At 44.7% G+C, this 72,089-nt stretch overlaps 1 protein-coding gene across 1 annotated transcript; it reads left to right on the top strand.

Annotated features, from left to right (window-relative positions):
• Positions 1-26,745: 26,745 nt before the first annotated feature.
• Positions 26,746-57,093, top strand: LOC144799646 (uncharacterized). The gene is made up of 3 exons (XM_078671090.1): positions 26,746-26,880; positions 39,124-39,282; positions 54,237-57,093. The coding sequence occupies exons 2-3, from the start codon at positions 39,145-39,147 to the stop codon at positions 56,979-56,981; spliced, it is 2,883 nt and encodes a 960-aa protein (XP_078527216.1). The 5' UTR covers positions 26,746-26,880; positions 39,124-39,144; the 3' UTR covers positions 56,982-57,093.
• Positions 57,094-72,089: the final 14,996 nt, after the last annotated feature.

Raw genomic sequence — 72,089 nt, 5'->3', positions numbered from 1 at the left:
ACAGAGGAAGACTATGGAGATCGCAAGGGTCAACAAGTAGACATGTTGAAACAGGAAAAAGGAGCTCATCACTAGAATCAGGCGAAGAAGAAGAAGAAGAGGAAGAAGAAGAAGAAAGGACTGAACGACTCTATCTTATGACGGATGTTACCACAGAGTCAACGGATGAAGATAAAAAAGGAAAAAGAAGGTGCCTGGTGGGCAAAAGCGAAATGAAAAAGGCAGAGTACATGACGATAGGGGTAGGATCACACAAAACAAAGATTGTCTTGGACAGCGGTGCAACACGTAACATCATGTGTGTATCGGAATGCGAAAAGATGAAGAGAAAGCAAACGTCGAGACTGTCCCGAGTTGAGGTTTTCACTTGGGGGTCACAGAAACAAGTGACAAACATGGGGAAATTTACAGAAGAGCCGACACACGAAGACCAAAGGATCAAAGAGGACATTCATGTGCTGAAGGGCGACATCCCGGCGCCATGTTTGCTGAGCATCATCACAGCTCAGACAATGGGTCTCATGGCCATGACATACAACATGCCAGGAAAAAGAAGCATCCTAAAAGAATACCCCAAGCAGCGCACTGAACTGACTGTAAATGCCAGCCCAGTGGGACTGGGAGCAATATTGGCACAACACAAAGCAGGAAAAGATTCCCCAAGACACATGGTGGCATATGGGAGCAAAAGTCTATCAAACGTAGAAGAAGGATACTCCCAGCCGGGATACTCCCAGCCGGAAAAAGAGAGCTTGGCGGCAATGTGGCCGTGTGAACGCTACCACATGGTCATCCACAGAAAGCTGTTCAAAATCATAACAGATCACCAAGCACTGGTAACAACATGCAGATACCGAAAAGGAACGAGACTGCTCAGGATAGAGAAGTGGGGGACAATGCTGATGGATCATAATTTCAAAAGGATACACAAGCCGGGGAAGGAACACAATACAGCAGACAATATATCAAAGCAAACCCTACCACAAGTGTCCCAAGCGACAACCATGGCGGAGGAACATCTAAACTTTGCACTGAAGCGTAACACACCGGCAACGATAACAATGAAAGAACTAGAACAAGAGACAAAACAAGACATCACCATGCAGACCATAATGAAGGTGACCACACAGCAAAGGTGCTAAAAATTTATTGAAGGAAGAGCTGTTGGCGTTCAAAAAGATTAGCGACGAACTATCAGAAAGCGAGAACGGAATAGTGACGAAAGGCACCAGGATAATAATACCACGGACGCTGAGAAGGACAGCAGAATTGGCACATGAGTCACATAGAGGGACTGTGGCAACAAAAAAAATGGTGCGAGAAAAAGTATGGTTCCCGAGAGTTGACAACATGGGAGAAGAAAGTGTGATGCACTGTCACATCTGCCAAATAACGGGGCCCACATCAAAGCAGGAGCCACTGCAAGTGTCCGCATTTCCAAAAGCAGCATGGACAGAGCTGGCAGCTGATTTCTACGGGCATTTGAAAGCAGGAAATTACATACTGGTAGTAATAGATGAATTATCCAGATTCCTCATAGGGAGACAAGTGGAATCAACATCAGCAAACGCAACTTTGCCAGCTCTGGATGACATATTGGCAGCATGGGTGTCACCGCAGACACAACAAACAGACAATGGACCACCATTCTTTAGTAACGAATGCAAAGGGTTCATGGAGTACCTTGGGAGCAACGATCGACGAATAGCGTCTCTGTGGCCGATAGAGTCAATTGGGCAAGCACTATGTCAGGTGCTGAGAGACTGTCGAAACACCCCTCACAGCCCTACAGGAAGATGCTCTGCGGAGCTGGTGTTGGGGCGATCAAGTAGAACGAGGTTGCCCCAAGTGAAAGAAGTGGAAAGGGTGGAACAAAAAGACATAGCTGAAACAGACAAAGAAGCGGAAACAAGAATGAAGGCGTATGTTGATTGGCAGAGACATGTAACAGATGCAAAAGCGAAAAAAGGAGACACTGCGCTAGCTCGACAAAGACAACTACGGAAGTCAGACAGCACTTTCGCAAAAGACCCACTGACGGTAATGGAAGTGGAAGGGCAAATGAAAACGGCGTCAGCAGGACAATACCACATCACCAGGAATGAGTCGTACTCTAGAGAATTGAAGACAAAAGAAGAGGAGCGGCCGAAACATGGGCCGAAGAAAGACGCCCAAGGGAAAGCAGCACAAGAGGATTTAATAGAACAAAGACCAAAAAGAGAAGGCAAGAAGCCCAAGAGACTGATTGAGGACATACAAAGAAACGGAGACCTGTGGACACGCTTTTTTCCGTATATCAATGTCTATATCTCTCTCTCTCTCTCTCTCTCTCTCTCTCTCTCTCTCTCTCTCTCTCTGTTTGTATGTACCAAAGATTTGTTTGCGACAAGGGGGGAGGTGTAGTGACCTGACAGATGGGCGACTGGGCGACTGGACAGGAGGGGACACTAGGACCCTGTGGGTCATGAGGGAGGTGACCAGGTCACCGGATACCACATCCGGTTAGGGGACAGGAAGGGGACACACACACAAGGAGGACTGAGCAAGGGGACCGATGTGCTAAGGCTTGCTGCTGCAAACACAATAAAGAATATTGCATACACTCACCTGAGTCCCGTGTGTGGTGTATCGGCAGTCCGGCTACAAGGACATGACAGCTGCCTCAGCCTTGTAAATCTGGGGCAGCATCAAAAAGCAATGGGTGTTTCGGTGGAACGCCCACTGCAACACCCATTGCACGCCCCCAACGGAAAGGGGCATATTTACAAGCCATGTTAAGTGGCTTAGAACCGCCTCGTACATATTGAATATGGTGCTACATCACCAGTGTGTAAAAAAAATTTGACTCTCCGGTGGTGAAAGGGGCATATAAATATGCCCCAGAGTTCTTAAATGTATACCTGAGAGCAAGCTTGGCTGGCGCATCCACTACTGTAGAGCCGCTTACCAGTACGCTGGTGATTATTGTTGAGTTCTCTTTGGAATAGTTGATCTGCTTCAAGGTGCTCACTTAATATTTACTCCGGCAGCGTCCACGGACTCTGGTACGCTGAAGGCAGGCAGTACTGGACCCGTTACTCTCTCATCGAGCTCAGATGTTTCTATTCTTTCAGGCATCACCTCCTTGGATGGACATGAAGGACATCCAGTTCCATAGACCAGAGGTCCCCAACCTTTTGTAAGCAATGAGCAACATCTGTGATGGGCAACATCTGACCCGTAATGGTGGTGTTGGTAAAATGATTGAAGCATAAAGCTGTTCTCATGTGAACAAAATATACAAAATGAGTACATATAAACTAGAATTACTTAATAGTATTTGGTGGGAAATTTAAAGAAGAGACAAGTTGTGTATTTCAGAGCCCAATACAGGCCACTGGCTGCAACCAAAGTGCAATTAAATTTAAAGACCGAGGTTCTTCTCAAGGAATTGTTTTAAAAATAATGGCAATTGATGAATTTTACAATTGATCCATAAAAAACACTCTAACAATCTTGCCAGAATTCAAGTTGCAAGTTATCACTATATTGGAAATCAGCATGTTTAACCATTGATGGAACCCTACTGTTTAGTGATGGAAACAGGAGTGATTGCAAGACATTTTTATTTTTATTGGTTTACAGATTGTAACTTTTTCTACATAAAGACTTGAAATATATTGGAATTTTTAAAGTCCATTCTTCAAAGCTCTCCCCTTGGACAATTGTGACAAATTGTACATTTTGAAGTACATTACTATAAACTTGTTAAGAGTCTTATATCAAAAGGTATTTTATATCGAGCTTTGGATGCTCTCCCTCAGGGAACTAGAGGGACATTTAGTGGCAAATGGTATATTTAAAACACTCTATGCAGCAATATCAGTCAAACTTTGGTAGGATTGAAAGATGACTGAACATGGTTTGGGAGGGGTGATTCTTTAGGAAAATTAGGTAAATGTAAAGAATATGGTGAATTATAGGTGTTTCATTTTGTAACATTTGTCAAATTATAGCAATATAGAAAGACTACTCTAGATGGAGTTGAGATTGTTTTCAACATATTTTTGGGTGCTTCCACATTAGGGAATTGTGTAGAATTATAGGAAAGTAACATTAAATATTGGTAGGGCACTTTAAACCCTTAGCACACTTAACTATTTTCCATAGTCACCAAGTTATCACATTTTAGACGTTTGCATTGTACATCTGTTGACAAATTGTGCCCTGCAAGTTTTCACAATTCCCCAAATGTGCAAACTTTGCAAATTCGATAAAAGCTCCATAGGGAAATCCAACATTCTGTCAGCCAAATTTAGATTTTTTTTTGTTCACTTGTGGTTTCTGTATTATGGCTATCAGGGGTCAGGGCAGTTTTGAAATATGCAGGACATTGTCTTTGAATTGCTTCACAAAATGTGCTCAACATTTCCACAACGTGACTAGATCCAGCTGGCAGTGTGGGCTGAACTTTGGCTAGTTTTCAAGGTTATTATTCCTTAGTGTTAGCCTCAGACCCTGCCAGGCAGCCTGTGCTACAGTAGCACGATTTGGCCTGGGAGAATAAAGTCATGCCATCTTTAAAAACAGTGCTTATGGTTGCAGCTCTGTCCAGGTCAGAAGTCACAATTCCAAATTACAAAAAGAAAAATAAACAGGGGAGAAACACAGTGTGCATGAACTTTTCGATTGTCACCATTAAAATTTAGATTTTCCTATTAAATCTCAATCAGCAGATATATATTTCTGTTTTCTCCATCAACACTTCAGTTTTTTGTAATAGCCTGGTAGCACACTTTGCCACTTTCCAAAATGCCCGACCAATCATTTTGAATCTTCCCTCAATTTTCCAGTTCATTTTTCACCCTTCTACAATGCTAACAATGTACACAGACAATTCCATAATGCTTATTTAGCTCAATTTAGCATACACCAATCACACAGCAAGCACACTTTATACGTTTTCAAAATCTCATACTGTTGCAGACTTCACTAGGGCTCCATCAAACACACTATGTCGTTTTCCAATAAAGCTTTTAGTATGCACACTTTTGGATCTTAAAAATGCTTTGGTAATCACCACCAGCATTGCATTTTCGTTACTCTGGACAGAATGGCCCAGGGTTCACGGGGTAAAGGGACTTTACCTTTGTCAATTTCTTTTTGGTGTCGTTGGAGTCTCATTTGGGCCATCAATTCAACTGATTGATGTCGTGGCAGAGGAAGAGGCACCAGCATTGTAAGTACAGGCACAGTTTCAGGTCCAACGCCAGGAGCCAGAAGGACAGAGCAGAGGCATTTGTGTCGCCATTGATGTTATCGAATCTTTTGTCTTCACGATAATCTCTTATGTGGACGATACACCGTTGATCATCACCTTTTGTCGAAATACCAGAATCACAATGTCCCCGCTGAAGCTCTGTCTCCAGGAAGTGGGAAAGTGGATAGATGACAACTGCTTAAAACTTTTCGAGGATAAGACACGGGTGTTGATTCTCGGCAACCAGACCAAGATCTGGTCCTCTGCATTGTGGCCGGCCCATTGGGCTCTCTCCCCATCCCCCCCACCCCCCAAGCAAAAAGTGAAAAATCTTGGCACTTAGCTAAACCACAAGCTCTGGTTCGATGACCAAGTGAACTCTCTAGCTAGAAAATGTTTAGGATGTTAAGAGTTCTCAAATAGATCCTGGCTTTCTTACCTTCTTCAACCCAGAAAACTGTAATCCAGGCCTTAGCCACCTCCTGTCTACACTACTTGTCAGTTCCAGACATGGAGGTCTGCTGAGTCCAGCAGACCACCATCCTTGGGAGGACCAGCCATTCCCAATGGGGTCGCATATTGCGAGTGGCTCATTAATATTCATGAGCATCGCATTTTGCGAGCCCATTGGGAATCTCTAACAGTGTCTCTGACACTGTTGTACATTGGCTTTTGCGACTCGCAAAGTGCGACTCGCAATTCTTTGCAATTTGCGAGTTGCAAAAGCCAATGGTCGTACATCTGGCCCTAAGTTTTAACTTAAGCACTTGTATCAATACCTGCAAAGGTAAGCAACACATTCACTGCCTGTGGTCAGCTATAGGGTTCTCAGGATGGTGTATCAGAACATTACACATATCTCTACTGAAAGAAAGACATGTAATGCAACAGCAGACTGCTGGACCCCAGTTCTATCAGCCAAAGACTAATTTATACAAGAATGGGTTCCAAGCCAACTCTAGCCAAGCGCTAGTCTCGTAACTTGCTTTGAACGTATTACACCTACAGACAGGGTCCCCTCTCAAGGACCATTGACCAAAATCATCACGAACTTCCCGCTCATATTTTGGAGGTGCAGTGAAGCTGCTGTGCCTCAAGTAACCCAAGACAACCCATTAAAAAGACACATTGCACTAGTCCTGACAGCTTTGTGGCAGAATGAACTCAAGCAGTTCAGCTTACAGAGACTGAGCCTGTCTGATGGGACCTCAGGATTGATACCGATTTCAAGTCCTTTCAAGGACCTTCCAAGGGGTCCTGTGCGTTTCTTTTTGTTCAGATTGGAAATATGATATCTCACAGCCGACCAGTAAAGATGGGAGTTCCGCAGGGCTCTATTTTAAGCCCTCTGCTCTTTACTTTTTATGTGGCACCACTGGCTAAGGTGGTCAGAATGTATGGTTTTGATGTAGTGTCATATGCAGATGACACTCAGCCTCGGAGCACCCTAGGACCCGACGCAAATGATACTAAGCGCCATTTCAAAAACTGCATGATCCACATAGTTGACTGGATGAGCGCTAATCATCTAAATGGGAGCAAGACCGAGATCATTCTTTTTGGTAGGGCACAGGAAGTTTGGTTAGAGGACCTGTGGCCTCTCAAACTTGGAGCCTGTCCATTACCAAAAACAGTAGTGTGAAATTTGGGTGCGTTGATTGATAGCCAACTATCAATGAAAAATCATGTAGATCACCTAATAGGCACTTGCTATCGAATCATGCGTAGGTTAAGAAAAAACTTCCAGTGGATCCCAATTGATTCAAGGAAGCCACTGATCCAAGGCTTGATCATAGGTCATATTGATTATGGCAATGCCTTCTTGGCCTCAATCAATAAAGAACTCTTTTCCAGGCTACAACTCCTGCAGAACACTGCGACCAGACTGGTATTGAACCTCCCTTCCAGTGCTCCATCAGCCCCTAGCCTGAAACACCTCCATTGGCTTCCCATAAGGAAACCTACTTGTTTTAAAATCCTCTGTCTATTACATAAAACTATGCATGGAAGAGGACCCAGCTATCTGACAAAAAAACTTAGCTGGTACAGGCCCACGAAGACACTCAGATCTAGCACTAAATCCTTACTTACCTCATTTAGAGTGTGCACCGCAAAAAATGGCGGGAGATCGTTTTCCTTCCTTACCCCCACTTTCTGGAACAAACTCCCATCCCATCTGCTCTCTATCACAGAGCACAACCAATTTTGCAGAGAATTAAAAACATGGTTGTTTGATAATTAGTACCTTTTCATCCCTTTCTCAGCAGGACCTGGAGGTGTGTGCTAGCGCCATGAGTCTCTCAGGTGATATGTGCGCTCAATAAATAAACCTGACTTGACTTGACTATTAGCAAAACAACATCTTGTGATCGATACAGCTTCTTTGTGAATAGCAGCTTCTGCTGTGAATTGGGGATTGAAATAATTCTTGCTCATTTAAAAGAGGGCGTTCCTCCTAGGAAACCACTAATGGCAACAACTTTTCAGACAAATGACATTGCACAGCCAATGATGAGATATGTACAACTTTTTGCACACACAGAGAAAGTTCAATCTTTGATGAGTGGAAGAAGAAGCAATTTGTGTTTGTTTACTGAGGTATAATTTATCAAAATGATGGTTTTTGTATCAGTAATTTTAGGGATCACCAAATTCCTAAGTAGCATTATAGTTCTGGCACATTTTTATCCATGATGACAATAGAATGTATCCGGGGCAAAGGTAGCAAGCCCTGCAGTCAATTGAACAGAAAAAGCTTCCCGAAACAGTTGACAAAAGTGTGTTTTGGAGTAAATATACGGGACGGTGGAGGACGGTGGACACGGTTTACTTTACTGAAACATTCTATCACAACAACCACCAAATATTGTACACCAAGTATTGTACATTTTTGCCTTCCTCCCTTTGTTCAAAATGGCTGGGGCCATAAAGCTGTACTAATAAATCTCCCTCCTTTACCTTCGACGCCCACAAGGCTCCCCAGCTTGACTCCTCCACACAAGACAAGACCACCAAAACAGAGATAAGACTCCCTCCTAACAAGTGAGAGCTGGGCTTGCACAAATAGAAACTGAAATAGCCCTTCCTTGGTCCTAAAGCAATAACAACTGACAGAGGACTATCAGATATATCCCCCCCTATTTGGCGGCCATATTTGACTATTATTTCACCTTCTTCGGCGGCCATCATGGACTAGTCACTCTCACTGCCCAGTGCACAGGTCATAAGAACTGACTATCTACATAGCTCTGCATCTAAGCACTGTAATTAAGTTCCTGCCTTGTATTGCAGTATTGGATCTTTTATTTTATTTTAGTTTATCTCTCTATTTTGTTTTCTACTCTAGTATACACATTTGTTGTACTTATACTTGTTATATTTACTTGTGGCAAGCTGCACATATCTCACCTCTATCCCCATCACCCACTGTCCGCTGCGGCAAGCTGCACTTATCTCACCTCTACCCCCTTCACTCTCTGTCCGCTACCGCATTTATTTATTTGTTGGGTTTTCGATGTAAGCTACCTCACGATATTGCACTGACTATTACTACCTCATACACCTCGCTCTGTCATGTAAACTGCACCCAGCCACTTTCTACGCCTAGACTACACTGCTGTTACATCGTAAATGCTAATATGTAACTTGGCTTCCACCTAATCGGTCCTACCTCTCATAGTTGGCTACACGGTGTAAACTGACTGCTTCCTCGTACATAGGATACATTTGGTAAGCTGCACCTACGCACTGTCTGTTCGGGGATCACACTGACTTCTACCTCTTATACTTCTGATCACTCACTGGTGTCCCCCACGGCCCTGTAACTAGCGGACGACAGCTTGTACTACCGTCCCATTTCCTACACCTATCGCCACAGCCTCTCTAAAATGGAGCTCAGCGGCAAGCACACTTTTAGAATTAACTACCCCCCCACTCCTCTCTCCAAAAATGCCACTAAGCGTTTTAAACACAACTTCTTGAGGTCGCACCCTGAAACACCCTTTGCCGACACCTACTTCTCACCGAGCAATGGAGCCCTGAATACCGATATCATCTTCCACACCGCACGCAGAGCCCAATGGAGAAAAACTTTCCTATCCCTACTCACAGTCTCCACCACCAGGAAAACACCTCATGGCCTAATTCTCACCATCACACCTTCCCACCTCTTCCCTGGCAGGTCTACCATTACTATCTACAATAACGGGATTGTCCTAATCCAATCCGCAGACAAGCACCTGGAATTACTAGACAACCTGCTCCCCAAGTTCAAAGAGCACCTCTCCAAGCTGCTGACCCCCACCCAGAACTCCGTCAGCACTATCTCCCCTGACGTCGCAGCCACCACCTACCACACCTCTACCCCCAGCACCCTAGTAAATGGCCCACCTGCTGTTAACGCCCCCCACTCCCCAAAGACAGTCACAATTATCTCCACTGCACATACTAGCAGCCCCTCTAACATGACCCTGCTTATCCCCACCCATACCCCCTCCATCCCTCTCCCCCCGGACAGAGCATCCCCCACCCACAACACACCACCATCTGAACAAGCCACCGCCCAATGTTTATCCTCCCAACCCCCCACCCACAACACACCACCATCTGAACAAGCCACCGCCCAAAGTTTATCCACCCCCCCATCCCAGCCCCCTCATGACAGACACCTCTCCCTCCCCATCTCCCTCCCCACTCCCAACCACGAATCTCTCACACCTGACACAACAACTCCCACCCACAACACGCCTACATCTGCACACACCATCACTCGGAGTTTATCCACCTATCCCCCCCATCCCCCCCACGGCAGACACCTCTCCCGTCCCTGCTCCCTCCCCACTCCCACTCACAACGCTACCCCCCTCCCAACAAACGATACAGAACATACCTCCTCCCTCACCTTAGCTTCCCCCTCTCTCCCACCTCCTATTCTCAGCCCTCACTACCCTCCTGTCTCCCCCACCGTCTTCAGCCTCCACTCACTCTTCTACTCACCGGCACCGTCTTCCACTGAAGTCACTACCTATGCTCCCCACCCACCGCCTGTCTCACCTACATCACCCACACCCCTCGCCCACAAACACGTTCACACTTTGAATACCATCCCACCCTTTAGCACCGCTAAACCCCTCAACAACGCCAGTATACCCCCCCCCCCCCGATACCCTGCCTGCCCCCCAGATCACCACTCAATCACTCACCAACGGCCCTCTCCACCAACACCTTCCCCAATGACCCCCCTGACCTGACTTTATCCACCCTCCAACAAGTCAAAGAGGAAATCTTACAAATCAAAAAAGAAGTCCACGCTATCAAAGACCTCCTCTCCTCACAGCCCAGTCTACCTCGCACCATCCCACTACCCTACAAACGACGCACCCTCCCTACATACCCTCGCCCCCGACGACACAAGCAATGGCCTACTATCCCCGTTCGCAATAACTCCCACCGCCCCCGTCGTGTTCTCAACCCCTTGTCGGACCGCGACCTATGCTCTCTCCTTCACTCTTATGGCCCAGGTCCGGTAAAAGACTTTTCCAACTCACACATCACCATACCCACAATTCTTACAAACACTCGGAGGCTCCCAACACTCAACAACAGAGGCTCCGTCCCTAACAACCTCAGAAAAGTTCACCTCACATTAGATAGCTCGACCACCCTACTCTCTCCCAAACTCAAATGCATCCTACTAAACTGCAGATCGGCCCAGAGACATTCCTCCGACATCGCGGATCTCGTCTCAGAAAGGGATCTGGACCTAGCCATTCTAACGGAAACGTGGCTCACTGAAGCCTCTACCCCGATTATGGACATACTAGTCCCCCCCAATTATCACATCATTAGGCTGGACAGGTCCCCTGGCAAGACGGGCGGGGGAATTGCATGCATCTTTAGGAGCAACCTCTCCGTTACTCAAGTCACCTCCCCTTCCCTTTCCTCCTGTGAACTCCTCTGCCTCGACATCACCAGTGAGGGCAAACAAGTCTGTGCTTTACATCTCATCTATCACCCGCCTGGTGACAATCTCATATTCTCCCAACAACTCATGGACATGATCACTTCCAATGCCGGTCGGCAGACCACTCAAGTCTACCTGGGGGACTTCAATCTCCACTGGAACGATCAGAAAGACACCGTGGTGAATAGTCTCAAATCGTTCCTCAATGCGCTTGACCTCAGCCAATTATGCGATAAACCAACACACGACAAAGGCGCGATTCTCGATCTCATCATTGCCAAAGAGAACGCTATTCAACTGGAGGCGATTCTACCCTGTGATTGGTCAGATCACCACATTATCACCTTCTTTATCAACGAAAAAGTTAAACCTAACCCTACTCAACCAATCAAATCCAAAATATGGAAAAGGGATCTGAAGAATCTTAACCCCTCAACCCTACCACCCCACATCGGCAACCTCCTCCTTCCCCCTTCAGGTGCCTCAGATGTTCAATCACTAACTGACCACTACCTTGACTCTATGAATACAATAGTCAATGAAGTCGCCCCTTTGCAACTGAAGAGAGTCTCCACCAAAATCTCTAACCCCTGGTATGATGACAGACTCAATGATGAGAGGCGTAATATGCGAATGGCAGAGCGCACCTGGAGATCGGACCCTTCAGCACTGCATCTCAAAAAGCTTAAGAACAAGAGAAATGTCTACTTTAGGAATATAAAGCGCACAAAGTCGGACTTCTTCAGCCGCCAGTTGGACCAAGCGAAGAACAGGCCAAGAAAACTGTTCGAGCTAATCCAGACCCAAACAAAGGCACAACCCACACAATCAAACAGCACAACAAATGGCACCCCACACTGTGAAGCCTTCTCTGCTTTCTTTAAACTAAAGACTGACAACATAAGATATGACCTCATCATGGATGTAAGCCGATACCCCAACCACACCAGAATGGCAGACACTCAACCTAAAAACAAGGCATCCTGGCAGTACTTCGATACCTATTCGGAAGAAGCAATACACAAACTGCTCTGCACCTTGAAGCCCTCTAATCACCTCACAGACCCTCTACCTGCTAATGCTGTAAAAGACTTTACCCCCTTGCTCCTCCCTCTCTGGACCAAGATCATCAACAGCTCTTTGCAGCAAGGCCACATTCCAGACTCCCTTAAGGTGGGGCAAGTCACGCCTATACTCAAGAAACCTACTGCTGATCCGTCTGACCTAAACAACTATCGGCCCATCACCAATATCCCCACCCTGGCCAAACTGCTGGAGAAATGTGTCCAACTCCAACTAACAAAACACATTGATCAATTTGACCTCCTCAACCCTCATCAATCAGGTTTCAGAGCGAAACATAGCACGGAAACAGCTATGACACACATAATTGATGACGCCCTCCAAATTCTGGATCGCAATGAGTCCTGCCTCCTCATCCTTCTTGACCTCTCGTCAGCATTTGACACGGTCAAACATGAGAACTTGCTGGAGCTGCTAAATACTCGAATGGGGCTATCGGGAACTGTTCTCAAGTGGTTTTCGTCCTTCCTTCACAATCGGTCTCAGAGGTTCAAGATCGACAATGTGCTATCTACACCTATGCCTGCAGATCTAGGTGTTCCACAAGGATCCACCCTCTCCCCTACACTGTTCAACCTCGTTATGGAACCGCTCGCCACCTTGCTTCAAGCATCCAATGTTCAATTCCATATGTACGCCGATGACACACAACTCTATCTAAAGTTACAATCCCCGGAAGATATCAAACATCTGAATTCCACGCTTATTAACAGCCAATCTTGGCTGGCCAATAATCACCTCAAACTAAACGCGCTGAAAACTGAGTTCCTACTCATCTCACCCCCGGCGAAAACGTCCTCCACCCAAACCTGGCTCAACAACCTAACAGCACTCAATGTCCAACCTACCATCGTGGACTCGGCGAAATCCCTAGGCATCACACTCGACGCCAAGCTCAACATGCAGCAGCACGTCAGCAAAGCCACTAAAGCAGCTAATTTCCAAATTAACACACTGAGGAAAATTAAACCCTTCCTCCCGGCCAAAGACTTCCAAACTGCTGTACAAGCTTTAGTCATCCCTCGAATTGACTACGGAATTGCGGCCCTCAGCGGTCTCCCGCTATCCACAACAGCACCCTTAAGAGCCTCCCTGAACGCTGCCGCGAGACTCATTACTGGCTCTAGAAAGCATTCGCACATATCCCCAGACTTAAAGTCTCTAAAATGGCTGCCTTTTGAAGCCAGAATACAGCTAAAAATTGCAGTTATGACACACGCGGCCGTGCACCACAAGGCACCCAACTACCTCGCTCAAAAGCTGTCTATATCAGGAGGCTCGAGAACCAATAGGAGCACAAAAAATCTACTCCTGAAACCTCGTAGATTCCGGAAAGCGAAAACTTACAAGCGCTCCTTCTCAGGAATGGCACCCAGGATCTGGAATGCGCTCCCGCCTGAAACCAGGCTGATCTCCTCCACGGCACTCTTCAAGAAAGAGGTGAAAACCATCCTTCTGGCCAATATCTCCTGATCGCCATAGATGTTGGTTCAGAGACTCCGCATTGTATCACTGCTCACCCTATCCCTTGGCACTACACTTTACCTGTAGAGTGGCACTACTACGCTACTCTCTTACTATCGACCAAGATATGATACACGTTGGTTTACTGATCCACCTGAACACCTCTGTATTGGGATCAATGACTTGTACTGTCCTATATTACTTCCCTACCTGATTGTATATGGATTGGTTTTATGTATGCTTTTTATTATCCATGTTATTACCATCTTATTGTTATTGTCACCGTGTTATTGTTGCTTTAACCATGTTATCACCATGTTATTGACTTTTATACTGTTCCCAGTATCTCTGTTGACTCCTACTGCCCCTACACTGTCTTTGTGAAGCGCTCTGATATCTGTAAGGATCCTGTTCGCGCTATATAAAACTTTGAATAAATAAATAAATAAATAAATACTGGGGTAGATTTTCAAACATTTTGCGCTGGGTTAGTGTCACAAAAGCTAGGCTAACCAGCACAATATTTATTTTTACCAATTTACTTCCCGGCCCAAAACTTGTTTTGCATTGGAAAGTACCCTACAGGTAACTCAAAGCAGCAGAAAGCATTGCTTTACATTACTTAGTGGAATTGCATAAATTTGTGTTAGCCAAAGAGATTGATTTACAGAAGTGGGTGAGAAAACGCAGAACGTCTCAGATGTGTGGAGGAACAGTGTGGAATAAATGACTCTCCTCTGAGTCAGAGCCACTCTTTTGGCCGAAGGAGAACAACATTTACTCAACAACCCATCATTTTAAATAATTAAATCCATGTACATTTCATTTTCACCTACTCTGGTTTAACAATGCAAAATGTGAGTCAAACCTGTCATTAATCTTTTCATTAGGGCAAAGAGTCATCCAGATGTGTTTCAGAATAGCATTTAAGTGTTCTTGTGTCATTCTTTGGCACCACTCCCTTTCCCTTGATTTCTGGGCAATGGCATCCTCACCCTTTTGTCTCTCCATTGGTGACACCATGGGACCGAGCTTTGCAGTGATGGTTTAGAGGGATCTGTTGTCTTTTTCCCTCTTGTCTTTGCATCTGTGTATGTATGTGGAATCTGTAAAGTGCAAACCTAGCCGAAGAGCAATGGAGCACTCTAAGGGATATTTCTTTTCATGGGATCACCAGCCCTCAATATTGGTGATGCAAGACTCAGCCAGCCAAACTCTCCCTGGAATCAAAAAAGCCTCATTTCTTGGCTTGTGATGTCCTGATCCTTAAATCAGTCACATCTCGACAAAATTAATAAAATGAACCTCTCTTATTAAAAATACCCAGAACATGAGGCAGATTTTGGGATACCTACATTATATATGGTACTTGGGATTCAATACCATAGGCCAATTTACAGAGGTTTCCACACTTTGATCTCCTCTGCTTCAGTAAAGAGAGGTTGTCAACTACTCTTGGTCCAGTAGCCTCCCAAAATCAGCTGTAAATTCCAGGGTGGCCTCTGCAAAAGTGTATCTGCTCACACTCCAGGTTGAGAGTCTAGTGAGGTCGTACTGATCTTGGGCCGATGCAGGCAGTTTAATTGTTCCCTGATATTTGACCCATGTAAGTGGAGGTGCTAGGGTCATTCTTCTGGGGTATTGTACCAGAACACTGTAACTGAAATATCATATTGTGTGACAGGAATAGTGTGTCCTACCTGTCATTTACAAAAACATCACACCACTGGAATTCATAATGGAAGAACTACACCCAAAGGTACAATATTGAAGTAAACAAAACTTAGGACACAATATTCGGTGAAACCACATTTTTGGTCATGATATTCTGACATACAACCATTTTGTGATTATGAAGATAGCTGTACCTGGGGGTATTGGGATTCTTTGGCCTGGGAGGTACCTACCATCTTGAGTCGTGTTTACTTTTTTACAATTTTGGCAATTAAAGAACAAAGCCCAAACTCAAGAAAGCAGCTGGTAAGTCAGAGCATATTACCCAAATTCAGGAAGCCCAGTATAAGAATTGGCTTGGTAGTTTGGTTTGCCCTGTTCCCATCATGCACTGGGACAGGAACAGACTAATTTGCATATAGCCAGGTTCTGAGCTGGGATGGTGCAGTGAGCTAAAAAACGGTGATGAATTTAAACCATGATCTATTGACTTGGTAAGAGTATTCTGCATCATTCAGAAACTCTGTCCATCACCACCCTCCTTTTCCAAAATCCAAATTCAGGAAGCGCCATTCGCCAACACTTCAAAGTGGTGATGGGGCGGATGGCAAGAGGCCAAAGATCCCACCACGATTCATCTCACAACATATTGAGCTGGCTAGTCTGAGCTCTTCCTTTCACACCCAGATCTTTCTTCAGCTGTGTTTTTAACAGTGCTCCTGCCTGAAGCTTCCCCTTTAAATCACCCATAACTGGTGTCTGTACATGAAGTGAGTGTATCACTGCATGCTGCTCCCCCTACAAAATGTAATCAGAGGCCCCTGCGACTGATATATGTCTCATATAGATCTAAGCTTTAGGGCCATGCCACGCCTCACTCCCACACCATCGGACAAGCGGGCGGGCAGCATGGTGGTCACACAGCGCTGCAGTTTAAAGGCTCATGATGAGACTTATAACTGCACCGCCGCAGAACTGCCAATGGAGGCTCCTGCACGGCATGGACTGACCAGTCTGTGGTGTGCAGGAACAGGAGTTCATCCACACAGGTGGGCACAACATGTGCCCCTCTGCATGCACCCCCATGCACAGGGGAAACAGGGCCCCTTTGTTTCCCTACCGCCAGCCTTTTCATGGCGGGCTCATTTGCACGAAAAGGTTGACGGTGGGGAAACTTGTAATATGCATTCTGTGCCTCAGCGGCACCACCATGCACATTGCTTCCCCATGCCGCCGCGCCACCGCCTGGCGGTTGCGGCAGTCCCAAAGTGCTCAGACCGCCCTACTCAGAATACGGTGGTCGCACCACTAGTGCGGCACTCCCTGACTGTCACCGCACCTCCACCATGAGTTCGGCACTCTGATGGACCACCAAACTGGTAATCAGGCCCTAAGTCTGAAAGAGCCCACAGGTGCTGCACGGCCTTACGGGTTGCCACTGTGTGCAGCCTAGTCAGTTGACTGCTCACCTAAGGCACACAATAGCACCCCTGTGCAATTTGGTCACAATGATGGAAAACATGCAGTATGAAAATGTGTGTATCATATTGCCGCCAACTGAACTCTTAAAAAAAATATATGCTACATTTTCCCTGGGGAAATATGGACGTGTAAAAAAAATTCAAAAGTGCCCTAACTTTTCACATTGTGTGTTTAGTTTGAAATTACTGAGCCACTCGTTTGCAATATTTTTGGAAAATGCACAGCGCTTGGACAAGCACCAGGAAATTGCCTCAATATCTTAAAAATGTTTAAGCCTACGAGATGTTTAAAGATAATCTTGCACAACGTCCTACCCAGCCACTCAGTCAAGACGCTAGTTTCCCCCAGGGCTGATATTCTGTTGCTGTAACACTGCATCCGGAAAACAAGGTCACCACCACCCTGTCTCAGATTCGGCACATCGGATTAAAGGATAATGTGGTAATATTGTCAGTTTCCCTCACTCAGAGGTTCGGATATCAGAATACTGCAATTTTGCCAGGTACAAAAGCTGTCCAAAAATGATCGTTGAAAATCTATTGGGAATTAGTAATTCCAGTACATTTGAAAATTATAATTCAGCCAAACTCCTTTACTCTTGGTTTTCATCATGATTTGGTCTCGTAGAACTTGTTCATAGTTGATAGTGTCAAAAGCACATGAACCCGCTAAAGCACGTAATGCCGAGACGTAGTTTTCAATAGACTCATCATCTTTCTGAGCTCGAGAGTAAAACTTGAATCTTTCCATTACTGTATTAATTTTCTTGCCAAAGCGTAAAGACAGTTGTTTTACAGCAATTTCAAATACATCAGTCTCTTCTGATCCTTCAATTGGAGGCAAGTTGGTAAATTCTTTTATTCCCTGTCCACCTAAACAATGCCTCAAAAGATCTAGGGCCCGATGTAGGTCGGTCGGTAACGGCCGAAAATCGGTATTTTCGGCCGTTACCGATCGGAATAGAGACAACGGGATGTAGGAGGCTGAAATCCGGCGAAATCGGCGATTTTACCGAATCGGAAAGTCACCGAGTCGGTAGAATCCCGAATCGGAAAAAAGTAGGAATCTGAAAAATCTCCGATTCGGTAGAATACCTAATCGGAGATTTTTCAGATTCCTACTTTTTTCCGAATCGGAATTCTACCGACTCGGTGATTTTCAGAATGGTGAACGCACCGATTCGGTATAAATACCGAATCGGTGATAATCCGAATCGTTGCGAAAAGCTGAAGAATGAGATGTAGGTAAGCACTGAAATACCGAATTTGCTTCAAATTCGGTATTTCAGAGTCGGAAATTACCATGGATTGGAATCAGGTGGTAACCAGGTGCAACCTATAAAAAAGGACCCAAAATGCAGTTCTACTTGCAACATGGCAGCTTTCTATGTCATTTCTATGACAGCAGGAAGGAGAGAGGGAATGGCTGAGACAGGAGCAGGTGTATAGACAGCGGATCACCCTGTGCATGCTGACAGATGCAGAGATCCAACAGAGGTACAGGCTGGACCCAGAGACCATCAGAGACCTCATTAGGGACCTCCAACCCCTGTTGCAGCACCCCACCCCAAGGGCACACGCAATCCCTGTGCAGGTGCAGGTGCTATGCTGCCTACACCTGCTGGCGTCTGGCAGCTATCAAAGTGTAGTTGCTGTGGCAGGAGGGGTGACCCAGAGCAGCCTGTCAAGGTTCTTCCACAAGTTCCTTGATGCCATGATTCAGAGGATGGACCACTACATTTCCTTCCCTTCCACCCATGCAGAACTGGCACAGACAAAAGCTGAATTCTATCAGATGGCAAGATTCCCCCACATCATTGGCTGCATAGATGGCACACACATTCCGATTTGCCCCCCTGCTGACACGGAATACGTATACCGCAATCGGAAGTCACGGCACACCATAAATGTGCAGGTGATATGCAATGCTAAGTGTGTCATCACTGACCTGGTTGCAAAGTTTCCGGGGAGTACCCACGACTCCTATATCTTCCAGAGTAGCGGAATTTATGCACGGCTGATGGCAGGGGATTTTGGTGAAGGATACCTCCTAGGTAAGACACAGTGTCAGACCCCCATAACCAAAATTGCAGTGTGAAGTACATGTATGCATGTGAGTAATGTTACCCCTTTTCCTTCTAGGCGACAGTGCATATGCCCTACGCTCGTTCATTCTCACCCCCTACCTCAATCCCTCAACACCCAGCCAAAGGAGGTACAACCGTGCCCACAAAAGCACGAGGAATGTAGTGGAAAGGACCTTTGGCATCTGGAAGAGCAGGTTCAGATGTCTGCACAAGAGCGGAGGTGCAAGGCAATATACCCCCATCACCTGCTGCAAGATTATTGCTGTCTGTGCAATGTTGCACAACCTTGCAGTCAGGAAAGGCACTGAGGTTGAGTTGTCCGACTACGAGGACCCTGATGATGACAATGCTGTGCCACTACCACAACCTGCTGGAGTCTCTGCACCAACTGACGGCAGATACAGGCGTCAGGAGATAACAGACAACTATTTCTGAGTGAGTACAGATGCACAAACAGGTCAATGTATGTTTTCAGAAATGAAATTTAATAATGTTGCATCAACGTTACTGCACTGATGTGCAACAAAAGAAAAGGTAAACAAGAAGTGGTGAAATGTCCATTGTCCGGGTTGCCTCACCCGCACTGCCAGTCTTATTTTTTGCTGCGCTTAGCAGCCCCACTAGGATGAGCCTCACCCCCTTCTGTATGCCCAGCAGCCTCAGCTGAGCGCCTGCTGCTCCGGCGCGGCTCTGACACTGCGCTGGCTGGGCTGCTGCGGCTGCTGCTGTCCCCAGCCTCGCCCAGGACGGGATTCACGACAGTGTTGGAGATCAGTAGTGTCTCCATGGCGGTGGTAATACGGCCCATGCCCCTAGTGACCTCTGACATGTTCTGTGTGAGGCTGGCCTCCATGTTTGCCCCACGTTGGCATAGCTGGGCGGTCGCAGCTGCAAGGCGGTTGAGTGACCTATTCTGTATACGTGCATCCCTGCGACGACATTGCTCATGGTCATCCATTCTGTTGCAGAGCTGGGTGATGGCAGTGGTCATTCGCCCAATAGATGTTGCAATCTCCTTGTTGCTATCTACAAATGTCTTGAAGCCCTGTGCCATTTCCCCCATCTGCAGGTTGTGCAGGCGCAACTGGCGATGGCAGGCCATGATGGATTTTGCCTGCATTCTCTGAATCGTCACCATACTGGTCTCCAGCCCTGCGAAGACGCTGCCTCCCTGTGCTTGTATTGGACTGCTGGTTGCACGTGGCCTCCGTGGATTTCTGATGCCCTGCTGTGTGTGCTGGGGTGACGCTGGTGTCACAGGGTCTTGTGCAGGAGCCTGACCCGCTGCTCCCTCCATGATGATTAATGGAGCAACAATTCTCCTCCTGGCAGGGGATGTGGCAGGTGCAGGGTGGCTCTGTGGTGGTGTGTTCTCCGGGGAGAATTGCAATGTGGGCGACTGAGACAGAGACAGTCGGGGGGAGTGTGGATGTGTGAGGGAATGTCCAGTGTCTTCCTCATTGGCCAGGGCACTGCTGTTGTCCCCCACCTGTGCTGCTACACTGGTGCTTGCCACCGCCACCGCACTGGCTGTTGGTGCTGGAGCTGGTGCTTGAGTTGGTGCTGCTCCCCCGCCTGATGGTGCCCCTAGGTATAAAGAAGCATTTGTCAACTGAGTGCTAATGTGTTCCAGTCACTACTATTAAAGCATTGCACATCTCATTACAAAAACGTAGATGCAGTATTACTGTTATTTTTCTTATGCTTCTGCAGTGGCATTTTTGGGTACTTTTGCTGACAACATTTAGCAAGATGCATTGCTCATGTCTGTTGCTAGCAGTACTGGCCTGGGGTTTGGCTGTGCATTGGGTCTATAGGGGAGGTGTCTGGTATGGTGTGTCAAGTTGCGCATGCTTCTTACCTGTAGCTGTAGCTCGGAATGAGCTATCCAGGTCCCCAATTCCCACGACACTCGCCCTCTCAATGGTGGTCGCCACTAGTTCCTCCAGCTCAGTGAGGGGTGGCGCCCGGTTTGTGCCTCCTCCGGTAAGTCCAGCCTGCTTGTGCAGGTCAGCCAGTTTTCTCTTTGTCACGCCACGGATATCGTAAAACCTCTTCTTGAGGTCGTCTTGGCTCCTGTGGGTGACACCAACAGCGTTGACTTTTTCCCCGATGTCTATCCACAGCTTCCTCTTGGTGCTCTCCGGAACAGTGAGGGACAGCCTTCCATAAAGCTGCCTGTGCACCCTCACCACCTCCTCCACCAACGTTTGCAGCTCCATGGTGCTGAATTTGGTCTTCCTCTTGCGCTCTGCCTTCTGGCTCTCAGTGCTGTTTGCCATGTCTCACAGGGATCCTGCTAACACTGCTGCTCACTGTGTTTGCTCAGCTCAGGCAGCTTTCCAGAAAGTTCTGATGAGTTGCACCTGCCTGGGTTGCCACTCCCTGTGGGGGAGGGTGCTTCCAGCTCATTGGCTGATGTCTTCAGTGTCAGTTAACCTGCTCGACGAATCGGCATTCTCCGAATCGGCATTCTCCGATTCGGTATTTTCCGATTCGGAATATACCGAATATGTTCGGTAAATACCGAATCGGTATGTATTATGCGTTCCTATTGGCCTTTTGGCCCATGGGGCGTATTGCTATTTCCGATTCGGCGATTACCGATTTTTATTTACCGATTCGGACGTGTCCGATCCGGGCTATACCGATTCGGTACTTGGCGAATCGGTACGTATCGACTCACGATATCGATTGCTACCGAATCGGTAATGTTCCGAATAATTTTAACTACATATCATTTTCCGATTTTGAAATACCGATTCGGTACGGATCGGTATTTTAAAATCGGTAAATGCGTTTTACCTACATCGGGCCCCTAGTTTCCTCTTTTGAGAACAACCATCTTCCTCCAATACCTCCACATATGCTAAAAACATTGGGTACCATAACTCCCATTCAATTTTTGGTTCACCTGCAACCGGTAAGAAATGTGGAGGGGCTAAAGTAGAGGACATTTTAAATAAATTGTATAATGTTGAGTAACAGGAATAAATGACTTAGAATAATCTTTTTTTTTTTATTTATAATTTCCTCAATAAGTTTTGTAAAAACAATAAATGTCTCGAATAAATTAATTTAAAAACAAGAAAAATTTCTTTTGAGATGAAAGTGTGCGAATCACTGAAGTTCGCAATAAAATATAAAGAAAGATGTGTGTGAAATGCTTTATAATGCTGAAAACGCCGATAAATCAACCCAAGATGGCCGCCTTGCGTGCGTGATGACGTCAATACCCCAGAAACCTCAGTGCGATCCAAAATGCATTGCGCGACAACATCAACAATAGCGCAACGTCAGCTTTGTATGACGAATAGAGTGCACAGGTCTCGTTCTGAAGAATCCAACGCTTGAGGAGAAATGACGGTTAGCTTTAATTAATATTTCCTTTAGTTTCTGTAATATAAATGTCAATAGGAGGAAATGCCTCACAGTAAAGCCACAATAACAGAGTTAATTTGACAGCGGAGTTAAGATGAAGCTGGGTATATGAAAAAAATGTTAAAAAAATTTATCTAGACGTATTCAGCCGCCGGTGCGATCACAACACAATGTAAGAATCAGCCGCGGGTGCAATCAGAAGCACAGTACATGAAAACGGCCTATGGTGCTTTCCCGCACAAAGATAGATTAAAAAAATACCTTGAAGCCAAGTGAACGCTGTCTTCTTTTTCTGTGATTTTAGAATTATCCCATCTTGTCGCCACATATTCATGAAGTAACTCGAAATAGAAGCGTGAGATGTTTCTTTAGGTTTATTCCAAGTACAGAAGAAAGACACCATGCTACAGTATCTTCACACCACTGGGTCCCAACCGCCCATCCATAGAATCCCCAACAAGAATGTGGAACATAGAATTCAAGCCCAACATAAACAAGTGAAAAAGAAACCCAATGAATACAACAGTAGGATTGCAACTGAACTCAGAAAAAGTGTCAATAAGGCCTTGCATTGTGATGCTCTGACCCTAAACTGAACTGTAGCGTAAGCTAACAAAGGGCCTGCACAGGACAAATCAATCAATCAATCAATCAGGGAATTGCCAAGCGCGCTACTCACGCGTGAAGGTCTCTTGGTACTGTGGAGGGGTGGGGTAAGCCGCTCCGTTCAGTCGAAGAGCCAGGTCTTTAGGGTCTTCCTGAAGATGTTCAGAGAGGAGGCGCACCTGATGTCGATCGTGAGCTGGTTCCAGGTCTTGGCCGCGATGTGGGAGAAGGCTCTTTCACCAGTTCTGGCTTTGCGGATGTGTGGCGTTTCGGCGGGGGTGAGGTCGGTGGATCAGCGGTTTCTCTTGGGTATTTGTTAGGAGATTCTCTTGATGGGGTATTGAGGTCAGATGTTGTGGAGGCATTTGTAGGCGTGGGTGAGCATCTTGAAGGTTGCCCTCTTCTCGACAGGGAAGCAGTGGAGGTCTCGCAGGCATTGGGTGATGTGTTCATGTCAAGGGATGTCGAGGACGAGGCTGGCTGCTGTGTTCTGTATGGTCTGGATATTGCGGAGCAGAGATTTGTTGATTCCGGCGTAGAGAGCGTTTCCGTAGTCCAGTCTGCTGGTTATGAGTGTGTGGGTGAGGATCTTTCTTGATTCGGGGGGGGCATTTGAAGGTCTTGCGAAGGATGCAGAGGGTGTTGAAGCAGGTGGAGTCAATGGCGTTGATCTGTCGGGTCATGGAGAGGGAGGAGTCGAGCACGATACTGAGGTGCGTGGTCCGTGGAGGTGGGGGCCCCTTCCGAGGACGGTGGGCCACCATGTGTTGTCCTTTGTGGTGGGAGAGGGTCCGAGGACGTGGACCTCTGTCTTCTCCAAGTTGAGCTTCAGGCAGCTGCTGCTCATCCAAGATAAGACATCCTTTATTCCTTCCTGGAAGCTGAGTCTGGTGGGGACGGGATCCTTGGTGAAGAAGAGGATGAGCTGGGTATCGACGGCATAGGAGAATATGTTGAGTCCGTGCTGTCTGACGATGGTGGCGAGGGGGGCCATGTAAATGTTGAAGAGTGTTGTGCTGAGTGCTGATCCTTGGGGTACTCCGCAGTTGATCTCTGTGGATTCGGAGAGGAAGGGTGGCAGTCTGATTCTTTGGGTTCTGCGGGTGAGGAAGGAGCAGAGCCATTTGAGGGCGGTGTCCTGTATTCCGGTATCGTGGAGTATGGCGATGAGTGTGCAGTGGGAGATGGCGACGAAGGCTGCGGAGAGGTCGAGTAGGATCAGGGCCACGGTGTGGCCTTGATCGAGGAGGGTGTGGGTGTCATCTGTGGTGGCAAGTAGAGCGGGCTCGTGTTGTGGTTGCTACAGAATCAGGATCTGCCATTTCCAAGACAGTCAAGACTTTTCCACCCCTCCTTCAATACAGCCCCTTTCCATTCTCCCTTAAGAGCAAACATAGAGCCAGGCCCCAGCATGTTCTGTTGCTAAAACAATCTGGACGGGCAACCTTTAAAATATTTTCAGCTGGTTCAGGGCAAACTGGGCCCCTCCCACCTCTGCGCCCCGGTGCCACTGCACTCATAGCTGTGCCAGAAGGGTGCAGAAGTGAAGGGTCTTTGCATTGCTTAATTTACACCAGCTGTGGCAGGTGGGTGGGGGGAAGGGGGTAGCACTCCACTCCATTTTGGGAACCAGGGCTTTTTTTCATCATCAGACTTTGAGACATATTAAGAGACATCGGTAGAATGGAGCACGAGGTGTAAGATAGGAAAATAGACAACGGGAGAAAGAAGAAGTGATATAGAACCCACTTGAGTGGCAAGAGATGCAGGGTGACGGAAAAAGAGATCTGAGATGGGCTCATAGCCAGGCAGGCTTGATAACCCTATTATCCAGCTGCGCTGGCCGCAAGATCCTAAGAAATCCATGAGGCCCCGGCAGCTATTTTGTTTCCAAGATAGCACTGCGATTTTTGGCCCTTGAACATGTTAGAGAACCCTGGATGCCATGACTGCATAGCCCGCGGTAGCCTGGGACATCTTAAGGATTTTGGAGGCCCTGGACTAAAGGTATTTTGGGGGCTCCTGCTCGGAACAGGTTTGAATTTATGAGCCAGTTTCCGCTCTTTCACGCCCACTTTGGCCAGGTAACTGACAGTGCAAAGGCGCACTAATCCAAATTCTAAATGTGTTTACATCCAATATTCAGGGATAGTGATGCGTGTTTTCAATACCGTAACACAGCAGCAGCTCAATAATATTACTGCAAATAATCTCTGTGGCACCCTCCCATTTCTCATATGTGAGGCCCTGTTTTGATTTAAAATAAACTTTTTTATGGCTGTTGCATGAAACTGCAAAATGTCTATAATAAACTCTCACACATCACCCACATTGAAAATAAATTAAAGGAAAATGGTATTTAAAACAAACAGTTTAAGAATTATTCAAGGTCATCAGATCAGGACTCACTGCAGAACAGAGCTGGCTCTATCAGGTGGCCCCCTGAAATGCAGGGGCCCTGGGCCAGAGCCCACTTAGCCCAGGCCTTAAGATGTCTCTGACGGTAACAGTGGATTCCACTCGCCTGCCTTTCATCTCTTTGGGTATTCCCACTTTTATAACCCAGGTTTTGATAGCTAATGTTGTGCACAACTGCAAGGGCCATGCTGTGTAACGCAGGGAGCAGCACACCATGGGGGTTTTCAGTAGGGGTGGGCGTAGTTCGCGAAGTAGCGCTACACATAGCTACGCGAAGTGCGCGTAGCACTACGCGAACTGCGTACGAGCATGTTCGCACTGTGCAAGGTGTCGTTTTCAATGATTGCACAGTGCGGACAAGCATCCGGCACTGTGAAATCATTGAAAACAGCATCTTGCATAGTGCGAGCTGTACTTTTCTGCCGCTTGAGTCGCCAACTTGACATTGAGGACCGCGAGCAAGCAAAAAATGACCGCTGCACTACGCTATGCATGTTCGCACTGTGCTACGTGCAGTTCGCATAGTGCGAAGTTGCGCAAACTTCGCAAACTACGCGAGCATAACGTAGTGCTTTGCCCAGGGTTAGTTATTAGTGGCATAACCAAACTTGGGACCCCCTCTACCCCCCCTACAAAGTACATGAAACAGACGCAGTCACGAGCTCTCAGGCCAGGGGTCGTAGAGGGCACCCGGAGACCTCGGGCTGTGGGGGATATTGTTACGCCGCCGAGGTTTATCTAACAAAGGTCGAGTGGTCGCTTGTGTGATGCATTGCTGCCCAACTTTGTGCTGCGCTTCCTGGCTTTTACAACGCGAAGTAAATCAGAATGAATCTTCACCTTGCTTTGAACCGTGCGAGTGCCCTCAAAAAACCTTAGTAATTCCCAAAATGTTTATTTTGAATGTAGATGCAACCTCAGATAATTAATGTCTTGAAAGATAATACGACGGATTAAGCCTTTTGACTGGCTCCACTGAACGTCCTTGGAGACAGTGCTTGGTGCAAACACCTTTTACACCTGTATAAGGAAGTAGCATAACTTGTGCTTTTGTAAAGCACACACTCCCTTCAAGCTTGAGCCACTTAGCACTGAAATACCAGAAGTGCATTGTTATCCGACTCAATGGTACTCATTAATCTAGAGTGGAATGATCAAGCTGGGATTCAAACCTGTGACCATGAGGTCAAACACTTATCCATTGAAGGATCAAATTAGTTTCTGAGCCATGTACCCAGACCTCCCAAGTGCTTGAAACCTCCTGTTAGGTGCAGGTGGTGCCACCGTTTAGCATCGCCGGCTATGACAAACCAGGCGGTGGCGGCCTGCAGAACTGGTCTGGGTTGGGCTACATCACTGCATCATCTAACACAGGGTGTCTCCTCCAAGCATTCTGGAGCATGGAGCTCCTATAAAAAAGCATCCTTTCCTGGTCAAACGCCATCCCTGGGGTATACCTTTTCTGCTGCTCTTCTGGTGCACTGGGTAAGCCTTCGCTCTTATTTTAGTTTTAATTTATTTATCATTTATTCCATTGACATTTTATATGGCTGTCGGTCAGCCCAGCTATTGATTCAAATTGTGTAAAAGTGTGATGTTCTTGGAAGGAGAAAGAAGGGTAAACAGCTGTGACACCATCAAAGTGACACAAGGAAGATGGAGTTTGGGTAGCAAAAGAGGAGTAAGTGAAGAAACTGTCAGAACAGGAACGTGGTCAATCTTTCAAAAGAAATGTTAGCACTTGACACTTTCAGAATGAGGACTGGGAAGCCTTCAGGGGCTGAACTAAATGTCCTACATACAAGGTGCACAGGAGTATCTGATCCAGCATTACTGTGTAAGGCAATTACAACTTTTCAGGCCAAAAATAGGGTATAACGTGTGGGTCTAAGAATAACTGGGCCCTGTTCTGCATGTTTACCAGAATTTCGGACTTAGTGAAAAGCATGAATAATTACAGAATGTGAGTTTATACCAGTAGAAAAACTTGTTTGTAGAATACCACTCTAGGCAACTTGCAATATGTCTCTAAATTTCAGCGTCATACAGAGCGGTTCGCATTCTGGCCAGAGTTTGTAGATTAGCCGGGAATATGTTTCTTCCTTGCATAGGAAGGCAGTTTTTCACTTTTCAGATTGAACAGTTGAATGTATTGAATTAGGGTGCAACATTTTAGTTTAGGAGGGCAAAGTCCATGCCAGATTTTCAAGTCATTCATGTTGAGTCAGCCATATTATCAACAATGACAAAAATATTTTAGAAAATTGCTTAATGATTTTTTGAAGATCTTTTGAAGAGCTGTAAATGAGAGGTAATAGTATTCCCTAATGAAAAAAGATACTCAATTCAATCCCCTCACCTCGGAAGCATGGGCATCTGAGTCTGTCTTTTGTAAATTCAAATTAATGACCTCCAGAAGACCCATTTTGGTCACTGTGCCATCCTCACAGGTACATAGGATTCATGTATCTTTAATAAATTTAAATGCAACAGATTTCCATAGTCAAGGGGGACTCTAACATAGATCCCATTCTTCGGGGCTTACAATGAACATATCTGGGCTCAATAGTTTTAAGACAAGGATGCAGAAACGTTCAACTTTAGACTGGCATGGCTCAGGTCATTTAACAGAGAGCACTGGCAACAACAGAAGAAGAGAGGTGAGGCATTAATAATGTCCCATCAATTCCTTCAGATAAAGAACTTGGTTGGCATTTCCTCTTTACCTAGCAATGGCAGTACCACTCACTGTCCCATTGGTGCCATTTGCTTCCCATTATATGGCTGGAGGTAGTGAATGGTTTGCCAGTTTGTACTAAAAAGCACCTCTAGCAATGATAAGCTGAATTGCTCTTCATGAAATGTCACGAAAATTGCATGGATTTATTTGAAATGTTTTGAAATTCACTTACCAGCCTCTTACTTGAAAACTGAACTCGAGTACACAGGACATTGTAGGCCTAAGAAAATCTTGTAAAAGTTGCATAATCTGGAATAACTAAGGGGCATATTATCAACAACTAGCGATATTTATCGCTAAATAAGCTTAGCGAACATTTTTCAATCACCGTGCATCGCCGGATTTATCGCAGAGATAACATGCTATTAGCAACGTTTATCTCAAATGCGATAAAATATCCGGCGATAGTGGCTTAATGCGTGAATATCGCTGAAAATCCAGCGATATTCAGGCAGTAACGCCAATAAGGTCTTAATCTGAATATCCACCTCCCATTGGATATACAGGTTAAGAAGTGGTCTGAGCAGGCGTTAGTTTTCAGCGATATTCGCGCTTAGTGTGAATTTTTTCATCGATACGCCTGCGTTGATAATAGGCGATAGTGATGTTAGCGACTGCTTTCAGTCGCTAACAGGTTGGGTACGCCCACTTTGCATGTCATTAGCGATAAATATCGCTGACATGCAAAGCGAGCCCCAAACCGCTCGCTATCACCTAAAAGCTGCCGCTAACTGATGTTAGCGACAGCTTGCTAATAGGGCGATGAAAGTATTGCCACTTTGCAGCCGAAAACGGCCGCAAAAGCGGCGATAATTTCATATCGTCTGCCTTGCTAATATGCCCCTTATTGCACAAGATTTAGTGGGTGTAATAAAACAAATTTGCATACAGATATGCTCAACTCACTTTCAAACAGACACAGCATCATTTAATTGGACTGATAAAGGCATGACGGGTCACATTCACAAATATTTTCTCAGGAGCAAAGTAGGATATGCCAATTAGCAGAATATAAAAAAGTTCTTAGTATGGTGTGATCAATTCTTTGCATGAATGTGTCAGAGTGCTTTACAGTGCTTCAGTTTCTACATGAAATGAGGCGGGTGGCGATTATGGCAACCTATATCAGAGCATCGGAAGAAAGGCTACAATTGCAGGTTGATGATAACATTTAGGAAAAGATGGACAGTCATGTAGCCACCATTACAATTTCTAGATATGTTATGTGAAGAGCCTCAAATTCAAGTACTTTTACAGAGTACATAAATCAGTGCTTGTAGATGATGAGAATGAGTGGGTTATGGAATTACATGACCATAGGGGCAGCGTGGAAGAAATACAACAGGCATTTGCATCTGTTGGGTGTTTGTAGGAGGAATTATGGCTCATGTGGGTTCTTTTAAGGATCAAGCTTGTTATCCTTTTGAATTTCCTTGAGAGAGGCTTGAGATTGTCAGATCTTTTATTCTTGATGTCTAACAGGGAGTTGTCAAGCATACTCCTTGAAGGAAATTCCTTTCTTCAGAAGAACATCGGGCAGTGGTGCCACAACAATGTACAGGAATTTATAAAGCGCAAATCACCAAGCGGTTTCTAAGTGCTTGCTTAGGGAACCCGTCCTGGTATTCCCCTGTGAGATAACCCCGGCAGGGTATCCGCAAGGTGAAATCCAGGCATCCCGCCGCAAGGGGCCGTTGTGGAGATTAAGCAAGCTATTGCCCAGAGTCGCAGAGTGTGAACCCGTGAATCGAGTAGGCTCCGTAGCGAGAATTATCGAGTCCGTGGACATTGAGCCCAAGACCCCGCCGAGCCGGGAATTGAACCCTGGTCCCGGGCTGACCTCTGCTTCCAGGTCTGCCTCCTCTAACCAGTGAGCCACACTTCTCCACTATGGAGGGAACATGATGGAGTCTTTAGAGATTACAAGAATGTATTTGGTAGGGTTGGGGAGAGAGTTACAATTGAACACATTGTGGCCTATTTGCCAAATAGTACCGAACAAGTAAAAAACTGCATCACCAGTACTTATTTTTCCTCCTGAGGACAATGTCATGATCTCCAGTGTCCAAGGCCTCTGATAGGAGGAGGCAGGAACTGTCTTTGTCGAAGATGCCCAGGGCGATCGTTTTAAGGAGAGAGTTTCACTGCTGCATTCAAAGTGGAAACCATATTGTGAGGTTGCTAGGACATGGTTTTACTCAGGGCTTTAAGTGTGCCGGGTCTTGCAAAGCCGGTGCCGAAACGAGTCTCTATCAGGCTCAACATTTTTGTCCTCACCCTCGGGGTGAAAACAAGATCTTAACTCTGCAGCAGCACCACCCTTCACTGCCTTTGATGTGACTTCAAAGAAACTCGTTATAGTTCTTTCACAGTCTCACCATTTCAGAATGGAAGCATTTTCAATATTCTATACAACAAAGCCATAGTTGTTGCTCATGTATCTTATGCAACTAACAGCCATTGACAAAGCCAATAGCCCTAGCTTGTTGTAGGAAATCTTACTTATTGTATTATATTTCTGGATTCAATCACAGAAGCAGCAAATACCAGTCAGGCAGCGCACTGTGCTAAGCACAGATTTGTAGCATATGCGTTTAAGCCACGCCCTTAACTCCATCGCCCCTATGAGAGACCCCCCCAATTTTTTTCATCCCACTTGAAGCCCTGGTTTTACTAATGTACAGGGCTAGTTCTTCCATGCATCTCTCGAGAGTTTTAGGAGTGGACATATGCCTAGAGAGACAGGACAGAGCCTGACTTCAGGGAGGAGATAATGGAAGGGAGGGAACATTAGCAGGCGCCTTCCACCATATTCAACTTCATTTGCAGCGGAGTAAACATGTTAATGCCAGGAGCTTCTTTGAAATGCACATCTGCAGGTGAGATGCAGTATGAGATATTTTGGGGGGTACATGATGGGTCTTGCAGTGCTGCTGCCTGCGATGCAATTTTATTGTGTGCTGCACATCCTGCACTATTGTTTCTTACTGTCTTCAATGATGATGAGGAGACATTCAAGGATGTGGTCTTAACATTTTTTAAATGTAGGGAGGCTTTCAAGAAAGCTGTGATGTACCATTTTCGTTTACAGTGAATCTGTACTGCTGCTGTCTAGCTGTACCAGTGCTTAATTTGAGCCGGTGCTCAGCACCAGCAGTTAATTGTCAACACCGTCACTTATAACAGACTGCCACATGGTGGCACTGTTTGAAGCGCACAACAATAGTTCTTTATTAAATCATTACACTTTAAAAATGACTAATACCTGAAAGGCCAAGCCATTATTATAGCTTTGGGGGCTCTGAATAGTCTGAACCGTCACACTTAGAGGAATGTGATGCTTGGTAGTTGTGTTGGTACTGTCATTGACAGCCCTGGCAGGGGCATTGGGTGTTGCGATCTGGCACTTATTTTGTTTACAAATTAAGCATTGCACTGTACCTGTTGGCAGTGCGACTCCTGCTTTGTATATTATCAATCTTATGCCACTGCTCCTGCTGTCCACACCCACTGCCTAGCTGTTGTTTCTGCCATCTATTGCCCTGGCCTCTTTCCATCTCACAGGGGTTACACTCCTTGTCATCAGATATTGACCCACAGAATTTGAAAACAATCCTGGCATCTGAAATATCTGCTGGGTGTGCCGCTCTCCATGCATGGGAGTTCCCTCCTGGTGTGGCAACACATGCAACCATTGCCAAGTTCTTATTGCTCACTAATGGAGGAAGGGGTGGAGTCCAACTTTAGACTCTTCAAGAAATCCGGGATTACCAGCAGTGGCGGCCAGGGCTACCCTACTCTCAGCTGCAGTGGACCTCTGTGTAGGAACAAGACCCTGCTGCGCGAAGGGCTCACATTAAGCATACATGTTGTCTCAACTGAGATTTCTATTTCACAAAGCACTCTTCAATGGGGAAACGTCCATGATGTGCATGAAAGGCCCCAAAGTATAACTTTAAGGCTCTCATTACGAGTGTCCCATAATCATTTCTGTTCTTTCTCCACTTCAAAAGTACAAATACTGGGGTCCAGATAATTCCAGAGGCAGGAATATGTCAGGATTTATGAGATTTTTGGTGAATAATATGCAGTAATCGGATTTACCAGGCTGAATTCTACACTCTTTTGTCAGCTGTGGTTGCAAAATGAATAAACATAACTCCAACAGGGCCGTAAACCCACTAGGAATTATAAAGCCACTCGCAGCGAGGACCCGCAGTGGTGTGAGAAGCTGCAATGGTATTCCATCCAAGGTGTAAATTATTTTTTATAAATTCTCAATCTTCAGAAATAAAAAGGAAGGATGCAATGTTTAGTAACAAAACATGTGCTGGAATAAAAATCCTTTAATTAAAGATTTTTTGCAGAATCTCCTTCACTCAATCTAATATGCATAGAAATTCTTTAAATCAAACTTTTTTGCAAGGATCGTAATATGCAGGTAGAGTTTACAACAGTGACATACTTTGCAACATCAGAGGTGCAAAGTTTCTCACCTTTGCAAAACTCTGCAAAACTGGATAAGGCAAATTATAATCTTTGACATCAGAAAGTATAGACGGATGGCAGGAGCAAACTCAATCTTGAAAATTCACTAGCTATAGTTTTTTGCAGAAATGTAAAAGTTGCACGTGAATTATTGTGATCATATTTGTCTATTATTGTTCAGAATACAAAATGATGGATGGAAAGGTAAAGAAAATCCCACACGCTGGTCAGGAACCGGCAAATGTTTATAGAAATTTTAAAATAAACTATATCATTTGTATTTCATTGACAATTTGAGTACTGGAAAAATCTACTAGATGAAAGTGGATCTTGGAGGAGCAAACTAATGTTATTTTAATAATGCATCAAGTGTTGATCAAGTTCTACTCAAAAGAAAATCTGAAAATCTCTCATTATTTTTTAAGAAATAAAATTAAAATAATAAAGTAGCTGGATTCTCTGGGAAACAAGATGTTGTAGAAAGACAGTCCTGTGTGTGTGGGTGCGGGTTCAGTTCAGAAAGAATGACAGTGCCAGTTTGTGAAGGCAATGATGGGTTGTAATGAGTTATCGTGGAGTTATTAGCATAAAGTTTAGATGTTTTAACATATCGACTTTACATTAATTAATAAAAGTGAGTCTTGGGAATATAAGATATTTTGAACTGGAACCTGTGGTTTATATTTCCAGACTTAAAGGTCCTTTAAATCAGCTCAGATTCATCAATTCAGGCTCAGGTCTGGATACAGTACACTGAGTTTAAGACTCAGAAAGAACCCAGTATGTTTGTCGGTCACCTAATGACTTCAGCGGGTCGGCCACACCGCACACCCTTGACAGCCTCCTCTGAGGCGAAGGACACAAATTGGAAACAAATCAAAGTAAAGATGGATTTTAGTAGCCATTTTACTTTCTGTTCTTGGCTGCCTTCATGCTCTAGCCCCATGGGATCTAATCGCAGCTCCCAAGGGGTCCAATCTACAGAATCGAAGGTGTCGTAGAGGATGCAATGGAGCCATTAAATAGAAGGTACCCCAGCAGAGGGAATGTGGGTGGAAACTGATGTCACATTTAAGTGTTTGTGGCAAACAAGCAACTCCGCCCGTGTTGGCAAAGTAGCTAAGTAGGGGCTAAGGCAGGCCAGTGGCACCCGCAGCCACCAGAGATAATGCTAATTCACACCCATTGCTTGGGTGCACTCAGATGGAACATGTGAACCATTCCAAGATAGAATCAAGCACCCTAGGACAAAGGTCCAGTTAGAATACTAATTCTGATTTTTTTTTTTGCCTTCAGACCAATTGGTTCTTGTCGGCAAGCCCCATCAACTAACATTGTGTCCTCGAATTGTTTCACGTCCCTCTGTCCCGGAATGTCCTCTTACTTCTGTTTTATTATCATTCTCTTGGCCATTCATTGATGTTTTTAATTGCTGTATTTCTTTGCAAGGTAATCGTTTTATCGCGGTCAGCTGAATGGCTTACATCCACCATCTTTGAAATCGATTCATTGAGGTAGTCAGATTTGGTGCTCAGTGAGGCAGCAGCGTACGCCTTCCTCAGGGGTCGATTAAGAATGTAAGCTTTTGAGATGGTGAATGCTTTCCAGGACATCCTCAGCTGGTCATCATGTCTTCTGTTGCTATTCTCATTTGGAAAATGGAGGCATTGTGAATAGTTTCTGATTATAACAATTTCTGTAAGTATATGCTGCGCCAAATCAGTTTCAAACTCCCTCTGAACACAAAAAAAGACACTCAGTATTGCCAATCATGAGCTGGTAAAATGTTATCTATATCATTTTAAGGAAAATATAAGCACCTTCTGAGACATCTCTGCAGTTGCCCCTCACTGTCCCTGTTTGTCAGGAAGAAAACGGGTGTGTTAGCATACAGGCCAATTTTATATTGACTGGAGCTGCTACTGATCATCATGATCCACCAGTGGCCCTCCTTGTTCAGATGCTACCATGGTCTCGGGACCCACCTTCCTTTAAGACACTGATCATACACTCAGTCTCCTCTGAGTGTGCGCTGTTTGTACTAAGTTCCCATAGGCAGTCTCTTGTAACTTTATCTACACATGTTGCTTGTTTGCAGCACATGGGTTGCTTGTTTGCAGCAATCGCTCACTTATATGTGACGTCAGCTTGACTCCATCTTCACTCTGGATTGCACACATCTGAGCTTTTCCATCCACTTCCCTTCTCCTTGGTAACCTTCCATTTAATTGCTCCCTTGGATCCTCTACAACGCCTCCGAAGCCGAAGATGACCTGTGAAACAAGGAGAAAAGGTGCAATGCCAAAGCTGTATCTTTTCTGTATGCGAAGATGCGTGCATTGAGCCGAGAGGGGATCTGCATGCCTGAGCTGTCTCTGTTCTTTGTCTAGGGAGCGCCTGCATTGGTGCTGCTTCTGCTGCAAGTATTTTGTGGTAGAAAAGCACCAACGACACTGAATGCGATGCATCTAAGTGGGCGCTTGCACTGCTTCCGGTGTTAGTAGCAAGTTAGCAAGTTTGTAGACTTATATATCACAGCTTATCACCCACGAGGGTGTTCATGTGCAGTCCATGGGCACGGGAAGATTAAGTGATTTGCCCAGTGTGTCGATGCTTGAATTGCTGTCGCAGTAAATGCACTCCGCATCAGGGAAGAAGCTTGCACTGTTGCTGGTGTGTGTTTGCACTGTGTGTGTGGATTTCTTGAATTGCTGGTGCAGTAGATACACTGCCCATCGATGAAGAAGCTTGCACTGCTGCTGGTGAGTGTATGTTTGCACTGAACATGTGGATGCTTGAATTGCTTGTGCCATAGGAGCACTGTGCATCAAGGAAGAAGCTTGCACTGTTGCTGGTGTGTGTTTGCACTGTGTGTGTGGATGTCTTGAATTGCTGGTGCAGTAGATACACTGCCCATCGATGAAGAAGCTTGCACTGCTGCTGGTGAGTGTATGTTTGCACTGAACATGTGGATGCTTGAATTGCTTGTGCCATAGAAGCACTGTGCATCAGGGAAGAAGCTTGCACTGTTGCTGGTGTGTGTTTGCACTGTGTGTGTGGATTTCTTGAATTGCTGGTGCAGTAGATACACTGCCCATCGATGAAGAAGCTTGCACTGCTGCTGGTGAGTGTATGTTTGCACTGAACATGTGGATGCTTGAATTGCTTGTGCCATAGAAGCACTGTGCATCAAGGAAGAAGCTTGCACTGCTGTTTTGTGTGTGGTTGGACTGTGTGTGTGTGGATGCTTGAATTGCAGTGGCAGTAAATGCACCGCGCTTCAAGGAAGAAGCTTGCACTGCTGCTGGTGTGTGTGGGTAGTTGTACTGTGTGTGTGTGGTTGGACTGTGTGTGGATGCTTGAATTGCTTCGGCAGTAGAAGCACTGCGTGTGTGTGTGGATGCTTTAATTGCGGTTGCAGTAAATGCACTGTGCATCAAGGAAGAAGCTTGCACTGCTGCTGTTGTGTGTGTCATTGGACTGTGTGCGTGTGGATGCTTGAATTACGGTTGCAGTAAATGCACCGCCCATTAAGGAAGAAGCCTGCACTGCTGCTGGTGTGTGTGTGTTTGCCACAGTGTGTGGATGCTTGAATTGCGGGTACAGTAAATGCACTGCGCATCAAGGAAGAAGCTCACATTTCTGCCGGTGTGTGTGTGTTTGCACTGTGTGTGTGTGTGTATGTTTGAATTGCTGATTCAGTAGATGCATTGCACATCAAGAAAGAAGCATGCACTTCTGCTGGTGTGTATGTGGTTAGACTGTGTGTGTGTGTGGATGCTTGAATTGTGGTTGCAGTAAATGCACTGCGCATGAAGGAAGAAGTTTGCATGGATGCTGGTGTGTGTGTGTTTGCCCTGTGTGTGGATGCTTGAATTGCTGGTGCAGTAGAGGATTGAATTGTGGTTGCAGTAAATGCACTGCGCATCAAGAAAGAGGCTTTCATGGCTACCGGTGTGTGGTTTTGCACTGTGTGTGTGTATACTTGAATTGTGGTTGCAGTAAATGCACTGCGCATCAAGGCAGAAGCTTGCACTGCTGCTGGTGTGTGTGTGCGGTTGGACTGTGTGTGTGTGGATGCTTGAATTGCAGTTGCAGTAAATGCACCGCACATGAAGGAAGAAGCTTGCACTGCTGCTGGTGTGTGTGTGTGGTTGGACTGTGTGTGTGTGGTTGGACTGTGCGTGTGGATGCTTGAAATGCTGGTGCAGTAGATGCTTGAATTGTGGTTGCAGTAAATGCACTGCGCATCAAGGAAGAAGCTTGCACTGCTGCTGTTGTGTGGTTTTGCACTGTGTGTGTGTATACTTGAATTGTGGTTGCAGTAAATGCACTGCGCATCAAGGCAGAAGCTTGCACTGCTGCTGGTGTGTGTGTGCGGTTGGACTGTGTGTGTGTGATTGGACTGTGTGTGGATGCTTGAATTGCAGTTGCAGTAAATGCAGTTTTTGCATATTCTGGGTTTCAGGGAACTTTTCTCTACCGTGTTGGTGCTTTCCATCTATTCCCCTTGCAAAGCCTGAAGCAATTTCTGGGACCATTTACATAGAGCGTCATCCACCTGTTAATGTTGTGAAGCACACCGATTTCTCGATTTCCACTAGGAGGTGAACAAACACTGAATCCAACAGGAGGTGAACAAACACTGAATCGATACAAATACCGACGTGCAGCTTGTTTCAAGCAGAGTCCGAATAGTGCACCAATCAGATATGAGGGGCGGCGCCTGGGGCAGGGCCCAGTAGAAGCAGCATGAAAGGGGAGAAACAGGGGCGTAGCTTGGTCAGTAAGATTGGAGGGGTCTGAGCTTCAGTTTTTCCGACAATCAAGCTGGAATGTAATGTTTAAATACATTATAGGACAAGCGGGGTACATAAGAGTGGCCTAAGGGGCAGTTGAAAGTGAGAGGAATGCTAATTGGTAGGAGTACTAAGTGAGAAAACACAATATTTTCTAAAATAGCCAATATTTTTGAGGAGTTTCAAACAGAGAGGTAGAGAGTGTGTGTTTTTCTGTGTATATGTAAACATTTCTGCTGAAATCCAACAGACATCTGACAATACCAGACTGAAAGCACAGGTACCCAACTATTTATCAGAAAATGCATTTATGAGGGGGGTGTAACATCCCCAACACTCCACCGGAAGCTATACCCCTGGGGAAAAAAGCAACTTCTCAAGTAATCTCTGTGAGGAGGGGCTTCTGCAAGTCGGAACAGAATTAATTTTCAAGCACTACCACTTAATTAATTTGAATTCATGACTGGATCGATTTTGCAGTAGATAGTAGTACATTTTGAATAAAATAATTTCCGCTGCTGACCAGCATGTATAATTTAAGAAACACATATAATTTAAAAAAAAATGTATTGACACTGCTACCATGAAAAGTGGACAGTGACTGCCTCACCACCACAAGGGAGAGCCACTGGCTCACCTGACATTTCTGATTTTGACCAGGATAAACCAGAGGATCATTAATATTACCCTTATGTCCCCCTTACGAACCATTCAGCAATGTAGGACCAGCTGGCCGGGCTGTCGTTCAAATTTTTCAGATTTGGATTTAGATTCCGAAGTCCTGTTAAATAAGAGTGCTAAATTTGCATCACAGCAGGCAAGTAACATATCTAGTCGGGTAGAGAGGTGGAAATTCATGTTATTTACTTTTGCCTAAATGAAATGTTTGGAAAATTAAGCAAAATGTAACAAAATGGCTATCCAGCAGTTCTTGTTGTTTATTTGTGCCAAAGGCATCGTCGTGTCCATTTTGGATGCAAAAATGCTTTTGGCGCCCAAAAATAGTACAAAAACACAAATGCGATTAACCGGAACCAGTCAAATTCTGTTTGTTCGCTTCGTTCCCGTACTCTTGTAGAAGGATTCTTACCCCAATGTTTTTTAACTAAGCAATCAGGATTAATGGCATAATTACAGGAGTTTTGAGTATCAAACCTAACAAGAAAGGAAGGAAATTAAACGCGATTACAATGGTGTAACAACATTTTTACCTGGGTCCAGCTTTTTATTGTATTCCAAAACTTGCGATCTAGTTTCCATTATAAATGCTGGGCTACAATTACTAGAACGCAAAGATAAAACAACAATGAACAAGCTACGCAAATTTGAAGTCAAACAACTCCAGGTTAGCCAAACTCTGCATAAATGTTCCGTGTAGTGGATGCAGTGGTATTTTCATACTGCTGAATGCATCTTTAGGAAACTATAAGAACTATGTAAAGGCAAGGGCTGAATGACGGGGGCAGAACTGGCAGTTGCAATTGGGAGAACTGGCAGTGGGTGGTGCAGCAGCCAGCACCCTGGCACTGCCACTCAAGTGGGGCACTCTCCTCACAGGAGGGTTCTACCCGCGAGAGGAAGAGTTCACTTTGTGGCTAAAGAGAATAGTTTTTCATAAGTAAAAAACACTTAGACTATGTATCGATTTTCGGGTTTCAAGCATGACTTTGCACTGAATGGGGGTTTCATTCCTTTTCACAGTACCAATCAAACTGAGACAAGATGCCGTCGCTGATCCACTCCGTCAATGAAATGATCATGGTCTTCCTCAAATACTCGGAGAAGGCATGTGACAAAGACAAGCTCAGCAAGGACGAGCTCAGTTCCCTCATACAGAATGAATTTGCTGATGTCATTAAGGTAACTTGGAGTAGTAAATCTGAAAATGTAATTGTTGTTGTTTTCGCTTTTACGCATTCTCATATTTAGAGATGAGGACCTGAAGCACAGGGTGTTCAAGTGAGGTGTTAAGGATCACACAACCAAGGGAATGCCAGGACAAGAGTTTTTTGGGCTCTACAGTGAGCATCTTACTCTCTCTCCCAGTGTTTGGCTCCTGTCCATAGGCGTGTGTTGCAATGAAGGCTGTCCATGCAAACATTACTCTAATCTTAGATGGTGTCTCATGCAAAACCCTCAGGAGCTCTAGATGCTATGAGGTCAGCCTTCTAATGAGGCACCACAACCGACACCACGTGGACACCACAAGCACGGAACATCACCAACACCAGAATTCCAAATAATTCTCACACAGATAGGAGGCACTCTCACAACTCAAAGAGACTTACGATAGTAAGTCAAAGCACGCTGTCTAAATTGTAAAGCATTTTTACCAGAAACATACATCAGCAGGGTAAAACAACATCAATTGAGATTAAAAAAAAAACAATTGCAAGATTAAAGTCCAAGATCATATCCATGCATGTTAGTCAACTTAATCTATTAGTTATTTTTCAAAGCTTCTAAAACTATTTTCAATTGAATACTTTTCCTAACATTTGTTAAGTCTTCTATGTTACTGCAGACTGTATATTTTTCTTTAACCATAGTATCCATCAAAAGTTTCACTACTCATTTGTCCCTGCTCATCCACAGGATTCCACCACTTCCTGTCGACAATGCTTTTGAGGCCTTCATCCAAAGATCTTCTAGCTATGGTTTCTTCCATTCAGTATTTAAACTTTTCCCTGACTCTTAGATGCTGATAAGTGTACAGTCAGTCTATAGTCTCTTAGTCCTCTGTGTATCTGCCATCCCTGCCCTGTCTCTCTACCATCCTGAGGTCATTCAATCATAGCCTCTTCTACAAATTCGGCTTCCAAAGCCTCCCATATTTTATCAGTATTTTCATCCCCACCTAAGTATTTTCTCCCTCCTTAAGTCTCACATCTTTCTAGTGTGATTCCACCCTCCCTAAATCGGTTTTCTTTCCTCAGGTTGCCTGCCTTCTCTAAGTCTTGTATCTCTTCCCCGTCTCTGAACCCTCCATTCATATTCTATCTGTACTCAGCTCTTCTCCTTCCCTAAGAGTCACATCTCTCCAAGTCTATATTCTTTACTAAAGTCTCCTGTCTCTCAACCCCCCCAAATCTCACATTTCTCCCAAGTGTCCCTTAAGTGTACCATTAACCAGCACACTCCCTACACTCTTGAAGACTTCAATCCTTCTTCAATCTATTCACCATCCTTTGGTCTCCCAATCTTCCTCTGTCTGATGTCCTCCCCCATTGTTTTCTTCTCTCTATTTTGTTAACCATGCTAGGTATTCCTCACTCCACAAGCCGCTTGTCCATGTTCAGTCTATCACTCACCTACTTGATCCTTGATCCTTTGCTTTTTATGGGTGCTCTAGTAGAGATGTGTGGGTCGTCATAGAGTATCTTGTGGCAGTAGCAGACATTTCCCCATTCTGAGCTGAAAAAGCTAGACAATTGCATTTTTTTCTTGCACAAATTTGACAAGGGGTTGGGTAGGGAAAAAGATCAATATTTTGTACTAGTTGTCTCTCTGAACACAGAAAACATTATTCTGGGTTTGTAGCTCAGCTTTTACCTGGTGAAATGTGTGCAGCGACAAACAACAGCTCCAGTGAAATGTCGAGGGTCCCACCAAATGAGAAATCAAGTTTCCTGCTAAGTCAAAAACAGATAACCTTGATGACGACCCTAACAATAAATAATTCAATCAGGGCCTGCAATGGTCGGATGCCCTCCGATATCCTGTCAAAGTGTACCTTCAACAAGTGGGGCCAAGAATCACGATTGGATTACATTATGGTGGAGACACGCCTCTGGCCGAAGGTTGTCGACTTTGAGGTAATATCCAGGGCTGATAGCGACCATAACGCATTGAGTCTGAGGATGGACTTCCCATGCCCAAAGGTAAACGCCCCAGACATGGTTGATGGATTGATAATAACTAACAATAGACGTAGGGTAAAGTGGTAAAGTGGGGGAAATTAGTGGCATCTCGAGATGCACTACCTAAATTATATAGTGTAATTCTACCCCTCCTTACGAAGGTCAGTGATTTAATGGCCCAGCCCCTCGCATTAGATTTTAATGGCAATATCCAGAGTGTGCATCTGGAGTTAGTAGACTGTTTAGCAGAATTTTTTAATCCGCCTAGCTCCAGCAGGAAGGGTAGGGTGCTTGTATCTTCCTTGTACAATGCCTCCTGCAGGAGGCCAAAAACGGAGCTCATTGGGGCTATAAAAGATGGGAGAGACAAACCAAAAATCCACTCTTTAAGATTGCTATACAAAGAAACAATGAACGATGCCAAGAAAGAGTGGGACATGGAAAGATGGTCTAATCTCTCATCCTCCCTAGAGTCAAAAGATGTGCGTAGATTCTGGGCAATAGTCAGTACAGGGTCTGGTGAGCCTGGATCTGCGATTGAACCTAATATTGAGGAGGGGGTCTGGGAACTCCACTTCAAGACCTTATAAACAGCAGTTCCAGGCCTAGAAAGCATACAGGTACATACATCATCTAGCTACTGAGCTAGATGAGCTGGAATTCACACTAGAGGAGGTTTATAATGCCATAGGGAAACTGGCTAAGGGAAAGGCTCCCGGTTTAGACAAACTCCACGGCGACCTATTTAAGGACCAACCGAGGATTTGGGCCCCTTACCTGTATGCCCTTTTTAATGCAGTCTTGGGAGGCATGGAGGTGCCGGGTACATGGCTGGGAGCAGAGATTGTCCCAATCTTTAAGAAGGGCTCTCCTCTGCTCCCAGCCAACTACAGGTCCATCAGCCTCATTGATGTCCCCTAAAAAATCTTCTCACGACTAATTTTAGATCGTTTGCAGGAGTGGATGGAGGAGCATGACATCCTCAGTCCCTATCAGGCCGGATTTAGGAGGAACACATCCACCATGGATCAGATCTTCCGTCTTATTCTGTTATACTGGAAGACGGTAACAGTAGAGGGTGGCAGCCTTTACATGGTGTTTGTGGCCCTCCGGTCCGCGTTTGATCTGGTACCTAGGGGGAAACTGTGGGCGGTGCTACGGGACATGGAAGTTCCACATGCAATACTGGGGGTCTTGATGAGGTTGCATGCTCGGAACTTCGCACAGGTTAGATGCGGGAGGAATGGGGTGTTGTCATCCAGATTTCCAGTTTGCCGGAGGGTCAGGCAGGGGTGTGTTTTGGCACCAACCCTGTTCTGCCTCTACGTGAATGGCATCATACCGCACCTGGATGCGGTCCCTAACAATGACACACCCAGATTGGCAGGTAGGAGGGTGCCGGCGATAATGTTTGCCGATGACACCCTCCTGCTTTCCAAGTCCCCTATAGGGATCCAACGCGTACTGTAAGGCTTTACGGATTTTTGCCGATGCCGAGGTCTGGAAATCAACGCGGATAAAACAAAATTTATGATTTTTAATCCCCCGGCATCCACCCGCCCAACACCCATTTTGGGTGCGGTTAGACTGGAGAGGGTACAGACCTTTCAATATCTAGGGGTTACGATAAATGAAAATCTTTCTTGGGGCCCCCAACAGGTCAAGTCCCAACTCAAAATGTCTCAATTAGTGGTTGGCATCCTAAAGATGTCACATACATCGACATTTAAGCCAGTGAGCCCCGCACTTGAGATTTATAAAGTCAAAGTGAGGGCATCGGCTCTCTATGGTGGGGAACTTTGGGGGCACTCCTGTAGGCCCGAAATCCCTAACTTGGAGAACAAATTTATGCGGCAGTTATTGGCGCTTCCCTAAAGCACACCACTCCTACCATTAAGGTTAGATCTAGGATTGAGCCCTATCCAGGATGAGCTAGCCCTGAAACCTCTCAGGTTCTGGCGCAGGCTCTGGATAACCCCAGAACTTCTAAATTACAGGCTTGAACTGAAGGATGTATTGAGCCACAGTAAAGCAGCAAAAATCCCTTGGCTTGTATTTGTGAAACAGGAATTTGCGGAATATGGGACTACTGACCCTGTGGTATGAACCAGAATGGGCGTGTAAGGAGGTTTCAGGTAAATCCCTCACAAAGTCCTTTATGGATCACAAACGTAACATATGGCTGCATGACTCTCGAGCTGGTTCTCTGACAAAACTGTTTTTAACTATCAAGACTTCATATGTCTTTGAGGAATTCCTGAAAGTCATTTATCCAGTAGGAGCAAGGAAGCTCTATATCCAATGGAGGCATGGAACACTACCACTAAGGGCTTTCACAAGCAAATGGCCTTCCCCTACGAATAAATCTTGCCCGGGGTGCAGTGCCAGTCAAGAGGATGAACTTCACATACTTTTTTTCTGCCCTGCTTACAGTAAAGCTAGGTACTGGTTAGTTCCCCTGTGCAAGAACATGGGCTTTGACGAATGCTCGGTTGCAGTGAGAATCCTCAAGACTGATACCTCAGGTCATATTGTCTTTGCACTATCAAAGTTTTTGATAGCCATGTGGTCCAAGAGATGCTTTTTAACTGCAAACAGTAGCTAGGGGTGATTGTATATTCCTGATTTTATGAAATCTCTATTGTATATTATGAATTGACTTTTATACTATGTGTTGAAATATATGTTTTAATTGTAATCTTTTATGGCTGAAAAAACGTCGAAATAAAGATCAAATGATGTTGATAACCTTGATTGAAGCCATGGTAGCTATGGAGCAAACCGCAGCATTGTATGCAGAGAAATGTGCACTATTTTATTAAACAGCAGCAAAACAATATTAGAGTCAAGAAACCAGTAAAACTCTTACAGGAATAAAGTAAAATGTAAGAGGGTAATAAGTGATATGATGCAAAGTGGTCAAAATCAGGTTAAGAGAACTAGAGATACGGATTTGTAAAGTTTTAAGTAAAAAATTGTCAAACAAACAAAAAGCCCCAATGTAAGTCAATGGTTACTGTTGACCAGGGTTTAGAGGCAGTTTCAGGACAACAACAATGAACTGTTTTTACAAAGCCTACCAGAAGGCAACTGTCAAAAGATTTACCATTGGAGCTCAGATGTTTTTATGGAATCCAACATGTCTAGTGGATCAAGGCAAGATTCTTAAGCAGGTAGAGGCCCCTTGAGGTCGCATAAGTCCTTCAGTCAATCCTCCCATTAAAGCCTTCAGTTTTGTAACCAAAATCTCCAAGCCGAACCTTAGCTGCTGAAGCACTTTGCCACTGAAATTAGTTTGCGTTCTCTCCCAGTTCCACGTTCTAACTTCTGGCTCATTCAGTTTTTTCAATCTAAAAATTCTTTAGTGCAGCAAAGTTGCATGGTGTGGTCAGACAAGGCTCCTTCAACCAAGCTCAAACACTCTCTCCAGCACAGGATCTAACAAAGGTCAGTTCAATCCACTGCTAACTTCTAAGCTGGTCCTTTCCAAAGAGGTCCCTCTCTTTTCACCCTTTTCTGAGAAGAGAAGCTGGAATGAGAGGGTCAAGCCCTTGAGAGCACTGCCACTGTACATGAGGGAGCAGGTTTCCCTTAGTCCTTCTAGATTCCGGCAATCAGCCAGCAGCAGAGGCCCTTTTCTGGTTGTTCTGCCAAAAGCTAATTTGCTGCCAAAAGCTAATTTTAGAAGTAGGACTTTTTTGCTAACTTGATGGCTGCATGGTATCTTTTCCTAATTTTTTTAAAGATAAGACGATTAGATTCCTCATAGCCCTTTCTCCATCTGCGTTCCAACTGCTTGGATTGCAGGTGAAGCTCTTCTAGTTCTTTCGAGAACCAGGGGTCCCTATGGGGTTTCCTTTTACTCAGTCCGACTGGACGACCAGATAGGAGCAGCTCCTCCCCCAGCGATGACATCCAATCGTGGAATCTCCTAGTATCCTCACCAGGAGCCCCTGTGAGAGTAGGAACCTTGTCTTGTGCCACTGTTTGCAGTGCGTTGTTTGTGAGCAGACGCTGCCACTCTTTCCTAGGGGGCCCTACCACTGTCTTCCCTTCTCTATGCCCCTTAACCGGGATTGGAATATATAATGGAATAAAACTGTGGTCAGACCAGATCTGTGGGGATGGCTTTTCAATCTGCAGTGTGCTAAGGTTAGTACAGATCACATCAAGAGTATGCCCTGCCCTACGGGTGGGCCCCTGAACCATTTGCTCCATATCCAGCAGCTGCATCGTCTCCACAAAGGGAGAAACCCCTGGGCTGTCACTACATTCTAAGTGAAAATTGACATCACCGAGGAGCGTAAAGTTGGCATATCTGAGCATAGCCTCACTAAGCGCATCGCCAAGGGAGTCCAAGAAAGCCTTGCTGTTACCTGGGGGGACGATATACCAATACCCCTGAGAAGGAGAAGGTATTAGTAATGGTACAGCAGAAACCCATATGTTCTGTTCCGCTGAGACCTGGAAGCGAGAAAACTTTCCAGGGTAGGGTCTTCTTATGTAAGATGGCTACCCCTCCCCCTCTCCCACTTTTCCTATCCACCCTGCATATTGTAAAGTCTGGTGGCAGAGCAACTGCAATATCTGGGTTTGAATCCTCTTTTAACCAGGATTCAGTTATACCTAAGAAGTCCAGGTCATTGTCCATGATCAGCTCCCTGGCCTCTAGGCCATGTAGGACCAATGAACGTGCGTTTATCAAACCTCCCTTGATGAACCTCCGATGGCCATCTCCCTTAACTTCATCAGCTCTCTTCTCCTTAGCCCAAAAGAGTATCTGGGTCTTACATTTATAGCATGACAATGGGCCCAGGATTCTATCCGCATCCAGGAGATGTTCACACTCGTTTTTAAGATTTAGATCTAATAAGTGACTAACTGAATACCTCCTAACTGATTCTAAACGGGCAGGGTGGCTGGCGCTGGTCGTGTCTCAGGCGCGGACGGGCGCAGACGGGCTTGCCTTTGGCGCGCCTGCTTCGCGCGCCTGCTTCGCGCGTCCGCTGCGCTTCCGCGTCCATCCCTCCATTTATAGCGAATGTAGCTAGAGACTAGACCATCTCAAACTCCAAAATGGCGTCTGAGACTGTCCCACCGGAAGTGGGCGAAATATAGCGCCGTGCTCCCTCCACCCAATCAGCAAACGCTGTGGTGGACCGCGGAGCATACGCTGGAGGCCCTAAAACGTTCCGTCAAGACCCGAAAATACTGGTCTCCAATTACAGCCCCTTGTGCCTAACAGAGAAAGCAGGTATGGCACAGAGTACAATCGTAAATTAAGAACACCCCAAATCAGCCCCAAACAGTTTTCAAATACAGCCGCAATACAATGAGTGAGATAAAATAAACAGGTGCGTTTTAAACATTTTGAAAAGGTGGTTAGCTTGTGCTCGTAGCCGACCTTGACGCTAAACACACGTCCGCTCAGACTCCGCCTTTATATCAGAGACTAGACCGTCTCAAACTCCAAAATGGCGTCCGAGACTGTCCCACCGGAAGTGGGCACAATATAGCGTCGCGCTCCCTCCACTCAATCAGCAAACGCTGTGGTGGACCAGGGAGCATACTCTGGAGGCCCTAAAACGTTCCGTCATGACCGAAAAATACTGGGCTCCAATTACAGCCCCTTGTGCCTAACAGAGAAAGCAGGTATGACACAGAGTACAATCGTAAATTAAGAGCCCCCCAAATCAGCCCCAAACAGTTTTAAAATACAGCCGCAATACAATGAGTGAGATAAAATAAACAGGTGTGTTTTAAAATTTTTGAAAAGGTGGTTAGCTTGTGCTGGTAGCCAACCTTGTTGCTCATTGCTGACATAGGAACCAGTGATGCAGACAATTTGTGTAGTCAACTTTTCAGTGGGTGAGTTGTTAGTCGAACTTTTTGTGGAAATCTGAGATGGGGAAAAATGTGATATAGTGTCTTCATACTGTAGAATGTTGACTTTGTTAGTTTGCTCGCTGGTGCGTTCATTGAGAAAGCAGTGTTCATGACAATTTTAAGCTTCCAAACTTCTTATGGTAATTTTGGCAGGTTTGCTTGCTGGTGCTTTTATTGAGAAAGCAGAATTCATGAAAATCTCAATCTTTCAAATCTCTCATGGTATTTTTGGCAGTGGTCCTAGATAAGCTGGCCAGGGTTAATGGATGATAACTTTCCAATTTCAAGAAGTGAGTATTTCAGTTTTTGATGGATTTAGTTCAAAATAGTCACACATCATGCATTGTTCTACGTCTTTGTGGCAGTTTTAGAGTTTAGAGTTTTGTAGGTCTTTTGGCTTTTCCAGTTTAGTATTATTTGTGTGTTGTTTGCATACTTGCAGCAAACAAGGTGAAAATAGTGGACTAGCTCTGGTAATGGTTTCTTGTATACTTTGAAGAAGAAAGAAGAAATGATAGAACCTTGAGGCACTCTTATTTTTATTTTGTAAAGTGACAAGGAGATGAGGTGCATATATATCATGTTTGTCCTGTCATGATGGTAGGAGGGGATCTAAGCTAGAGTTATCCATCAATATTGATTTCTTTGAGACTGAGATGTAAGATTGGATGGTGAGATGTGCTAAAAGACACAGAGAAATCCAGGAGAAGATGTGTAGCTACACTTGCTTTTAAATTTCATATAATGATTAGAGCAGATGTTGTGTCTCTTCCTGGGTGGAATCCTGTTTGGTAGTCTAAGAGTAAGTGGTTGTTTTCTAGACATTGAGAGTTCTCTTGAAATGCTGCTCTTTATACATAGTCCAGTAGAAATTGGTCTCTTATTAAGACGGCCTTCTCAGTTCAGTTTATTCTTCTTGATCAATGGTTGTGTGTATTTTCTCTTTAACCGCATCGGTGCACGCATTTTCCCGCTGTGCGCTGAAGATTTCAAAAACCCGCGGTTCATGACGAGCTCAGCTCCTCATGAGCGTACGAGAGGTGTACCTCATGACGAGCTGAGTTCGTCATGAGCGTCGAAGGGGTTAAGTCTTGTGGAAAGATTCCTGTCTGTAGAGAATTGTTGATTGCATTCAATGCTGGCATAGCCACTGATGATGATAGTAGAATTTCATTGAATATTTGTGGTGGGCATGGGTCCGAAGGGCCACTCCCTTATACATGATCTGGAAATCGTGTCATTGTTATTTCTCAGAAAACTATAGCAAACCATCCATTTTCGCTGGAGTGCTTCTCCAAAGTGGTATCTCCACCTGAGAGGTGTTTCCAGATAATAGTCTTAGGTTCTATTTTGGAGGAATAGTGCATCACCAGTTTGTTGCAGACGCCTTGTGAATGAGGAATACTTTTTCAAGTGCTTTCACTGTTTTGTAATTTTGGTAGTATTTTATGGAGTTCCTTGACAGGGCATTAGGCGTTGTATATACTGCTTAAATAGTGAATTATCTCCACTTTTTTATGTATGAATTATATGTTGTTATCCTTATGAAAATACATTTGTCAAGAAGGTTCTATGATTTTTACTAGGTGTTCTAAAGTGTTGAGATGTATCTTTGTATCTTTTTTAGGTCGTCATTTATCAAAGGGATTTCTTTTTTGGAACTCTTTCATGTTTTTACGATGATTGTTTTGTCAACGGCTACCCCGTTATACAACGTCTTTACCCAGTTTATTGCCTCCAGTTGTGTGCGAGTGACTAGATGAATATCTAAAAAATCCATATTCAGCTTATTCCAGATTTTGATATTGAATGGGGTGAAGAAGTTGAGAGCCTTAAAGGGATCTTAAGTGAGAAGGAGATGAGGTGAAGATTAGCCCAGCCTGAGTTTTTCACTGTGTTTGGATTCAGGGAATGTCAATGTCAATGTCAATGTATTTATAAAGCGCAAACAATCATCCCCAATGGGATATCACGGCGCTGTCATGACCGTAGTGAGTAGTTAACAGATAACAGAGTGAAGATTAAGATTAATCAGATTTTGGAAAAATAAATGTTTTTAATTGCTTCCTGAAGGACAAATAACAGTCTGTTAGTCTGAGTTCCTGCAGTAGCTTGTTCCAGTTGTTTGGCGCCAGGTGGGAGAACGCCCGTCCACCCATCCTAGCTGTTTTCACACGAGTGTTACTTGCTCTAGCAGCCGTACGAGAACGCAGATCCCTCATAGGAGCATAGAACCTGATTTTATTTTTTAGGATACGAGGGCCCGTGTTGTGCAATGCTCTATGCGTTATGCACATTAGCTTTAAGATAGCTCTCTGTCTCATTGGTAGCCAGTGAAGCTCATGCAGGCAGCTTTTGGCTGGGTCGTACTTTCTTTTATTGCAAATTGCCTTTGCTGCAGCGTTCTGTACGACTTGTAGTTTCGCGAACAGATAGTCTGCCATTCCCACAAACAGGGAATTTCCGTAATTCAGCCTACTCATTAATAAGGACTGGACCAGTATTTTCCTACACTCAGTGGGAATCCATGGAAAAACTCGCCGGAGCATCTTGAGTAGTGCAAAGCCTTTGCCACAAATTGTAGATACATGGGTTTTCATGCTCAAGGAGTTGTCTAGAATCACACCTAAATTCTTAACCATTGATGCTGGGATAGGAGCGGTGCCCAGAGTGGTGGGCCACCAACTGCTGTCCCATAGGTGTGTATGTCTACCAAACAACAAAATCTCAGACTTGTCTGCATTTAGTTTGAGACAGTGATTGTGCATCCAATTGGCTAGTTCAGTCAGACAGTTCAGCAGCCTGTCCTTAGGGTCATCTTCTTCATCTAATGAAATCATTAGTTGGGTGTCGTCTGCGTAAGAGCAGATCCCGACACCCCACTTTCTCCCTATTTCGGCTAATGATGAAACAAACACGTTAAATAGGGTTGGACTCAATGAGGCCTCTTGTGGGACCCCATACTTGATGTTCCGGGGAGGGGAAACAAAATCACCCATCCGTACTGACTGTGTTCTGTCTTGCATGAAAGACTGCAGCCACCCTAATGCCTTTTCCCGGATACCCTTGGCTGCAAGGATTTCCAGGAGTCGGTGGTGTGGGACGGTATCAAATGCCGCCGAAAGGTCTAATAAAATCAAGGCGACTGTCTTTCCCTGATCTACCTTAGTTCTGATATTGTCCGACACTGCCAAGAGTGTAGTCTCGGTACAGTTGTTGGCCCGGAACCCTGTTTGGGAACTATCTAATAGGTTATTGGTCTCTAAGAAATTGGAAAGCTGCCTGTTGACCAATTTCTCCATCACCTTAGACAAATAGGGAAGTTGGGAAATAGGCCGATAGTTTGCCGGGTTGTGAATATCAGACCCTACTTTTTTTAGTAAGGGAGTAACTATGGTGCTTTTCCAATGCTTTGGGAATTCAGCAGAATTCAATGAATGATTAAAGACTTTGGTTACAGCTGGGCAAATTATTGGTGTTAGCCGTGAGAAGATATGATGCGGGCATGGGTCTAGTGGGGAGCCTGATTTTACTTCCAGCATAGCTTTGCCCACTTCTCTCTGTTATCCTCCGTGAGAAATAGTCTTTCTTTGTTTTCCTGCTAGCTTTATTATAAAGCGCAAGTTCCCTTTTGTATATGGCTCTCGTTTCTAGGGTTTTATTGAGCCTCCAATTGTGTTCGCAAGATGTACATTTCCTTTTTAAAGATTTTAATTCAAGTCCATACCACTTCTCTGAGACTGTGCCTCTCCGTTTATTTTTAGAGAGGGAAGCTGAGCAGTGTTCCAGCGCACTCTTGATATTGTTCTGGAGCTCTTCTATTTCATCATTAATATTGATGTTTCCTATGGAAACATGTGTAAAATGATTCTGAAATTTTTCCACAGAAATATTTTTCCAGCTCCTAGCTGATGCTGTTGCTGGGGGCATGGATTTAGAGTGTTTGATAGGTACTTTAATAGTGAACACAATCATAGAGTGGTCAGTCCATATCAATGGTTTAATCGCATTGATGTCAATGGCTCCTATATTGTAAAAGATGAGATCTAAAATGTGTCCAGCCCTGTGTGTTGGCTGATTAATTATTTGTGTCAGCTGAAGAATATTCATGTCCTCCACTAGCTGTTTAGTTAGTGGGTTGTTAGTGCTATCAAAGTGTACGTTGAAATCCCCTATTACTAAAATATTCTTGTTCTTAAGACAGACCGGCATAATTTGGGTAAAAAGTTGGGCACTAAAGTCTAATGTGCTGGCAGGGGGGTTATAAACTATCACTCCCCCAAATAAAATGTTGGAGTTTATGGATACTGAGAATGCCATTGCTTCATGGCTGTTGGACTGTGTGATCAGTTCTTGTCTACAGGTGAGGGATTCCCTAAATAGCAGGACTACCCCTCCGCCTCTTTTCTTCACTCTATTCAGATTGAGTATTTTATATTCCGCTGGAAGGGCTGTCGCGATATCTGGGGTGCTATGGGTGTCAAGCCAGGTCTCAGTTATAAAAACCAAATCTGGTTTAGTTTCGGTCAAGGGGTCCCACAGCTCAGTCGCATGCTTGGGTAGGGATCTGGCATTGAGGTAAATGCATTTAAGGGCCAGAGTTGGGGTGTTTGTTAGGCGGACTTCTGTCCCAGTATCACTTCCCCATTGACAGCTCCGACAACAGAAAGGGCCCATAGTATCATGTGGTCCCAGTCGGGCACAATGTGTGGTCTTTCTTACCCCTGTGTTGTTCAGACTCCTAAGTTCCGTGCTGGAGTACGAGATAGTGTGGTTGGTATCGTCTGTGGGTAATTGGACATGGGGTGGGGCTGCGCCCGTCCGCTGCGCCTCCTGTATAAGGGTGCGCCTCCTGTATAAGGGTGCCATTTTATCTTGTAAAGGGTGGGAGGGCGGGAGGGGCTTAGCGCTAGTATGCTAGCTCTTCCACCCTTTCCTCACCCAAAATCCCGATCAGCCCCTACTCGGCTGCAATCAGGTGGAAACAAAGTGCAAGTGACTTTAAAACCTAGGATTCAGTTTTAAAATTTGCAAGCAATGTTTAAATACAGGTCCCGGCTTTCCGCCTCAGGACGCTGTATAATTATCTAAAAAAGACGATTTTACCGAGTACAATCCAGTTCTGTGCAAATGACAATTTTAAAACTTATGGCAAGTATAAGGGCGGATTTCACGTCTTCAGGCTCTCAGTTCACCATAACACACACACTAGCAGGGAACATTCAAACAACCAGCAGGGATAGAAACAGGAAGACATGTCAATGGAAATTCAAGGGAATGGGAACACAAGACTTCTAACTCACTCACTTCAAGGGGTTAATGTCACTTCCGGTTAAATGATGGCAGAGCCCTATTTGAGTCTAGCCACCGCTTATAGTCTTTGTCTAGCAAGGTCTCGCTGGGTGCACTTGCTCTTCATATACATACCAGTTCGCAATCATGTCAAATCTTCACCCTTATTGTTTTCTTCTTACTCAGTTGCCAAAGTTCCCTGTTTGCTTTTCTCTGGGTCCTATTTGCCTTGGCTCATTTAGCTGGTGTGCGTTGCCTCCTGTTTGTTCTCTTGTTCTGTCCGGTGTTGTTGGCGGGAGAATGCTGGGCACAATACTAGTTTCCAGGTCAGCCCGTGGCTAATTACAACAGCTAATGCTGCTGAAGCTGGGAAGCCTTGTTAACCTTTTTTTATGTCATATGGAACATTTCCAATTCAACTGAACACATATACCAATTATTCTTCTCTGTTTTCTGTCAGAATCCTTTTAATCTATCACCATATTGAGGCAGTATGTGCCATTCCTCTACTAAAAAGATTCTGCAACAGGCAGAAAACTCCAGTCCGGTGCTTCCGTTTTACTCCCTTTCCCTTTTCCCCCCAAATTCAAGTCACTCGCAGCAAGTATACACTTACTTGCTGGTGTAGATATTCTGCATTGGCGGGGGCTTTCAGCAAGACCTACCGTCAGCTTGCCAGGCCCAAAATAGACAAGTCTGAAATCCCCATTCCAGCTATGGCACAGGGCATAACAAAAATTTACCTGTCTTAATTTCTTCACACCAGGATTTTCTAACCCTATTGACCCTTCACAGCAAACGTATAACACCTCAACAAATAATAATAATGCACTAGAAGGTAGTAGTGGAAGTACGGCTATTGAAAGAAGAGTTTAGACGCAGAACACTTTGGTTTTAGCATCACCAGAGAAATTGTATGCGATCCACACAACCTTCAGGTTTTAATGGTGCAATGCCATTGGTATTTCTTGGCAAAATTAAGAGCTTGTTAGATATATGAATAAATGACAATAACTGGCAGCTGAAGCCACATGGACACATAGATCTGCTGCCACCGCCTGCGTCAGGGACTACAAGAATTGTTGCAATACACTTTGGGCATGATTTAGAGTTTGGCGGATATAGTGGACTCTGCAGCATTAACTGACTTAACGTTTCAGACAGAAGTCCAGCAGAAGACCACCATCGCCACCTCCCAGGGACCCACCACAGTTCACGCTATAGTAAAAGCAGGTGCCTACGCATGCTTCAAGCATAGTAAGGTCTACGCTGAGGTCTAAATTCCAACTCAAGAGAAACGGAGTGCTTTGTAAAGGCCTGCGTTGTAAAAGATTTTGCAGAGTAAAAACTGCGGGGTAAAAGCATGCAGGGTAAATGCATGCCGGGTAATGTCATACAACCCAAAATACCCCATAGGTGCTTGACAGATCCACTAGTAATGTCAACAGCCTCTTTTATAATATAGAGGAAAGTGAAAATTCACCAGTTTCCGGAGGATACTCTTAATACATAGTAGAATCCACCGGCTGAATTTTCTCCCCCATAGGGATAGTACAGTGTCAAAAGTTTAGCCGACACAAGCTAGTCCGCATTAAGAGTTTCTTAAAAAAAAGGGGGTATTTTCAGTGTCTTCCAAACTCTTTATGAGGCCCCAACTTCTAGAATTTGAGTTGTTGCGTTACTGGAATGCCCTTCATGAACAACACCAATATCCCTTACTTTCGATCTTAAAAGAAATGTAGTAAACATAATGGTTCTCTGTGTATTGTCTTGCAGAATCCCGAAGACCCTGAGACTACTGCAGCAATGCTGAAAATTCTGGATGAAAACAATGATGGACAAGTCGATTTCAATGAGTTTATGGATCTAATCAGCACAGTTTCTAAAGCCTATTACAAGACATTCCACCCATCAGATGAAACTTGCAGTTCACAACCTGGGCAAATGCAACAACCACATCAGCAAGAGAAAGGCAAACAAGAAAAGTATCATCAAGATAAGGGTAATCAAAAGTCCCGTCATGAAGATAGACAAGACCAATCTCAACGAAAACAGGACAAGAAAGTTGGTTCATCTGAAGTTCAAGGCACGGCATTTGGTTCGCAGCAAAATCAGGACAAGAACTCTCCTGGAGATCAGGATAAGAAAGGTGGCTCCTTCGAAGATCAGGATACAAAATACAGTTCTAAGCAAGACCAGGGTCAGAAATATGGCTCACAGCAAACTCAGGGTAAGAGAGTTGGCGCCTTTGAAGATCGAGACAAGAAATACAGCACCCAGCAAGACCAGGGTCAGAAATATGGCTCACAGCAAGATCAGGATCAGACAAATGGCTCACAGCAAGACCAGGGCCAGAAATATGGCTCACAGCAAGATCAGGGTAGGAAAGCTGGCTCCGACAAGGATCAGGACAAGAAATATGGTTCTCAGCAAGACCAGGATACAAGATATGGCTCGCAGCAGGATCAGGTTATGCAAGGTGGCTCGGTCAAAGATCAGGACAAGAAATATGGTTCTCAACAAAGCCAGGATACAAGCTATGGCTCAAAGCAAAATCAGAGTAAGAAAGTTGGTGCCTATGAGGATCAGGACATGACATACAGCACTCAGCAAGACCAGAGTCAGAAATATGGCTCACAACAAGATCAGGGAAGGAAAGGTAGCTCCGACAATGATCAGGACAAGAATTATGGTTCTCAGCAAGACCAGGATACGAGATATGGCTCACAGCAAGATCAGGATAGGAAAGGTGGCGCCGTCAAAGATCAGGAGAAGAAATATGGTGCTCAACAAAGCAAAGATACAGGATATGGCTCACAGCAAAATCAGGGTAAGAAAGTTGAGGCCTATGATGATCAGGACAAAGAAAACAGCACTCAGCAAGACCAGAATCAGAAATATGGCTCACAACAAGATCAGGGTAAGAAAGGCAGCGCTGACAAAGATCAGGGTAAGAAATATGTTTCTCAGCAAGACCAGGATACAAGTTATGGCTCACAGCAAGAGCAGGGTAAGAAAGTTGGTGCCTATGAAGATCAGGACATGAAATCCAGTGCTCAGCAAGACCAGAATCAGAAATATGGCTCACAACAAGATCAGGGTAAGAAAGACGGCTCTGACAAAGATCAGGATAAGAAATATGGTTCTCAGCAAGAACAGGGTACAAGATATGGTTCACAGCAAGATCAGGGTAATAAAGTTGGTGCCCATGAAGATCAGGACATGAAATCCATTGTTCAGCAAGACCAGAGTCAAAAATATGGCTCACGTCAAGCTCAGGATAAGAAAATAGCCTCTGACACAGATCAGGATAAGAAAGGTGGTCCCTACCAAGATCAGGACAAGAAATATAGCTATCAGCAAGACCCGCAGACAAGATATGGCTCACAGCAAGATCAGGGTAAGAAAGGTGTCTCTGACAATGATCAGGACAAGAAATATAGTTCTCAGCAAGACCAGGATACAAAATATGGCTCACAGCAAGATCAGAGTAGGAAAGGTGGATCCATCAAAGATCAAGACAAGAAATATGGTTCTCAACAAAACCAAGATACAGGATATGGTTCCCAGCAAAAAACGCTTAAGAAAGTTGGGGCCTATGAAGATCTAGACAAAGAATACAGCACTCAGCAAGACCAGGGTCAGACATATGGATTACAACAAGATCAGAGTAAGAAAAGTAGGTCTGACAATGATCAGGACAGGAAGTATGGTTCTCAGCAAGACCAGGAAACGAGATATGGCTCACAGCAAGTTCAGGGTAAGAAAGTTGGTGCCTATGAAGATCAGGACATGAAATCCAGTTCTCAGCAAGACCAGAGTCAGAGACAGGGCTCACAAGATCAGGGTGAGAAAGGGGGCTCTGACAAAGACCAGGATAAGAAATATGCTTCACAGCAAGACCAGGATTACTCTAAGGGTCAAGATTATGCCATGCAGGACAAGAACAAGCAAAACCAATCATATCAAGCTCAGGGACAACAAGGTCAGAATGTATGTAAGCCACCTGCACAATATCAAGAAAAGCAAGTTTCATCACCCTATGACCAGTCCAGCCTTAAGCCATCTTACCAATATCAGAATGTAGACATCCCTCCTTCACAAAATAAGAACAAGCAAGAGCAGTCTACTCAATACCAGGAAAAATACCTCCCCGCTCCGCAAGAGCAGGATAAGCAAGAGCCATCTTCACCATACCAGGATAAACAAGCACCTCCGCTACAAGATCAAGCCAAGCAACAGCAATCTGCACAATATCAGGGGAAGACAGATCCCCCACAGAAAGAGCAAGGCAAGCAAGAGCCATCTCCACAATATCAGTCTAAACCAGACCCATCTGTGCAATGCAGTGCGACGCAAGAAGCAGAGTCAGAACAACAGCAGCAAGAAAGCTCACCACCTGAACAGCAGCAACCAATGCAACCACAACGTCCACAACATCAAGCTCCGTACCGTCAATACCAATATAACTACCAGTACCAATGGTCACCAAATCAGCGCAGATTTCCAGGGCCACAGTGAAATCCAAACACAATGTTTTCCTTAAAAAAATAATCACAGAAATTAAAATTTCGATTTGGGTGCTTATGTTCCAAACTGTGTCTTTCAACTATTAAAGCAATGATAAAAATAATACTGTGTCTGCTGCTTTTGTGTCTATTGTCAAAAACCACATCCCAGAGCACAGGATCTGCCATTATAAAGCACCCTCCCTGAACAGTTGTTATTAACTTCTTTTTGTATTTTAATATTATTAAATGTATACAAAGTTACATCAACACTCATGCACCATAGTCCAAATTTGTAATTGGCGAACACATTTCTCACAGTGGTTTAAACACAGAAATCATGCTTCATAATAGCTGATTATTTCATCTCTATGCTTCGATCTATAGCTTGTTCAGGCCATATGGGGTATCAATTGGAATCAAAGCTATTTAGATCAAAAGAACAAAATATACAAACATAACAATCAAAACAATAAGTACACAGTAAATCCAGGAATTATAAAACAAGGTGACCAAGTGCAGTTTGTAGCTGTTTTGCAAACATGAGAAAGGATTTGGTCGGAGGGTGAAGGGTGAACGCGCTCCAAATAGTTCACTATTAATGGATGAAAGATTGACTTTGAGATTTAGGGGCATATTTACAAGCCCCTTGCGCCACCGGTGCGTCACATTTTATGACGCACCAGTGTCTCATTTTCCGGTACTTGTAAATGTGGCCCCTAGGCACGCAGCACTTTGCGTGAATGGGGCGTTCCATGGGTGTTGCTGTGGGTGTTCCCACGCAACAACCATGGAATCATACTTAATTCCAGATTTATGAGAAATTGTTAATCTGGAAATGCGACTGAATGCTACGCTTCCTCAGGGAAGGCGTAGGGAGGTGCAACGAGGAGGAATGTATTCATTTCTCCTCGTTGTTTTCCTCTTTCTATGCGTGCTGCATTCTGCAACACACATAGAAAGAGTAAATAACCTCTGCTGATTGTTTAAGATCAGGAAGGGAACCCTTCCTGCACATAAACAATCTCCCCACGTTACAGGCATCCTTGCGCCATGGTGCAAGAGTGCCTGCACCAGTGCATGGAAGCAGTTTGTGCGCCAGAGCAGGGGGAAGCACAGAGATGGACATATTGTTGTGAATATGTTGCATCCCTGTGCTTTAAAATTGACTCATTGCTGTGCAGCCAAATGGCTTGCGGCACGCAATGAGTCACTTTCCTTGTAAATCTGCCTCTTAGTCCTCTTTAATGGTGAAGTTCCAAGCATACCATGGGTTTGATCTGGGTGATAAAAAAAATAAACATTTGTGGAAATGCAAAATCTGGTGGAGAATTCAAGAACAAAATTTAAAGTCACAATAGGGATAATTCCGTGGAGGAAATCCAATGAGGTGATTCGACTGTGGATTCAGTACTATCTCTACTCTGTTTTCATCCAACCACAAATTGGGCTCTAAGTATTTCATTACTCTGCGAAAAAGTTTTTATGCTCAGAAGTTGACACAGTTTCTTCAAAATTCTGCAGAGAACGACAATGTTCAACTTTAAAATCAAGATATGTGGTCTACAACAAAAGCATTGTTTCCATCGCTAACCAAAGGCGGTTCATGAAAGTGTTTGTGGACTCTAGGATTCCACATCATAATATCGCACCCATCATTACTTCAACAAATACAGATATGTTATGCGCTGTAGTGACTATGTACTCTTTACTGCTGAGACCCTTCAGTGGGTATCCAATATCACTGGACCAACCCGAAGCAGATGCACAGGAAAAGGAGATCTGCACATCTCTCATACGCCTACTGTGCCTCGTTGGGTCAGGCTCTTTTCTTTGCATAATTGTATACAATTTTAAATCCCTTCTGGGAATGGGAGAGTTGATTGATGGGTCCTACTTCCAGGGCTTTAACCAACGACACGAGGTCATTCGGTTACAGTTCCTGACCGATGTAAGACGGACTCCCGTTTGTCCGACATCAAAATCGGCCCCTATGATGTACAGTATGGGAAGATGCAGCAGGAGGTCCATCAACAGGTTAACCAAAATAATACTTGGGCAAGATCTGACCAAAATGGGCCTCACTCCTGGACATGAGCTTTCACAGTAATAGAAAGTGTTATTGTCACCGCTGTAGAAGGTCCTCATGGACCAGAATGTCCTACAAGCGCTTCTCTAATGGATCTGTGGATCTGAGTGCAACTAGGGTCATTCTTTAGGGGATCTTAAGAATAACCTGCTAATAAGATTTTGAATGGGGAATAAAGAAGCATAGTTCTAGAGTTACCCCAAGAGAAAATTTGCCTTTTGCTCCCCAGGATGCATGTATGGGACATTTGGTTCCCAGTGTTTTAGAGATGACTATGGCTGTGTGACTCAAAGATAGTCACTAACAAGAGGAGTGAGTCCAGTGTGTGGGATTAAAAGACTGACTGCTGATTTTGTCCAGAGTTGGATTAAAAGGCAGCCTGCTGAATTTGTGCAGAGTGGGATTAAAAGGCTGTCTGCTGAATTTGTTCAGAGTGGGATTAAAAGGCTGTCTGCTGAATTTCTCCAGGCTGGTATTGAAAAACTGTCTGCTGAATTTATCCAGAGTGGGATTAAAAAGCTGTCTGCTGAATTTGTCGTGAGTGGTATTAAAAGGCTGTCTGACGACTTTGTCCAGAGTTGTATTTAAAGGCTGCCTGCAGAAATTGTCCAGAGTGAGATTAAAAGGTTGTCTGCTGAATTTGTCCAGAGTGGAATTACAAGGCTGTCTGATGAATTTGTCCAGAATGGGATTTAAAGGCTGTGTGAGGAATTTGTCTAAAGATGCCTTTCTCCGATCACACAATGCACCAAACTACATCCCTCAGGGCCATCTCCTACATATTTGTCTACTTGTTTGTTGATGTAACATATAGCTATGATCCAGTCAGAGAATATTAGGTCTAACAATGGATAACAAGGCCTTTAGAACGTGGTGCATGGCTTTGAGCTTGGAATGAGGGTGAAGGTGTTGTGCTTTCCTTAAAGAGGAGAGGTCACGTACATCCTGGGATTGGAAGTAATCTCATTGTACTCAAATAATCTTACATTTTTGGTAGGCAAAATGAGGCGTCTGTTAGTTTTGTTATGCTTGTCTTCTAAGTCAGAGCCTTTTATAGACTAAGGCAGGGTTCTCCAAAGTCGGTCCCGGAGGGCTAGATCCATGCCAGATTTTTTAGATAACTAAATTTATCTAAAAGGGGATATACAAACAATCTGGAGTGATCCGGCTCTCTAGGATACATTTTGGAGAACCCTTGACTAAGGAATACAAAGCCTGAATATTGGAACATCTTTTACTTTATCTCAGTGATTGGACAGGTAAAGTTGTGTGTGTGCTTCCTGTGCAATTTAGCTAAATGGAACCACTGCTGTACGAGATGCTACTGGGTTCAACAGCGCCTGGAACCACCATACTGGTTGATTACGTGTGCTGTAAGCAAGCGAGAAGGTTTTTCAAAGATGGACAAGATATCAACAATTTCACTTTGGGGATTGTCGTCCATTACATGGAAGACTCTAAAAAACTAGCTAAAAATGACATGATGACATGATGTAATTTGTCTCAACGATTCTGTTACTGACGCTAATCCTTGGTATCTAAGTTTTACTTAGAGCTAGCTCAACTCCCTGAAGACAGAATTTGTGATAAACGCAAGTGACACCCACCAGGAATGTCTGCAGTAACGGCTCTCGGTGACGAACCGCAACAGCTTAATTCCACACCTTGTCAACTATAGCAAATCAGTAGGTGTCAACATCAACACTACACCACTTCACAGCACACATCTAAAAAAAGTCAGAAATCAGCATGGCAACAACTCATTATGATGAGCAAAGTGAATTTTTTTTTTTGCTGAAGCAGGTTTCACAACATCCCTGCTGCTATCTCCAGCCAGACAGAGGTCATGCCTCGCTCAACAGTGTTCCACCACCACTGAAGAGTGTTGAGAGTTCTTTGATGCTTGTACCTAATTTAGCATGGGACTTAGGATGCCTAAAGAGATACACTAATTCCCTTGATCAGCCTCCATCAACTTTAAAGTAATCTCCACCATCTACGAAGCAGTACATTCAAGCATTTAGTCAACTCTGGCAAGCAAGATGAAGATCTCTGATTGGATAAGTGACACTTTAACCAGCAGCCTCATAAGGTTTGAGGCAAAATATTCAGGTAGTATAAGGTGATATTGCTAAATCAATCTTGCAACATTCACAGAATGTGAAACCATCTCCCACCTATATCAGTCAAGTTCTCTCACTCTTGGTCTTCAAGAAGGAACTGAAGCTTCTCCTCTACAAGCCACACTTCACTGACATGTAACCATTGGGAGGAGGTATTCAAGCTAGTAATCCTTACGTCACTCATTCACATTCCCCATTCATTCCCATTCCTCTGTTCTCCTTCCTTCTAATTCCCACTTCAGCCAGTGCTCTCTTGCTTTGTAGCTAAGCTGGAGTTTTATAAATCCCCAGAGATATATACTGCTCCTATCAAATAGAAGTATGGAGTTAGCATCAGTGAATTGTTTGTATTCATTAACGAGCTAATTTCGACAATGATTTTTATTACTGGTGGTGATGTGGAACTGAGACTTTTTTGGTGAAGATGTCATGATGTCCCCTATACAATCTCTATAGACTACCTGAAAAATGCAAAGCAAAGAAAAAAAATTCACTTAATTCTCCTATAAGCAAAGGATGGACACTGTAACACCATTCACGAAGGTTGTGCATTGTACAAGCGTTTAGGAAGGTACCCATTAATCAATGAAAGCTGGAACTTTATTCTAGGTGCCTCAAGAACACCATTTCCACAAATGGGAAACCTGATGCACCATGTTTAGCTTCACTACCTCTAAGGCCTCTGCCCTCAACAGAACCATTCCACTCTGGAGATCTCTCTGCTCCCTAGGACCCATTCTTTCCTAGCAGAGGCTCACCTACAAATGCCCATCCCACAAATTCTAATGACCTTACAGATCCTTGTAAAACTGGATAGTTTCAAGCTGCCTTGCATGTGCATGCGTTCATACTCCTTCCAGTCCAGAAACAGAGGTCTGCTGCTCATTAGTTCCCACCACTCAACTCAAGCTTGGGGACCAGACTCTGGAATCCAGTGGAGTAGAGTCATCAGAGAGAGATTACAAATGAGACATCATTAGGAAAACAATACTCTTTAGAATACGGTGTCCCACAGGGCTTTACCTTGTCCCCACTCTGTATTAACCAATAGCGGCTGCTACCGGATCCAGGTGGTGCGGCGGGGCGAAAAAAGAAGAAAAAAACACACTTACCTCGCTATGGCCAGCCGGCCGCCACCTCTCCTCCGTCCTCTTCTTCCTGTCTCCGGTCCCATCAGCAGGAAGCACCCGGGCTCCCAGGCTCCCCTGAGCCCATCACAAAACTGCAATGAAGCGCTGTGATTGGTCTGAGCGCTGTGGTTCAGTGCTCAGACGGGGAATGGGAGCCTGAGCATGTTCCTCACCAGGCTCTGCAATACAGCCTGGAGAGTAAGATGCAAAGTGCACATGACTGTTTGGCCAGGCCCAAGAGGGTCAACCAAGCAGTCTTTCGCACTGTGGTTTTGAAAATTCTGAATTCATATAATCGTTCTGAACTCGACAATTAAAACTTCATCGAAGTTTTACGAATTTGGTATCAAAAGACCGAGAATGACGAGCACAACATGTACATGTATTTTCAGCACATTTGGATGACGATTTCGCCTCGAAATCGTCATTTGCGTTCTGAACCCTTGGCTTCCATTTATGTGTTGCCCTTTACATAGGCCTTAATCCAGCTGAATTCGATTCCACAAGGACACATACTCCTTAATTGACTTTTCTTTGACCTATACAAGTTAGAACCATTGCCCCAAGCCAAACTCGTTAGGTCAGTCCCCTCCCAGTGGCCGAACAAGATATCATCAGGGCTCAACAAGCCATAAAACCATTCCAGCGCGCACACCTGCCGTATCTCGCTCACATCTTTCTCTGCTCCTTTGCTTCACTTACTTTATGATGGGGAGGTGCCTGTTTTTATTGGGGGTCCAGCGATATCTGATGAAATGTTGGGCCTTGCGAATGATTTGTTATGGGCAGCACGACGTAAAATATGTACATGTCATCATGACTCTGCTTTTCTTTTGTAACCAAAACCTGTAAATGATATATTGCAAATTCGAAGAATGTTTGCCTGAAGCCGAATATTCTGTATAAAGAGAGAAGCCTGACTTTGTAAGAGGCGGCAGTCTCCTGAGAATATACTTCCCGTGTGTTGTACTTCTAGGACACTTGTTACCTTGGTTGCAGCCAATAAATCGATCTTTGACTTCACCTAGAAGACTCTGAGTTTCTGTAGGTCTGAATCAGGAAGAACTCGAGGTCTCCAGGTGTGTCCCCTGGCACCGCTGGGTTACCGGTTCTTTACCGGTTCTTAAGAAAACCCAGTACCTCAGCACTTCGGGAGTGCAAATCTCTCCTTCACCTGCTCTGGCCAGTCCCGCCCTGAGAGCCACTGACTGCAATAGGAAAACTAAAATGATAATAACGTCACGTTATTATCATTTTAGTTTTCCTCTTGAGCAGTGGGGTGGTGCTCCTCCACCTTAGCGGAGGAGCCGCCACTGGCATTTTCCTATATATTGTACACCTGGCTCATATGGTAGAAGAGAGATGTTTGCTTATGAAACCCTACTGCTAGACGATGTGTAGAGTAGTTCCAATGAAATACTGAGAGTGCAAGATTGCCTGTTGGATGAAAATGAATGGGCTGTGCTTTCACAGAAATAAAACAGGTTGTAATGATGTATTAAAGGAAAGAACACCCATGCAGCGATTAGGACTGCCACAGCTTCAGCTGGATTAGAGCACAATTTTGGTGTCACCCTTGATTCAGAGCTATCTTTCAATGAACACAAGTAGAATGCTTCTAAATATGCCAACTTCGGGCTGTTTGTGTTGTCTAAACTCTTTCCACTGTTTTCAGCTGATAACCAAAATTGGCTAATTCAAACAGTAGTAATGCCCAAATGCAATACTTCCTGCTACTAATAGTTGAGGGAAACTGGACAGAGGACATGGGAGTAACCTCCCCTCTGTCTTGATCCTTCCATAGGAGGGTCTCCTGAATCTGTCCAACCCTTTCCTGTGGGTACAAAAGGGCTTACCTGGCTGTAAGACTTTAGATTTTATGTTGACAAGATTCTGCAACAAGAAAACACTGACCTTCGACCGTCTGGACACTCTGGACTTCACTGGACTTCGAATGGGCCAGACTTTGTCTCCCTCTCTGTCCAGAGTTTTGTCTGTGCCCTTGCTCCATACAGGCTCTGTGCAGGAACTGGGGTGCACTAAGGACAACTGAAGAATCTCCCTTGGGGTGAAGGGTCACTCCCCTGCATTCGCAGGCACCGTAATGCAAATGACCGGTCTGCTGTTCCGGAGCTCCTGCAGACTCTGAAGGTTCCAGCAACACAGGAAGTGGGTTCCGAAGTTCCTTGAGGTTGAGCTGCCCTCTCACCAAGGTTGAGGCCAGTATCCTTCGTGAAGACCACATAACCAGAACCCCTGTACACCGTGTACTTTTGCAAGTGCATATGATTGTTGGCAATTCCCAAGCTTGTGCATTGGACTCAGTGTATTCCTGACCCTGCGCACTATTTCCACCAAAGAACTCCAGCCTCCTTGCACCGAGTGCTCCGTGGGCTGGTACTTAGTGATCTTGTTTAAGGTTCCCTCATGACTCCTGATCACTCTGCCTGTGGGTCCTCTTGAGGGTTGTCTTGAATTCTGTTGGGCTTTCCTCGTTGCTCCAGCTGTGCCATGTCTCCCCATTGCTTGGTGAGTCCCCTGGACCTTGCTGGTTCACAGTATAACATGCTTGACCTTCCTGCATGGGTTGCTTTTCCCAAGGCTTGCTGGTGCTCTAGTCGGACACTGACCTCTCAGCACTCGACATCCTTTGTGGGACAGCTCGCATCTGGCTCCTGGTTGTCATCAATGTTTCTAAATCCTCATGGCTGCAGAGTCAAGCATCTCTTCTTTGCACCTGAAGCATCCGACATCGGTGGATATTCATTCACTGAGCCCCTGGTCACCCTTAAGTGACCCAGACTCTGTCCCCTCTGCTTTCAGGTTCCTTCCTTCACGAATCCACCCTTGGATTCCAACGGACACTTTCTTCCTTCCCGGCAGCAGCTCTGCTTTGCAACCCTCCCTTGAAAACAACAGCGTTTTCTGACACCACTCCCGACCTATGCATCCTGCTCCCCTGGGATAGGTAACGCGGGCACTTTGGTATCCACGGGTGGGGTGGCTCTCCAACCTTTTAAGTTCCAAAGGGTTTCCTCGAAGTCCACTGAGAAGGGTCTGTAAACTTTAAAACTGTAACTGTGACTTCCCCATAGAATTGTATGGAGCCCACGGCCGTGTTAGCACACTGCACTTGTCCTCTGTGGGGTCTCTTTCTACTCACCTGGGGTGGTTCCTTGGGGTATCAGCGATTCTACGGGCTCTAGACCCTGTCTCAACTCCAGTTGTGTTTCTTATACCACTATTTTAGTATATGGTCTGGTCTCCCCCTGGAGCCCTATGTGTATTGAACTACTTACAACTGTTTCTTTGCTAAAGTATTGTGTGATTTGTGTTGTATTCTCGTGTAGGGGATACTAGAAGTTGTTATATAAATAAATATATGTTTTTATAACTATTGTGTGGTTCTCCTTTCATTTAGTTAATACTAAAGGTGATAATCTCATAAAACAAGCTGCTTTACATTCCTTCAAGATTACACCTGAAGGCTGTTCTCCACAGCTACCACTAGGATAGTTTTCTAAAGGTTATCTTTGACCTCATACATCATAAAGGTCGTTGGGACTGGTGCAAGGTGCCCACTTTAATTAGTGGATAGTATATACCTGGCTAGCTTCTCACAGGGGGGGACTTATTAATATTTAAAAGAAAGGTTTTTAATTGTCAAAAGGGTTTATTTGATAAGTTGATTTGTAGTTTTAACACTGCTACACTCAGGCTGCAGAGGTAGGCCTAAAGCCATATTTGCATTGCCACTGTAGCAGATGGAACAGTGGCTGGTACAGTCCATGATGGACATTTAACTTACTTGCCCTGGGCACACTTTTTACCATATACTAGGGATAAGTAAGCTAAATATGACAATTAGAGGTATACCAATGTCATTATGTTGGAAGGAGCACAGTCACGCTACAACTGGTTCTACAGTCAGCAAAAACAGGTAAGGAAAAATTCTGGGGGTACACCACAAAAATGTAGTTCCTTCCCTATACTCCAGCTTTACATTTGATTCATTACTTATATCCTTTAATTTAACAAAGTGTTTAAATGTGCATTCCATCATCTACACTTACATAGGGGTAATGCCTCTGCTCACTTCTTCAAAGCAAATTGTATTTTTCATAGGGGTACTTTTATACAGACTGAATTAACACACGGTCATAAATACTGGTTTACAAGTAAAAACAAGCAACAACCTCCTAATGGTCACAGTCACAGAGCATACCTTGCCTCATTCAGACTGAATCAACCAGGTGACACGGCACCTCCATATACTAGCTACAAGTAAAAAATGAGAGTCAAATATCTGTATGTTATTTCAAGGGCTTACGAGGAAGGACTACAACCAACCAAACCAGGGGGCATATTATCAACAAGTAGCGATATTTATCGCTAAAGAAGCATAGGGAAATTTTTTTTATCGCCAAGCATCGCCGGATTTTATCGCAGAGATAACGTGCTATTAGCAACGTTTATCTCCAATGCGATAAAATATCCGGCGATAGCGGCTAAATGCTTGAATATCGCCGGAAAACCAGCTATATTCAGGCATTAACGCCAATAGGGTTTTAACCTGAATATCCACCTCCCATTGGATATACAGGTTAAGAACTGGTCTGAGCAGGCGTTAGTTTTTAGAGATATTCGCACTTAGCGAAAAAAAAATTATTGCTACGCCTGCCTTGCTAATAGGCGATAGCGGCGTTAGCGACTGCTTTCAGTCGCTAACTGGTTGGGTACACCCACTTTGCATGTCATTAGCGATAAATATCGCTGACATGCAAAGTCGGCCCCAAACCGCTCGCTATCACCTAAAAGCTGTCGCTAAATGATGCTAGTGACAGCTTGCTAATAGGGCAATGAAATTATCGCCGCTTTGTGGCCGAAAACGGCTGCAAAAGCAGCGATAATTTCATTTCGTCTGCCTTGATAATAAGCCCCCTGGATCTTAAGAAGTACCAGCTGACTAGGTCCAGGCGTTTCTCAAAACATTCTGAATTTCACAAAATTTCATGAGATTTCCCTGGTGGGAAATGTTTGACTGTGGTAGACTGATTTCAACAAACAAATGTATTATGGGAACAGTGAAACTGCAACCGAGATAAATTTTCATTCTGAACAGGTATCCCGCACATATCACACATGACTGACGAACACACAGAGGCAGATTTACAAGCCCCTTGCGTCATTTTTGCACCGCTGTTGCCTTACTTTTTGTGATGCTTTGGCTACGTAAAAATGCGTTCCATTTACAATGTGACACATCTAGGTAGATGCATCACGTTGTCAAGCCCTGCGTCACATTATACCTGTGACAGGTATAATGTATGCAGGGTGGGCGTTCCCACGCAGCAAAGCCTCGTAGAAGTGATGCAGTGAAATCTACAAGATTTCAATGCACCACTTCTAGGACTCCACTGCGTCAAAACCATACGCCTGCTTGGAGCAGGCATAAGGAGTGACGCAGCACAATGAGGATAGGCCTAATCATGCATTGCTAGAGTTGCGTTGTGCTTGCGTCATGACTCTTGGGCCAAAAGATGTATCAGAATTTCTGACGCATCTGCCAATCCTTGCACCAGGGTGCGCCGTATTGTAAATACGGTGCACCCATGGTGGCGCAAGGGTTTCTCAGGGTGGCACAGGGAAAGTTGCTCATCTTTACAGATGTGTCACTTTCTTGTAAATCTGCCTCACAGTTTTCACTCTCATTCAGTTATCATGCAAGATAACTTCAGGGTAATTTCTCAAAATGTAACGTAATTTTCAGTATTTTTTCTAAAACTCTATATGTGGCACTCTATATTTATGTGGCAAAAGGTGTAGCTCTGACTATGTATGGGGTTAGTTTATGAGGGAATACCAAAATAAAAACCCTGAAGACAGAAACAAGTATCTTTTTACAATGGATTTTTGGTTTGACCCCGTAGGCTGCTGCTTTTTTAATTCACCAGCTTGAGGGTTTGGATGTATTATATGGCATTGCTGTGGGACCTTACCATGGAAAGCACTTGCAAAAACTTTCTTGGGTCAGGTTAGGCTCATTTGAACAACCTTAGGCTCGAACCTAGGTAGCTACGGCTTTTGAGCAGCAAGGCTTGAACAAAGGAAATTTGTGTAAAGCATTTAACAGTAACAAACAACGAAATAAGAAAGCAACACATCACAAAAGAAACACAGCACCAATTTATAAAAATAGATTATATTTGTCTGAGCTTTAATAGTCCTTGAGGAGCAAAATCCACCGGAGGGTTCTGGAGATACAGATTTTAAAGATTTTGGCTCTTTTGATTTCAACCGGTAAATAGCATTGGTCAACAAAAAGTTTGGAAACTTTTGAAAAGTTTGTAAAAGTTAGTTTCGCTACTCCAACTTTGTCTAGGTGACAAGACCAATAGGAATGTGGTCGGGGGGGGGGGCACTAGAGTCGAGTTGGACTATTACCTGGCTACAGGGACGTTTCTTAGTCCAAACTTCATGGCATTCCCGCAATAGACTTTAATGGAGTGGTCCAAATGCTGAGGATACAGGAGGAAAAGATGTTCAAAGATGCTCTGGTTATGGTGCGAATGGCGGGGGTGCCTTCATGGTGATTCCTCAGTCCACAGGTTGTATGGGGCGACTTTGGCACAGAAGTTGGGGTCCCTCAAAGTCCTCTTTGAGACCCTGGAAGGCCAGCTGTGGATGGGCTACTGGTCTTCATACACCGCGGTTAGAGCGAAATCCTTTAGTGGAAGCCAGTGACCCTTTGGGCAACCAATCTGGGCTCTGACGATACTTCCAGGTCCAGTGGACTTGGGTGCAACTTTTGGCCAATGAGGATCATTGTCTAGGGGCGCCCAGTGAGCGGTGAGTTCACTAAAGTGCCTACCAACTCTCCGGTTTGGGCTTTTTCAGCTTTAATGTCTGTGGTGGTGTTCCAGGGGGGCAGCCAACTGACACTGACCCTTGGAGTCACTGCTTCAGCCTGAGTAGTGACTTTTCCCTGAGCCAGAAGCCACAGGCTCAGTCCTAACTTCCCTAGCCCAAATGTGAAGCAGGTGCAGTCCAGCAGACTGTGCAGCCTATCTTTGTGCAGTCCAGAAGCTGCAGGGCAGTCCTTCTTGATCCAGCTCCGAAGAGATCTGAGGGTCAGGGGTGACTTATTTAACCTGGGAAAGTGTCCAAGGGGACATGCGGTCACTAGCCAATGGGATGCCAGGTCCCCTTCTCCTTGGTTTATGATTTTCTAGCAATGTGTGGCATCTGCAATCCCAGAGTGCACTATTCTGGCCACTCTGAAGATGGTTGAACCCCTCCTTGGCTATTTTGAGCTTGGAAGCCCATCCTAGATTTGTGGATACCTGTGGGCTACACGCCCCATGAGAAAACCAGTTTGGGCACTGGTCTTCCCCTTCTAGCCCTGTCTCCAGCTTACGTACCACAACAAAGGTTAGCCCCTCTGGAGTGTTATCACCGTATGCCCACTAAAGGTGGCTTCGCCTTTCAAGCTCGTCTTTTGAACTAACACCCGAATGGCTTCGTGCGAGGGGGAGGTGACAGTAGGCTTCTACTGTTTCATGCCTGGGAGTCATTCACATGACCCCCCAGACGGGCACAATGCCATCTGTGGGCCAGTGCCTGTGTGAGGCTATTGGACCAGCTCGGTCACCGAGTGGCTACTTTCTAAAACTTGCTTGGCTTTTATAGGGGCATTAATTCGACCTGGGCATCAGGTCGCATTCAATGCCACCATTAATTTGATACCCTACAGTACCCACTTAGGTAGACCCATTCAGAAGTTAGCCAGGCTAAGGTGCCAGTCTGTTATCCTGAAGTAGCCAATGGGGCTACTAACTCTTCCACAGCAAAATGACAATTTGAGGAGTTTTGCTTCAAGGAATTATATAAACATATATGCCCCACTAAAAAATATACTGCTCCCTGACTTAGGGCACCGTTGGCCTTTCTTAGGGGGGACTTACATATATTGCTAAGAGAAAGGGTGGGTTTGCTATTAATGGTAGTTGCAAAGTCGACCTGGCAGGTTGATAACTGCCCTTCCAATTTACAGTGGCAGACTGGAAGCCATTTTGTACTTTGTCACACACAGGGTGGCACAATCTGTGTTGGAGCCTTGGATTGACACTCTGCCTTACATGCCCTTGGTACCCTGGTTACCATATACTAGGGATTTATAAGTAAGGCAGTACTTGCCATTTGGGGATAGTCAACTCAACATGTATTTTATAAGGAGTTAGAACACTGTCACGTCAAACGTCAAAAAACCAGCAGCTAGTAGTCCAAAAGGGGCAAAAAGTGGGTAGAAACCTGCAAAAAGCCCATTTCCTTCCAACCAGGCCCTTGATATAGTGTAGACTGAGGTAAAATTAGATGTAGCCCACTATCACTCTGGGCCAGATGAACTAACACATTTTCATGTTGCAAACCCTGTGATTTGCTAAATCGCAAGGGTTGAGACAAGAACATATTTTTTTTTCTTATGTACTAAGCCCATTTGGTGATTCAGTAACATGTTACCAAATCGCTAAATGGCTTTTAAGAAATCTAAAGAATTGCTATTTGGAAGGTTTATGTTGAGGACGTCCTTTTCAAATAGCAATTCATCATGGTAAGTGTCATTGTTTTTGTGACTGAAATGTGGGACTCCTTCACCTTTGTGAGTAGCTAGAAAAAGTATTTTTAGGTGTAGGCAGTGGTCCTTAAGACCACTGACTACTCTTAAAATTGGTTTTTACAAACGTTCAGTTTTTTTTGTTTGCAAATGCATTTTCCTTTAAAGAACATGGATTGCATTAAAAAAATGTTTTAATTAAAATCAGTCACAAATATTGTGGTCTGCTGACCCCAGCAGGCCACCATCCTAGTGTTGGCAACACACCATAGAGGGCTGCAATTTGCAACCTATCTCATTAATATTTATGAGGTAGGTTGAATTGTGATCCACTGAGATTTGCCATTTTGTGAGCCACCTGATGAATAGATAGGCCAGTTTACACAATACCACTGGATTTGATGAAAGTTAGTGCGCAAATTGCAACCACTTTTAGTTAATCCAATGTACATTAATCTGGCCCTCAGTGTTGTTTAATAAATTAGATGAGCTAACAAGATCAGTTCTGCGATATAAACTCGCAATGGACACGCCTAATGCAATTTCTTGGTTGGCTTATATTCAGGTAATGATAGAAAATATAGGGTGTGGAGATATGACAAGATGTTGCCATTGTAAAACGAGAAAGTTGCCACATTGTTCCGCCCAATAGCATTGCAAAAACAAGAGATAGCTGATCTATATAAAACAACTTGGAAAGCCGTGTATCTCTTAGGACTTGCCCTGGCATGGAGCTAAATGTTGGTTGGGTTCCTGATTCTTGATAAAGAAGTCTCTTAGCAGGCTAATTGTTTGTTCTTCTTCCAGAGTTACTAAGTATCCAAGAGCATCGAGTTGTGTTTAAAATATGTATATCATGGCATTGTAATGATATTTCTTTTCAATCGTGCATGTATTGTTGTTCCTTAGGAGGTAAGTCCTTGTTAATAAGGACCTGCTTTTGAGTTTGGCAGCGGGTTATTCCTGTTACTTACTGATGGATAGCCCATTCGACTTTATAGCGCCACATGATCTTATACACTTATAATACAGTAGATGGGACATCAGTCACATTTGTGATGTGGTATCCTGACCACCAAACTCTAAATTAGGCCCAAAGTTTTTAAAACCTTTATTGTTTACACAGGGACACCACAGCAGTAGTGTAGACAATCTTTTCTAAAAG

The sequence above is a fragment of the Lissotriton helveticus genome, chromosome 12 (assembly GCF_964261635.1).
Source record: "Lissotriton helveticus chromosome 12, aLisHel1.1, whole genome shotgun sequence".
NCBI lineage: Eukaryota > Metazoa > Chordata > Amphibia > Caudata > Salamandridae > Lissotriton > Lissotriton helveticus.
The sequence above is the reverse complement of the archived record's forward strand: the minus strand, read 5'-3'. Positions and strand labels throughout refer to the sequence as shown.

Bases quoted from the DNA above. Each gene is read 5' to 3' on its own strand.
- LOC144799646 (XM_078671090.1), top strand. From the start codon at position 39,145: ATGCCGTCGCTGATCCACTCCGTCAATGAAATGATCATGGTCTTCCTC. The intron at 39,283-54,236 runs GTAACTTGGAGT...ATTGTCTTGCAG, and splicing joins AATTTGCTGATGTCATTAAG to AATCCCGAAGACCCTGAGAC.